Raw genomic sequence first — 51,784 nt, forward strand, 5'->3', positions numbered from 1 at the left:
AGTCAGTTCAGTCAGTCAGTTGTGTCCAACTCTTTGCAACCCCATAAACTGCAGCATGCCAGCCTTCCCTGTCCATCATCAACTCCCGGACCTTGCTCAAAGTTATTTCCATCAAGTCGGTGATGCCATTCAACCATCTCATCCTCTATTGTCCCCTTTTCCTCCTGCCCTCAATCTTTCCCAGCATTAGGGTCTTTTCTTTTCTTTTTTTTTTTATAATTTATTTATTTATTTTTTCAGTGGGTTTTGTCATACATTGACATGAATCAGCAATAGATTTACACGTATTCCCCATCCCGATCCCCCTTCCCCCCTCCCTCTCCACCCGATTCCTCTGGGTCTTCCCAGTGCACCAGGTTCGAGCACTTGTCTCATGCATCCCACCTGGGCTGGTGACCTGTTTCACCATAGATAATATACATGCTGTTCTTTTGAAACATCCCACCCTCACCTTCTCCGACAGAGTTCAAAAGTCTGTTCTGTACTTCTGTGTCTCTTTTTCTGTTTTGCATATAGGGTTGTCGTTACCATCTTTCTAAATTCCATATATATGTGTTAAGTTGCTGTAATGTCTTTATCTTTCTGGCTTACTTCACTCTGTATAAGTGGCTCCAGTTTCATCCATCTCATTAGGACTTGTTCAAATGAATTCTTTTTGACGGCTGAGTAAAATTCCATGGTGTATATGTACCACAGCTTCCTTATCCATTCATCTGCTGATGGGCATCTAGGTTGCTTCCATGTCTGGCTATTATAAACAGTGCTGTGATGAACATTGGGGTGCACGTGTCTCTTTCAGATCTGGTTTCCTCAGTGTGTATGCCCAGAAGTGGGATTGCTGGGTCATATGGCAGTTCTATTTCCAGCTTTTTAAGAAATCTCCACACTGTTCTCCATAGTGGCTGTACTAGTTTGCATTCCCACCAACAGTGTAAGAGGGTTCCCTTTTCTCCACACCCTCTCCAGCATTTATTGCTTGTAGACTTTTGGATAGCAGCCATCCTGACTGGCGTGTAATGGTACCTCATTGTGGTTTTGATTTGCATTTCTCTGATAATGAGTGATGTTGAGCATCTTTCATGTGTTTGTTAGCCATCTGTATGTCTTCTTTGGAGAAATGTCTGTTTAGTTCTTTGGCCCATTTTTTGATTGGGTCATTTATTTTTCTGGAATTGAGCTGCAGGAGTTGCTTGTATATTTTTGAGATTAATCCTTGGTCTGTTTCTTCATTTGCTATTATTTTCTCCCAATCTGAGGGCTGTCTTTTCACCTTACTTATAGTTTCCTTTGTAGTGCAAAAGCTTTTAAGTTTCATTAGGTCCCATTTGTTTAGTTTTGCTTTTATTTCCAATATTCTGGGAGGTGGGTCATAGAGGATCTTGCTGTGATTTATGTCAGAGAGTGTTTTCCCTATGTTCTCCTCTAGGAGTTTTATAGTTTCTGGTCTTACATTTAGATCTTTAATCCATTTTGAGTTTATTTTTGTGTATGGTGTTAGAAAGTGTTCTAGTTTCATTTTTTTACAAGTAGTTGACAAGTTTTCCCAGCACCACTTGTTAAAGAGATTGTCTTTTTCCCATTGTATATCCTTGCATCCTTTGTTGAAGATAAGGTGTCCATAGGTACATGGATTTATCTCTGGGCTTTCTATTTTGTTCCATTGGTCTATATTTCTGTCTTTGTGCCAGTACCATGCTGTCTTGATGACTGTGGCTTTGTAGTAGAGTCTGAAGTCAGGCAGGTTGATTCCTCCAGTTCCATTTTTCTTTCTCAAGATTGCTTTGGCTATTCGAGGTTTTTTGTATTTCCATACAAATTGTGAATTTATTTGTTCTAGTTCTGTGAAGAATACCGTTGGTAGCTTGACAGGGATTGCATTGAATCTATAGATTGCTTTGGGTAGTATAGTCATTTTCACAATATTGATTCTTCCAATCCATGAACACGGTATATTTCTCCATCTGTTTGTGTCCTCTTTGATTTCTTTCATCCGTGTTTTATAGTTTTCTATGTATAGGTCTTTTGTTTCTTTAGGTAGATATACTCCTAAGTATTTTATTCTTTTTGTTGCAATGGTGAATGGGATTGTTTCCTTAATTTCTCTTTCTGTTTTTTCATTGTTAGTATATAGGAATGCAAGGGATTTCTGTGCGTTAATTTTATATCCTGCAACTTTACTATATTCATTGATTAGCTCTAGTAATTTTCTGGTAGAGTCTTTAGGGTTTTCTATGTAGAGGATCTTGTCATCTGCAAACAGTGAGAGTTTCACTTCTTCTTTTCCTATCTGGATTCCTTTTTCTTTTTCTGCTCTGATCACTGTGGCCAAAACTTCCAAAACTAGGTTGAATAGTAGTGGTGAGAGTGGGCACCCTTGTCTTGTTCCTGCTTTTAGGGGAAATGCTTTCAGTTTTTCACCATTGACGGTAATGCTTGCTGTGGGTTTGTCGTATATTGCTTTTATTATGTTGAGGTATGTTCCTTCTATTCCTGCTTTCTGGAGAGTTTTAATCATAAATGAGTGTTGAATTTTGTCAGAGGCTTTTCTGCATCTATTGAGATAATCATATGGCTTTTATCTTTCAATTTGTTAATGTGGTGTATTACATTGATTCATTTTTGGATATTAAAGAATCCTTGCATTCCTGGGATAAAGCCCACTTGGTCATGATAAATGATTTTTTTAATATGTTGTTGGATTCTGTTTGCTAGAATTTTGTTAAGGATTTTTGCATCTATGTTCATCAGTGATATTGGCCTGTAGTTTTCTTTTTTTGTGGCATCTTTGTCTGGTTTTGGAATTAGGGTGATGGTGGCCTCAGAGAATGAGTTTGGAAGTTGACCTTCTGCCATTTTCTGGAAGAGTTTGAGTAAGATAGGTGTTAGCTCTTCTCTAAATTTTTGGTAGAATTCAGCTGTGAAGTCATCTGGTCCTGGGCTTTTGTTTGCTGGAAGATTTCTGATTACAGTTTCAATTTCCTTGCTTGTGATGGGTCTGTTAAGATCTTCTATTTCTTTCTGGTTCTGTTTTGGAAAGTTATACTTTTCTAAGAATTTGTCCATTTCTTCCAAGTTGTCCATTTTATTGGCATAGAGCTGCTGGTAGTAGTCTCTTATGATCCTTTGTATTTCAGTGTTGTCTGTTGTGATCTCTCCATTTTCATTTCTAATTTTGTTAATTTGGTTCTTCTCCCTTTGTTTCTTAATGAGTCTTGCTAATGGTTTGTCAATTTTGTTTATTTTTTCAAAAAACCAGCTTTTAGCTTTGTTGATTTTTGCTATGGTCTCCTTAGTTTCTTTTGCATTTATTTCTGCCCTAATTTTTAAGATTTCTTTCCTTCTACTAACCCTGGGGTTCTTCATTTCTTCCTTCTCTAGTTGCTTAGGTGTAGAGTTAGGTTATTTACTTGACTTTTTTCTTGTTTCTTGAGGTAAGCCTGTAAATGCTATGAACCTTCCCCTTAGCACTGCTTTTACAGTGTCCCATAGGTTTTGGGTTGTTGTGTTTTCATTTTCATTCGTTTCTATGCATATTTTGATTTCTTTTTTGATTTCTTCTCTGATTTGTTGGTTATTCAGAAGCATGTTATTTAGCCTCCATATGTTTGAATTTTTAATAATTTTTTCCCTATAATTGAGATCTAATCTTACTGCACTGTGGTCAGAAAAGATGACTGGAATGATTTCAATTTTTTTTTAATTTCCCAAGGCTAGATTTATGGCCCAGGATGTGATCTATTCTGGAGAAGGTTCTGTGTGTACTTGAGAAAAAGGTGAAATTGGTTGTTTTGGGGTGAAATGTCCTATAGATATCAATTAGGTCTAGCTGGTCCATTGTGTCATTTAAAGTTTGTGTTTCCTTGTTAATTTTCTGTTTAGTTGATCTATCCATAGTTGTGAGTGGGGTATTAAAGTCTCCCACTATCATTGTGTTACTGTTAATTTCCCCTTTCATACTCGTTAGCATTTGCCTTACATATTGCAGTGCTCCTATGTTGGGTGCATATATATTTACAATTGTTATATCTTCTTCTTGGATTGATCCTTTGATCATTATGTAGTGTCCTTCTTTGTCTCTTTTCACAGCCTTTATTTTGAAGTCTATTTTATCTGATATGAGTGTTGTGACTCCTGCTTTCTTTTGGTCTCCATTTGCATGAAATATTTTTTTCCAGCCCTTCACTTTCAGTCTGTATGTGTCCCTTGTTTTGAGGTGGGTCTCTTGTAGACAGCATATATAGGGGTCTTGTTTTTGTATCCATTCAGCCAGTCTTTGTCTTTTGGTTGGGGCATTCAACCCATTTACATTTAGGGTAATTATTGATAGGTATGGTCCCATTGCCATTTACTTTGTTGTTTTGGGTTCGCGTTTATACACCTTTCTGTGTTTCCTGTCTAGAGAAGATCCTTTAGCATTTGTTGAAGAGCTGGTTTGGTGGTGCTGAATTCTCTCAGCTTTTGCTTGTCTGTAAAGCTTTTGAATTCTCCTTCATATCTGAATGAGATCCTTGCTGGGTACAGTAATCTAGGCTGTAGGTTATTCTCTTTCATTACTTTCAGTATGTCCTCCATTCCTCTGGCCTGGAGGGTTTCTAATTGATGATCAGCTGTTATCCTTATGGAATCCCTTTGTTGTGTTATTTGTTGTTTCTCCCTGCTGCTTTTAAAAATATTTTGTTCTTTGGTGTTTGATCTTTGTTAATTTGATTAATATGTGTCTTGGGGTGTTTTGCCTTGGGTTTATCCTGTTTGGGACTCTCTGTGTTTCTTGGACCTGTGTAACTATTTCCTTCCCCATTTTAGGGAAGTTTTCAGCTATTATCTCCTCGAGTATTTTTCTCATGGCCTTTCTTTTTGTCTTCTTCTTCTGGGACTCCTATGATTCAAATGTTGGGGCGTTTCACATTGTCCCAGAGGTCCCTGAGGTTGTCCTCATTTCTTTTGATCCTTTTTTCTTTTTTCCTCTCTGCTTCATTTATTTCCACCATTTTATCTTCTACCTCACTTATCCTATCTTCTGTCTCTGTTATTCTACTGCTGGTTCCCTCCAGAGTGTTTTTGATCTCATTTATTGCATTATTCATTTTTAATTGACTCTTTTTTATGTCTTCTAGGTCCTTATTAAACATTTGTTGCATCTTCTCAATCTTTGTCTCCAGGCTGTTTATCTGTAACTCCATTTTGTTTTCAAGATTTTGGATCATTTTTATTATCATTATTTTAAATTCTTTTTCAGGTAGATTCCCTATCTCCTCCTCTTTTGTTTGACTTGGTGGGCATTTTTCATGTTCCTTTACCTGCTGTGTATTTCTCTGCCTTTTCATCTTGTTTAGATTGCTGTGTCTGGAGTGGGCCTTCTGTATTCTGGTGGTCTGTGGTTCCTTTTTATTGTGGAGGTTTCTCCCAGTGGGTGGGGTTGGATGATTGGCTTGTCAAGGTTTCCTGGTTAGGGAAGCTTGTGTCGGTGTTCTGGTGTGTGGAACTGGATTTCTTCTCTCTGGAGTGCAATGGAGTGTCCAGTAGTGAGTTTTGAGATGGGTCTATGTGTTAGGTGTGACTTTGGGCAGCCTGTATGTTGACACTTAGGGCTATGTTCGGGCATTTCTGGAGAATTTGCGTGGTATGTCTTGCTCTGGAACTTATTGGCTCTTGGGTGGTGGTTGGTTTCAGTGTAGGTATGGAGGCTTTTGGATGATCTCTTATTACTTAACGTTCCCTGTAGTCAGGAGTTTTCTGGTGTTCTCAGGTTTTGGACTTAAATCTCCTGCCTCTGGATTTCAGCCTTATTCTTCCAGTAGCCTCAAGACTTCTCCCTCCATACAGCACTGATAATAAAACTTCTAGGTTAATGGTGAAAAGATTCTCCATAGTGAGGGACACACAGAGAGGTTCACAGAGTTACATGAAGAAGAGGAGAGGGAGGAGGGAGATAGAGATGAGCAGGAGGAGAAAAGGGGGGACTCAAAAGGAGAGAGACAGATCTACGCAGTACTCTGTTCCCTAAGTGTTTTCTGTAGCCCAGACACCCACAGAGATTCACAGAATTGGATTGGGAAGAGAAGGGGGAGGGAGGAAATAGAGGTGATCTGAGGGAGAAAACAGAGAGTCAAAAGTGGGAGAGAGTAATCAACACACTCCTGAGTAAAAATGGGTACTGAATATTGGATTCTTAAATGTCCAAAATTGATATCAAATACTGAAAAACAAAGATTAAAAATCTTGAGTAGAGGTTAGACTCTTAAAAATACAATATTAAAAACAAAAACACAAAAAATTTAAGAAATATATATGAAGTTTGGTTTAAAAATAGGGCCTCTTTTTTTTTTTCAAGGTTATAGTGAAATGAAAATGAAAATTAAGGAGTACTAGAGGAGTAATAAAGGACTTTAAAAGAAAATAAGAGAAAAAAAGAAAAAAAATTTTTAATTAAAAAGTAAAGATATATGAAAATGAAAGTTAAGGAGTAATAGAGGAGTAATAGGGAATTTTAAAAGAAAATAAAAGAGAAAAAATTTTAAAAAAGGAAAAGAAAAAATAAAAGGTTTTTTTTTTTAATTAAAAAAACAAACAAACAACAAAAAAAAAAGTAAAAATATATCTAGGAATTTCTCTGGAGCTGTTGTGGGCAGTGTGGGTTTGGTTCAGTTTCAGATAGCTCCTTTTTCCAGCTTACACTTCTCGATATCTATAGGCCCCTTCTGGTGTAGTCGGTGTTACCTACAGGGATTTTAATCTGTTGCACCAGTCCCTTCTGAAGCGGTTCCCTTTGTTTATTTGGCTTCTGTTTGCCGGTCTCTTCAGAGCCTCATTCCCGCCCTGACACAGGCGGGTGGAGGTGGTCTCTTGTTCAGGTTCACTTGTTCAGCCGTGCTGCAGAGAGGGAGGGGTGCTGCAGACAAATGTCACTGGCCTGTGTGGGGAGCACTCACAGTGTTCCAGCCACATTGGGTTTGCCCCCGCTCACGGGTGTGTGCTTTCCCCGTCCACAATGCTCAGGCTCCAGGCTGCTCTGTAGGGAGCGGGCCCTGCGTTGCACACAGTTCCAGTTTTCGGGTCCTCCACAAAAGCGCGGACTTGATTGGGCCTGCGTTTTGTGACTTCCCCGGCCTGAGCAGCTCAGGCAGCCAGGAGCTTGACGGGCGCACTCTCCCTGGGTGCGGTGCGCCTTCTCCCCTCCGCAGTCCCAGCCTCAGTTTCCGTGCATGCCCGCCTGGTGTGCCTGTGTCTGTTCTCGGGAGCTGGTCTCTAGCTGCAACCGTCCCAGCGGATGTCAACCATCCAGAATCTCAGGAAGTCTTTGGTTAGAAACTGGGAGCCTGTTTTCCGTTTGGTAGGAGATGCCGTCTCTGGGGCCAAGTTTGCCCCTTTCCCCTCCCCCCCTGCCTCCTGCCTCTGGCGGGGGATGGGCCGGTCCGCCGCCAGCTAGCTCTTCTCTGGGATCGCTCAGTTCTTCCTTTGTTGTGTGAATGGGCCCGCAGTGTGTTCCGGCCGGTTAATTTTCTCTCTCTCTCTTGCTGTCCCACAGTTTAAGTTGCTGCCTCGCGTTAGCTCCCTCCGATTGCCCTCAGGGCATTCAGGCCCGGTCCTTACCGTAAGCAATGCCTCCCGCTCCTCTCCGTTCCACCCCCACTTGCTGGTGGCGGATGCGGGCGTCTGGGGTACTTTTCTGCTGGGAGTTGCTTTTAGGCATGTAATCTGTGGGTTTTATTTATTTTTCCTCCCAGTTAGGTTGCCCTTCGAGATTCGAAAACTTCCCCCAGACCCGCCAGTGAGAGGGTTTCCTGGTGTTTGCAAACTTCCTCTATTACGACTCCCTTCCCGGGACGGATCTCCGTCCGTAGCTCTTTTGTCTCTCTTTTTATCTTTTATATTTTGTCCTACCTCCTTTCAAAGACGATGGGCTGCTTTTCTGGGCGCCTGATGTCTTCTGCTAGCGATCAGAAGTTGTTTTGTGAAGTTTGCTCAGCGTTCATGTGTTCTTTCGATAAATTTGTAGGGGAGAAAGAGGTCTCCCCGTCCTGTTCCTCCGCCATCTTAGCTCCTCCCCGCCATGGCTCAGTTTAACACCTGGCTCACAAATTCCTGTAAATTTAGCAGCAGTCTCTCATGAGCCAGTAGGCACCAGCTTTAGCCTACCCTAAGCTCTCTGAGACCCTGGAGGTGAAAGCATTTTGTAAACAGGACAGTGCTATATGCAGGCTGATTGTTGTGGTAACGGCACTGATGTAACAGTAATGGTGCAGCCAGCATTTATGAAGGGCTGTAGTAAACATGCAGGCTCGTCTCTGAGTGCTCTGCTTGTGTTTATCTACTCCTTTAATCCACAAGGCAGACCCTATGAGAAAGGTTCCATGGTCATGGCCATTGTATAGAAAGGGGAGGTTCCTCAAGGGCTCTTAGGGCTTTTGTATGCCTCCTGAGAACCCAGTACCATGTTAATATTTCTGTTTTGTGGATGAGGGGCCAAGTGGTGAGTCAATTGCCAAGGTCACACAGCTAGCCTGGGGCAGAAGTGGAGTTCAAACCCAATTCTGTCTAAGAGAGGCCTTCTCTAGTGTTGGTTCCCCAAACACTGAGCACCCTGATTTTGACTTCCTTGCAGAACTTGTTTTAGAAAACCAATTCTGGAGCCTCACTCCCAGTGAGTTGATTTAATTGGTTTGGTCTTTCTTAACACAGTCTCCAGTAGATTCCAGTGGGTAACTAGCTCAGATGGGGCCCCCAAAGCACAGCTTGGGGCTCAGAATGTCTGAATTGAGACCCAGGTTCTTCCCTGGCTAGATGGAGGCACTGGGCATTCATAGCTGGGTGGCCTTGAGGATCTAATAAGGTGATGTGGGGGAAGAACTCATGGCAAATGCTCGTGTCGTCTGGCACAAGAACCAGAGGTCAAATTGCCAACACCCGCTGGATCATTGAAAAAGCAAAGGAATTCCAAAAAACATCTACTTGTGTTTCATTGACTGTGCTAAAGCCTTTGTGTGGATCACAACAAACTGTGGAAAATTCTTAAAGAGAAGGAAATGCCAGACCACCTTACCTGCCTCCTGAGAAACCTGTATTCAGGACAAGAAGCGATAGTTAGAACCAGACATGGAACCAAGGACTGGTTCCAAATTGGGAAAGGAGTACATCAAGTCTATATATTGTCACCCTGCTTATTTAACTTATATGCAGAATACATCATGTGAAATACTAGGCTGGATGAAGCACAAGCCAGAATCAAGATTGCTGGGAGAAATATTAATAACCTCAGATATGCAGATGATACCACCCTAATGGCAGAAAGTGAAGAGAAACGAAAGAGCCTCTTGATGAAGGTGAAAGAGGAGAGTGAAAAAACTGGCTTAAAACTCAACATTCAAAAAACTAAGATCATGGCATCTGGTCCCATCACTTCATGGCAAATAGATGGAGAAAAAGTGGAAACAGTGACAGATTTCATTTTCTTGGGCTCCAAAGTCACTGCGGACGATGACTGCAGCCATGAAATGAAAAGACACTTGCACCTTGGAAGAAAAGCTATGACAAACCTAGACAGCATATTGAAAAGCAGAGACATCACTTTGCTGACAAAGCTCTGTATAGTCAAAATTATGGTTTTTCCAATAGTCATGTACAGATGTGAGAGTTGGACCATAAATAAGGCTGAGGCCTGAAGAATTGATGCTTTCAAACTGTGGTGCTGGAGAAGACTCTTGAGAGTCCCTTGTACAGCAAGGAGATCAAGCCAGTCAGTCCTAAAGGGAATCAACCCTGAATGTTCACTGGAAGGACAAATGATGAAGCTGAGCTCCAATTCTTTGGCCACCTGACGTGAAGAGCTGACTTTGGAAAAGACCCTGATGCTGGGAAAGGCTGGGGGCAAGAGGAGAAGCGGGCAACAGAGGATGAGATGGTTGGATGGCATCACCAACTCAAAGGACATGAGTGAGCAAACTCCAGGAGACAGTGAAAGACAGGGAAGCCTGGTGTGCCGCAGTCTGTGGGGTCACAAAGAGTAAGACACGACTTAGTGACTGAACAACAACAGCAACAGGCCACTCTATGTGTCTTGTTTGATCCTGTTAGTAACCCTCTTGAGGTAGGTTTTCAGTTAATCCTAGTTCACAAGTGAGAAGTCTGAGGCTGATAGAGCTTCAGTAACTTGCCCAGTGTTAGACTGCTGGTAAATGGCAAAACTGGCATTCAAAGCCATGTTCTAAGTCTCTGTCTATGTTGATTCCCTAAAAACAGGTTGTGCAAGAGATGTGCATGTGACTGCACTGGTTCATTCATACCTGCATCCCATCGGCCATTCCTGAGCACCTACTACATGGCAGCCACTCTTGGGTAGAGCAATGGAAAAGAGAGACGAAGCCCCCGTCCTCCCTGTGGGGCCACGGATACTGGCGAGGGGAAATATAAGAGGCAATTGTAGTGCAGTTGGTTCTCTGCCAGACGCATGTCCACATACCGTGCAGGCCCTTGGGTCTAGTTGTTGGGTCTGCAACAACTAGCTGTGTGTGTTGATGGGGGTGGGAGGGTGGGGGTCGTCACAGGAGAGGTTCCAGCAGGGAAGTGGTGGAGCTGGGTGATGAGCAGAGGGGAAGAAGCTTGTCAGAAAGGCATTCTCGCAGAGTGAATTCAGGTTGGGGTAAGGGTGATGAAAATCAGCCGGGATGTAGCACAGTGTATGCAGGCCAGAGGTGGGAGGGCCTTGAATGCCAGATGAAGACAGACTCGGGCCTGGGGCGCACTGGAGCCTGGTGGGGAGGGGCTATCTGTGGTCTCATCTGCAGGGTGCCAGGAGTGGGGCAGGTGCCGGGCAGAGAATTTGCTGCAGTGCCATGGAAACCTGCTCACAGAGGCCTGGCAGTGAGCGGCCTTGCTTTCTCGCGTTGCCCAGCAGTTCCTGAGTAACCTAGGACTGTGCTTGGCATTTCCCATGAAGGTTCCTTGGCAGCTTCCTCGTGCCCCTAACAGACCTGGCTCTGCTGAGCTGAGCACCTCGCCTGATGATGGGCAGACCATGTGGGCACCTGAAGAGGGCAGCAGCCTGGGGGTCAGCTGACTTGGGCTCTGTTCTTTGCTGGGTGTCCTGGCAGTTTCTTGACCTCTCTGGGTAGCTCTGCATCAGGCAGGGACTAAATGGTGTCTGAGGTCCCTTAGGGCCCCAGCATCGTGAGTCTGGGGGTGAAATGGGATGTGGAGGGGGGAGCAGAAGATGAGTGGGAGAGGGGGCAGGTCAGGGAAGGGCATGTTTTGCAGATTCAGTAAAGTCCCCAGGGATGACTTGTCACTGCTGCAGCCCAGGAGGGAGAGAGCAAGCATAGTCACCCTGCTCTGAAATCTCACTGGGCACCGCTCCTTGCGTGGACCGTCTCTCTAAATCCTCGGAGCAACACTGTGCCACAGTAGGTGTTCCCATTTTACAGATGAGAGGCTCCAAGAGGTCCAGAGACTTTGCCCAGGTTTCACTGTGAATGGTAGAGGTGGAATTTGACCCTGGACCTGCCTGACTCTAAGCTCTGGTCTTCGGCATCTTACTGCATAGCCCCCTCTACCTCCCTGAGGCTGCCTTCATCCTTCAGGGACTCTTAGACGTGCTGTACCAGGCTGGTATGGATCCCCCTGGAGGATAAGCTTCCAGTTGGCACTAGACCAGGCGCCTCTGGCTAGATCCACTGGATTGCTAAAGGACACATTGGCCGGCAGCTGCTTATCTGGTGGGCTGAGCTGGTGGGTTTGTTTTAATGGAGGGGGAAGCTTTCACCTCCCGGTGGCTGCTCCATGGGCCCTGGGCTTGGCTTTGGCAGCACCTATGATAATATGATCCCTTCCTCCAGTCATGCTTTGGAAGTTATGTCAGGTGTGTGGGTGAGGTGTTTGGTTGAAATAAATAAAGCTGGAGGAGAATGACAGGAGTGAGGGAGTAGAGATAGCTTTGTACCGCCCCAGAGGGCAGTCTGGCTGGGCTGTCTGCTCTTCCTTCCTGACCTGGGGCCAGGAGACCTGAACCTTTGCAGGTCCTGCCTTGGGGCCCAGAGGAGTGGGAGTTGGCCCAGCCAGCTTGGGAGGTTGTGTCACCGTGCAGGCACAGAGCCTAGAGCTTGAAGGAGCTTCAGATATCATCCAGAGAGGAAAAGCCTGCTTAAGCTCACACAGCCTTTGGTGGTAGAGCTGAACTGGAATTTCCCAATACCTAAGCCTAGGCTCTCTCCCACTATCCTACACAGTTTGGGGAGGGTAGACTCGAAGAAGCTTAGACCATACTGCCTTTTTCCTGCCCTCTGACTGCCCAGGGACCCTTCTTGATCAGTCTCTTTTCCCTGCTGACTCAGCCCTGTAGCTGTCCTGAGGGGCGGTGTGCTCTCGGGCACCCCTAGTGGTGAAGAGCCTCCATGGCGAAGAAAGGGGAGGGCCACGGGCTCCCAGTTCCTTCACTTGGCATCTGCAGAATTTTATGAAACATCCGCGATGCAAGACATCAGAGGGGGTGCCAGGAACCTTAAAACTGATTCGAATTTTCCCAGAAGGGCTACCGCCCAGGAAAGGTGCATCACAATACAAAACAGTCTGCAAGTAGGGCTACTTGCACGTAAGCATGATCAGCTGAGGGCTTAGAGCACAAGGTCAGGGTGTGCTTCATTGCAAAGTAAGGAAATAAAAGGAGGCAGAGATGGGGGCCTGGCTCTGAAAGTGTGATGGAGGGTAGAAAAGGCATTCGAGGCAAAAGGAAGAGCCAGAGTAAAGGATGGGGTAGAGATGGCGTTCTGGACCTGGTAATGCGCACCCTGAGGGTACCAAACGACCCTGTCTTCTCTCGGAGAACATTTACTGAGCACCTGACTCTAGGCCAAGCCTTGGGTAGTTGGTAGGACTGAGACCCTCAGGAAGCACTTAGCCCAGTGGAGAAGACAGGTCAGTAAACTGACAAGCTTGAGGCAGTGGGAGAAGCACTAAAGTAGAGGAAGTGCAGGCTGTGATGGAAACTGGGGAGGTGGTGAGTGTGGGGAGGCTTTCTGGAGGAGGTACTGTTTTTACTGAAACGTGAATAGGAATTAGCCAGGTTCGGGGTAGGGACTATGCAGGAAGTGTCCCAAGCAGGGGAGCTGTGTGTGAGGTTCTTGAGATGGGACAGGGGACAGATGGGACTCAGGTGAGAAAACATGGCCTTGCCTGAAGGTTCTCACAAGCCAGCGGAGAGGCTGTTTTCCCCAGAATGTGGGCCACAGAGGGGAGAGGATGTGAGGCAAAGATTCTTTTCACCGCTCAGGGTGCTGCCTGGGAGAATTCCACCTCTGATTGTTCCTCCTTCCTTCCTGTGGGTCCCTGCGTCCATCCCTACTGCTCCCCAGTCTTGGGACCATCAGGGCTATGTGTCCACTGCAGCTCTCAGCTCCTTTCAGCGTGTTTTGTGGTGGTGCCATGATTTAAGCACTCCGTGGTGGTCAGGAGTACCTGGGCTGGGCCCCTCAGCACCAGGGAGAAGCCTCAGGGCCGTTCCCTGGAAGAGAGATGTTCCCCAAAGGTGGCTCAGGAATACTTTGGAATGGGGGGAGGAGAAGCCCGCCAGTTCAGGAGATGGTGGGCTGTGGGGAGGGCTTAACTCACTTCCTAAGTGCCAGGACACTTGGGGTCCTTGAGCAGCCACCAGAGGGCCAGATCAGCGCACTGGCGTGGGACTCCTAGGCTGTGTCCCGTGTCCTGACCACCTGCTGCCCTCACTCGCCTTTCTGCAGAGCCCAAGGAGCTGCCCTGCCTTGGAAAAGGACTTTGACACAGTTTCAAAATAAAGTGGAGAAAAATCTCTGGAGGGGAAAAGAATAAACACACTTTAAAGATGCAAAAGGAAGCATTTATTTTTTAAAAAAGGAAAAATATGGAAGGGTTCCTCATCCAACTCACTTGAGTGAAAGTTTCCAGCCACTGTGATGTGAGGTCAGGGACTTCAGGGAGCGGGAAGTTCCGGATGCAAACACTGGGAGTGTCCTCAGTGCAGATTCAGGATCAGTCTAGCCAACAGCAAGGGCCACCGTCCACCTGCCACCCTCTGTGTTCTGTGTGGTGGTGGAGATGCAAAGACCTGACTCCTCCCTCCAGCTGAAGGTCCAGTAGGGCAGCCAGGACAGTTGGACAAGAGAGAGTGTGACAACTGTCATGGCAGAAAGGTTCCAGTGAGCATGAAGGAGTCCAGGGGGCAGAGAGGGTTCACATCTGCGGGCTGGAGAGAAAGCTCGGTGCCGCTGAGGGAAGGTTTCAAGGAGGAGCTGGATTAACTTAGACTTTGAAGCCTGACTGGGATTTCAGCAGACAGAGACTGAGGAGAGGCTTTCCAGGTAGAGTAGAAGTGCAAGGTGGGAAATCCTCTAGTACTTTGAGAAACAGGGGCATTCAGTTTTCTCAAGCATTTCTTTATTTGCTTATCTATTTATTTAAAACTACTTTATTGAGAGTTATATGTCATGTATACTTCACCCATTTGAAGTGTACAATTTACAAAGTTGTATAACTCACACTGCAATCAATTTTGGATGATTTTCATCACCTCAGAAACCCTGTACCTACTAGTAGTCACTCCTCATTCCCCAGGCCCTAGGCAACTCCTTGTCTATCCTCTGTTCCTATGGATTTGCCTATTCTGGATATCTTATATAAATGGAGTCGTATTATCTGCGATTTTTGGTGACTGATTTTCACTTAGCAAGATGTTTTCAAGGTTCACCCATGGTAGATAGCATGTGTCAGTACGTCATTCCTTTTTATGTTTTTCTCTGCCTCCATTCCCTTTTATGGCTGAATAGCACTCTGCTGTATGAATAGACCACACTTCATTTATCTACTCATCAGTTCAGTTCAGTCGCTCAGTTGTGTCCGACTCTTTGCGACCCCATGAACCGCAGCACGCCAGGCCACCCTGTCCATTACCAACTCCTGGAGTTTACCCAAACTCATGTCCATCGAGTCGGTGATGCCATCCAGCCATCTCATCCTCTGTCGTCCCCTTCTCCTCCTGCCTCCAATCCCTCCCAGCATCAGGGTCTTTTCCAATGAGTCAACTCTTCGCATGAGGTGGCCAAAGTATTGGAGTTTCAGCTTCAGCATCAGTCCTTCCAATGAACACCCAGGACTGATCTCCTTTAGGATGGACTGGTTGGATCTCCTTGCAGTCCAAGGGACTCTCAAGAGTCTTCTCCAACACCACAGTTCAAAACTCATCAGTGATGGCCATCTGTGTTGCTTCTACTTTGAGACTATTATGAATATGCTCCTGAGAACATCTGTGTACCAGTTTTCGTGGGCATGTATGTTTTCAAGGCTTTTCTTTTCGAATGGGATCCAGGATAGTCCTGGTGAGGAGCAAGAGGAAAGAAGATGAATCAGAGGGACCTGCTCACCCACTGACTGCTCTGAGCAGTTGGGTGGGAGTGCAAAGGTTCAGCTCAGGATCCTGTTCTGGTCTCACTGGGAACTGGGGCTGTGTGAGGCCAGGGCAGGGCTGGCCCCCCACCAGCAGACAGCCCCAGTGTTGTGTTCAATCTGGCAACTGTTTGCTGGGCTGGAAATAGTCTAGGCAGCTGGTATTTTCCCTGGAAATCAGGTGCTTTTTCCTGTGTCTCACTGAGGGCCAAAATTAGTTAAACACATAGGGAAGTGTGAGCTACACCGTTAATCTAGGGGAGGGGAGTGTTGTCAACAGGAAGCTGACCGGCCAGGGGAAAGGGGCGGTCAGGAAGATGCAGGTCAATAAGCCAAGTGTAAATTGGGGTTAAGTTGCAGTGCCCCTCCCCCATCACACACACAGAGAGGCCGTGGTTTGTTTACAGGAAATGCTGCAAGTGTCTCCCTGGCCCCATTTGACAGATGGGGAGACAGAGGCACTACATTAAAGGGATCTCCCATTCAGAAACAGAAGAAGGATTAAAGCCGCAGTCTGGTTCTGCTGTCAGCGGCAGGTTTGGTAAAACCCAGGTCTTGCCCTCAGCCTTATGGTTGTTTTTGGGTTCACAAGAGCAGACTGAGGACACAGGAATAAGAAAGGGTTTGTGCTGTTTTGGTCTCCTAAAAAAGAAGACTAAACCCCACCTTAAACCCAGAGCAAAAACATAAAATAGGGCTTTAATTACCATCTTTTCTTTTATCCCCTTTTCTTCATGTTTTTTTTTTGTTCCCCAGCCAGAAAACATTATGTTGTTGGACAAGAATATTCCCATTCCACACATCAAGCTGATTGACTTTGGCCTGGCTCATGAAATAGAAGATGGAGTTGAATTTAAGAACATTTTTGGGACACCAGAATTTGTTGGTGAGTTTTAGGCCTGTTTTTCTCCCAGCTGAGAATCTGGGATCAACAGATAGAGAAATCCCAGGAGCGAACCCTGTGTCTGGGGCTGTAGCCTCTGGGCTGAGAGATGATGCCTTATGTGCGTGCGCGCGTGTGTGCCAAGCTGCTTCAGTCATGTCTGACTCTTTGCGACCCTGTGGACCGTAACCTGCCATGCTCCTTTGTCCACAGGAAATGTCTTGCTGGCCTCTGGGTGAAGGTTGAGCACCAGCGGGGCAGTGGGAGGCCAGGTGGGGCTAGGGCCCTTTGCAGAGTTAAATCTTCCCAGAGCTGGCCCCACTTCCTGCTCTTAGACGAGCTGATTGTGAAGATTTAAAATTACCTCACCCTGTTGCATTCCCATAAACTCAGTCTTTTCTGGAGTAACTTTTGATTTCCTAAAAAAGAAAAGGGAAATTATCTGCCAGATGCCAGATCCACACACTTGCCTGTCCCACACATCTGGCCTTCATTCATGCACAGAGTGCCCAGCTCCAACAGGGCTCTGGCGGCTCTGTCTTCCCTCTGTGTCTCTCAGCCTTGGCCCAGGCCGCAGAAACCCCCTTTTAGGACTTGTGCCACAGGTCAGGGGTTCATAAAGAAACAGCTTTGCAGAGGAGAAAGGAGTGAGAATTGAGAACCACCATCTCACTGCTCAGGGAGTTGAAATGCTCTTAGAGATGGAAGGAGGGCATGGTTTCCTCAAAATCTGGGGACTGAAACTTCTGACCACAGTCTAAACAAAAACAAAGATGAACCAAATCATCCACCATGATGGAGCTTCGGGCCGCATATACCAACTCTGCAGCCACTAGGGAATGAAACTGCAGAAGCCCCAGCAGGGGAATCTTGCCATGTGCCAGGCACTAGGCCTGGTGTTCTGTATACAGACATTGTCCAGTTAATACCCATACAATCCTAGGAAGCAGGTTCAAAATATTTTCTCCATCAAGTGCCTTATTCAAGGTAAAACAACCAGTACACGATAGAGCAGAGATTCAAATACAGATACATCCAACATCAAAGCCTATGCTCTTTTTTTTTTTTTACTGCACTGCGCAGCATGTGGAATCTTAGTTCCCTGACTAGGGATTGATTCTGTGCCCCCTGCAGTGGAAGCGCAGAGTCCTGTACACTGGACCACTAGGGAAGTCCCAAAACCTATACTCTTTCCATTATACCAGGATATCTCTCGAAGGAGCCTTCAAGGGGCTTACAATTTAGCTGTGGAAACAAGACATCAAACCATCAAACAAGAGTGCTAGAGGGACCTTTTCACATCATCTGGTCTAGTTTAACAGGCATGGAATTGGAGAGCTAGGGGATTTTAGTTAAGGTCAACCAGTGGTTGTTCTCTACCTACTGTATGATAGATGTCAGATGCTGGAGACACAGGGATGGTGAGGAGCCACAGTCAGAATGACACACCCAGGGTCACAGAGTGAGTTAGTGGCAGAACCAACTTGAACCTAGGGTACAGGTGTACAGTCTCAAACTTCGTCCAAGATAGCAGTTCAGTTCAGTTCAGTTCAGTTCAGTTCAGTCTCTCAGTTGTGTCCGACTCTTCGTGACCCCATGAATCACAGCACGCCAGGCCTCCCTGTCCATCACCAATTCCCGGAGTTTACTCAAACTCATGCCCATTGAGTCGGTGATGCCATCCAGCCATCTCATCCTCTGTCTTCCCTTCTCCTCCTGCCCCCAATCCCTCCCAGCATCAGGGTCTTTTCCAATGAGTCAACTCTTTGCATGAGGTGGCCAACGCATTGGAGTTTCAGCTTCAGCATCAGATAGCGGTTACTGCCCACCATTCACATATGTGGTAAAAACGCGTGTTTTATTTAAGTTCAAACCAAGGGTTGAATAATAATAAATGGTTCAACTAGAAATTTAGGGCAGTAATGGAAGAGTTGTCATGAGAGAGGATGTGGTTAATTGTGCAGTGAGTGATACAGACAGCTCTGAAAGACTGTTATGCGAGATAGCCACTCTCACGAGGTCAGTGGGCTCAGTCCTGGCCTTGAGTGACAGAGTGCTGGTGTTGTGGTTGGGGGGAATCTAAAGGGGGGTGGGGTGTGGAAGAAGCCAGGGCGGAGGAGGTGCATATCCGAGGTACCCCAGTTTATCAGGGACAGTTCACTGTCTTTTCTAGATGGATCAGAGGGTTCACATGGGCTGGCAATGTGAGTGGGACATTGATGGGCAGAGCCAGACAAACTGTGGAGGGTTTTTCCCAGTGATATACTGGTAAATGTCTAACAGTCAGGTCTCAGGGCAAAGCAAAATACAACCCTAATTTATAGCATTTACCAGTTTCTAGCTACCAACCTGTTTCACTGAATTCAGAGTTGGGAAGAGATGCACACGGTTGACTCTTGTGAGCCAGTATGACACAGCTCCAGCCTCGAACTGGTCTTATTTGCTCTTTACAGATATATAGGGTGGTTTCTCTAAGCCCCTGCCCAAATTATGATGACTTCCTTTTCCCAAGACCTCTGAACACAGGTTATAACCACTGTTCCCTGTTCCCACCATTCTTTGAAATTTTAACCTGAGACCAGGGTTAAAAACTGTCAGCTTCTGGGAATGTGGTGGCCAACTTCTTCCAAAAGGTCCTCTCACTGCAAAATTGGATTCTTGAGAAAAACATGGTTTTTAATGTGATTCTGGACTTAGGAAGTAAGATAAATCTTTAAATATAGTTACTCCTTCAGCATCTCCTGTCCTACCCTAAAAATTGAGTGAAATGAACTTAGAGCTGGAGCTGTGAGCTGCAAGAATATTCAGTAAGAGGATCTCTCCTAAAGGCAAGTGCACATGTCAGCATTTATCAGAGACTAGCAAGATTTAGATGTTCAAGGAAGTAGGATATTAAAATGATCAGATGTTAACTATAAAATAAATGGAATGTATATAGAAATAACAGGTAAACTCATAAGAATGAGCAAGCAACAAGAGATTCAAAAATGACCAGGTAAATTTTTAAACGAACCAGATAGAACTTGAAGAAATTCATACGCTCATTGAAATTTTAAACTCAGTGGATGGGCCAAACAGCAGATTATACACAGCTGAGGAGAGAATTAAAGAATTGGAAGTCTGAGTTGGAAAAAATTAGCTAGACTATCACACAGTGGCAAAGATATAGAAATATTAAAGAGAGGATAAGTGAAATAAGGTTAAAATAAAAGGTTTAACATAGGTCTATTTGGATTCCTGGAGGAGGGAATTAAGACAATAGAGGGGCAGTATCTGAATAAAACTTCTGAGAATTTTCAGAACTGATGTAAAAACATGCATCCCCAGATACAGAAAGGACAATGTATTTCAATCAGAAAGAAGTCCATATCTATAAGGTCCATACATTATACTTAAACTATAAGGCATCAGAGGCAAACAAAAGATCTTAAAAATCAACCAGAGAGAAAAGACAGATTGCCTACAAAAACCAAAAATAAACAAAAATCAATAATTTGACTGACAGCATACTTCTTAAAATGAAAATGTCCAATAGAATATGATATTCAAAGAACTGGGGAGAAATAAAAACTCCATAGTTGTGAAGAAATTGTATTTCAAGAATGAAGGTAAGAGATTTTAAGAAAAAAGCAAAAACAAAATAAAAAGAACAACAACAAAAAAGGTAAATAATAAAAACAACCTCCAACAGACCTTTGTTAGTAGAACTTCTAAAAGGTGTACTCGGAGTTCTAAATGCAAGAAGTAATAGGAGCAAAGAAATCAGTGAACATTGGGCAAATATAATTATTTCTTTCCTAAATAATGATGATGATGATGAAGTTTAAATATGGGGTTGAAAAAAGATAGAACTAGAAACTGAAGAAAATAATGTTAGATAGGACAGAGTACTTGAAATTAGTGTTCTAAAATTCTTGTATTGTTAGTGTGTGTGAGTGTGAGTCGCTCAGTCGTGTCTGACTTTTTGCGACTCCACAGACTGTAGCCCGCCAGGCTCCACTGTCCATGGGATTCTCCAGGCAAAAATACTGGAGTGGGTTGCCATTTCCTTCTCCACTGTATTGTTAGAGGAGGGCCCAAATATTGATTTATGTTAGAATTTATTTCATGTCCATAGTAAAATCTCAGGGGTAGTCATTACAAAAATAGAAGTTAGAGAAAAAACAGCCAATAAGAAAACTAACAAGAAGCAATTTTTTAAAAAGACGAGAAAGAAAAACACAGATGAAAGTGGAAAAACAAAAGCTCCTGGAGGACAGAAATGAATATGTATTTATATCAAGCAGATGAGCACTGAAAAGTGAGTTGTGCTTCTCAAACTCTCTATGAGGAACAACTTGGGGGAAAATAGTATATCCTGGACAGCTTCTTCAATAAGATACAATACAAATAAATTCCTAGAAAAGTGACCATGGTGTGAGTGTCATGGCAATGTCAAATTGCTGTGTGTGTGTGTGTGTGTGTGTGTGTGTGCGCTAAGTCGCTCAGTCGTGTCCGACTCTTTGCGACCCCACGGACTGTAGCCCTCCAAGCTCCTCTGGCCATGGGATTGTCCAGGCAAGAATACTGGAGTGGGTTGCTATGCCCTCCTCCAGGGTATCTTCCCAACCCAGGGATTGAACCTGGGTTTCCCACACTGCAGGTGGTTCTTTACCAGTTGAGCCTCTAAATACACACTCTCAACTTCTGTACATATCTTGTCAGCACCCGTGACAGTCTGCAGATTATTTGCCTGCAGACTGTACTTTGAATAACACTGTCCTAGTGAAAGCCTTTCTTGTGTGTCTCAGGAGACAGGTACAGAAGAGCTCAGAGCAATGTTTTTTCAATAAAAGATAATAATACAATAAAATAATAAGAATAAGTACAGACCATCCAAATGATCACCAAGGAAGTGACTGGAAGATAGTCTGTATTCACAAAGTGGACTATTATATAACAGTGAATATGAAAGACCATGGGTGAACATTCAGTGAATGCTAGAAGCATCAGTTGAGTGAGGGGAAAAGGTCTATTGACAGTAGATGAGATTCAGTATGGCATCATTTTTTGGAAGCTAACAAGAAAGCAAAGCCGGGAGAGTGGTTCCCTGCATCTGGGAGGGTGGGATGGTGGGCTTATCCTATAGATGCAGAGGTTTTGATAATGTTCTAGATAAACAAACTTAGCCTTCCCCTCTCTCCACCGTCTCCCATTCGTGATTAAACAGGCTCAATCCTCCCTTTTCTAGTTATCGCCCCCTGTTTCTTTTCTATTTCATCACCAAGCTTTTTTCAAGAGTCATCTGCACCCTTATCTCACAGCCCACACTCAGCACTCTCTGGTCACTGCAGTGGGTGTGAAATTCAACACTCGCTTTCCAGTCCATCCAGGACCATGGGCTTGATCTCCAGGCAGCATTTGGTTCTCTTCTCTCCTGGGTAGAGTCTTCTTTCCTAGACTCTGCACCTTCTCATGGTCCTGGCAGCATGCACATGGCTCCTGTTTCTACCTGTGTGATGACGCCTGTGTGATGACCTGGGTGATGGCTCTGGCCCACCTCACTCCCACCCCAGGTGCCCAGCCTGTTCCTGGCACCTTCTTTTGGATGCCCCTCAGACATCACAGGCTCCTCACCTCAGTGGCCACCAGAATGTCCTCCTGCCCCTGCTCAGGTGGGAGGTGCCCTCTTTAGACACCCTCAGAGGAGTGTGGATTCTCTCTCTGCCTCCTTTTCTCCCCCATCACCTTCCAGCCCTGGCCTGACTGGTTTCCAGCTGAGAGTTCTAAAGCAGTCTTTGTCGTGGGCCCCACTGTCCCCTCCTGCACCCTCCTCTCCCCACCCTCCTCTTCCTTTTCCAGGGTCCCCTTGTGCTTTCTGGCTTCCTCACTATCAGAATAACAGGCAACTTCCTCCCTCAGAATCCTTAGACCCAGGTTATCTCCATCTGCCTCTCTAATTTTCCTTAGAGAGGGTTTAGGATGGAGACATTTGGCATCTAATCCCCTAAAATTCCTTAAGATCATCTCTTCTCCTTTTCTTACTCCTGCTGACTCTTCAACATGGCTTCTTTCAGCTCCAGAAATTGTGAACTACGAGCCCCTGGGACTGGAGGCTGACATGTGGTAAGTGGGACAGGCCACCCAGGTGGCCCCAGATCCTGGCTCTGGCTGACATCCCCACTGGATGAAAACCTCTTTCTCCACACTCACCTTTAAGAGCCTCTGGCTGCTCCTGGGGTCCTGGCATGTGGCCAGTTAGCACATGGCCAAGGCAGAGAACAAGGGGCTGGAAGCTAGAGGTACAGGCTCACCCTGAGACTGCCATGGCCATGATAAAGATACTAGTGACAATAATTCGTTCTGTTGGTCAACCATGTGATCCCTGGGGGCCTCATGTATCCCAGCTACTGTGCTGGGCTGGGGCACACCACAGTGATTGACTCTGCACAGATGGGGCTCGTGTCATGTCAACTGTGCTATACAGTTGGCTGAGCACCTTGATCACTTGGTTTTCTAAAATCCTCCCAGTGGTCCTGTAAGATAGTTATCATTATCCTCATTTTATGAGGCGAAAGAGGCTCAGAGGTGGTCATCACAGATGTAAGTGGGTCCTTGGACTCAACGTCCAGAGCTGGTTGACTCTGAGCAAGTCCCAGGCTGCTGCTGAAGTGTGGGGTGGGGAGGAGTGTGGGGCTTGAGGCAGCGTGCGGGGACTGCCGTGACGGGGCCCTCAGAGCCATACGGGGAGCCGCTTGCTGGTCTGGGAGGACAGCCAGGCGGCCCTGACTTGACTGTTCTTTGTTTTGCAGGAGCATCGGTGTCATCACCTACATCCTGTGAGTATGACTGATCCCGGGGCCCTGACCCAGCTCAGATCCGGGGGGAGCAGGAGGAATCAGAGAGGGGCAAGCAGGCAGACAGACAGACTGACATTTCCTGAGCACCCACCATGACCAGATGAGTTAGATCCACACAGCCAACCTGAGGCTAAGTGCTCTCAGCTCGATTTTGTAATGTGAGCCTGGCCTTGGGGTTGGGCAGGAACCCGGAAGGGCAGCCTGCAGCCCTCCATTCTGCAATGCTTGTGCTTGCATCCCTCCTGTGGCCGGGATCCACCGTGTGGTCTCACCCGGACCCAGGTTTCCGGTGAGAATGTCAGTTTTCACTCAGAAACCTGGGACAGCCCTCAAGTCACCATGCCCTTCCTGATCCTGCCTTGTCTTTCTCTGCCTTTCCTCTCCCTTCCCCAGAACCCCTTTTCCTCTCACATGCTGTCTCTTCTCTTTTCCCCAGAGTCTCTCTTTCTTGACTCTGAAGTATTAAGTGCTTAAGCATAGATTTCCTACATTGTGTAGTGAAACTGTCACTTTCCATCTCTATGGCCTAGGGCAGAAAAACAACCTCTGGGCTTGTTTTTCTCATCAGAAAAATAGGAATCATAAACTTCCTGCCACGGGTGTGTTGAGGATTAAATAAGCCGACATGCAAACTTCCTAGCACTGCTCAGACACAGACGTGGCTGATTAGTTGGTGTTCTTTACATCAGTACTTCCCAACTGTTTCCGCTCACAGCACTCCTAGAAAACGCTATTTTTATGGCACTCTGGGTAAGAGGCAGCCCACAGCCAGAGGGGATGAAGGATGGGGAGGCCAACACTCAGCTCTCTCAACACCCCTGTAATCCCTCCCTCTGACTCCTCTTGGACTGGGAGCTCTGCTCAATGTGGTGGATGCCGCCTCCCTGCCGCTGCCCGCCCCCCCCTGCCCCACTTCTGCCCCCTGAGTTGCAACAGAGGGTGTCAACCCAGGCAGCATGTCAGACCTTTTTTTTTTCTTTTTCTTCACATCAGACCTTTTAATATCTGCTAAGGCCCAGGCCCCACTCCAAATCTATGAAATCAGAATCACTAGGAGTAAGATCTGGACATTCGTATTTTTTAAAAGCCATAGAGGATTTTGACGCAGAGAGAATTTGATGCATTGCTGCATAATTCCAGATTAGAGCCAGGATATTCAGACATGGGCTGTTAACACCTTGATATCTTCAGAACTGTGACTTCCCTATTGAAATAGTAAGGAATTCCAGCATCTCTAGGGCACACAATCTTCCTGTAGCTCACTGAATTCCATACAGTTTATTGACAGCCTGATCCTCGGTGAACACCGTGCCAGGCACTCAGGGTACTAAATGGAGAGTCTATCCTGCTTGCCTGAAACTTCTTTTGTGGGAGGGAGACACCAGACTGCTAACTCTCACCCAGTGGGACCAAGGTTGTGCTTTAGGTATGAACGTGGCTTTGTGAGACAAATGGGAGAGCCACTGGTTTGCTGGGACTGCAGAAAGTTTAACGGGAGAGAGGGAGCAAGAGAGGGAGACAGGAAAGAGAGATTGATTTGAACTGGGCTGGAAGGAATGAGATGAACATTCCTGGTGGAAAGGAAAGGAAGCGCCATCCTGACTGAGGAAGGGGACAGCAAGTGTGATAAGTGCAGTGAAAATACAGAATGTGTGGTGGGGACCAACTTTTGATGCCTTGCTGAGAAGTTCAGATGTGATTCTATAGAAAACAGGAGGGAGGGTAGGGCCCAAGGACTTCTGGGACAATGGCATATTTTGAATATTAGGCAGGAGACAGTAGATTCAGGAGTCACTGTTTGAATGGCACATTAAAAATATATATATATTTATTTATTTGGCTGCACCAGGTCTTAGTTGTGGCACAGAGGATTTTCCATCTGTTGCGGGATCTTTAGCTGCAGCATGGGAACTCTTAGTTGCAGCATGTGGTATCTAGTTCCCTGACCAGGGATCGAACCCAAGCCCCTTTCATTGGGAGCACAGAATCTTAGCCACTGGACCACCATGGAAGTTCCTGACACCTTCTTGACAAACCCTGCAGGGAACCTCATACACCCCTCTAGCCCCTAATGGCCCATCTATTGCCGCACTTGTCAGGCTTTGCTCAGGATGCTCGTTAGCCTAGAAGACCTTCCATCTCCTTCTCTGACTGCTGACAACCTCTTCATTCTTCAGGACAAAACTGATGCAAATGTCAGCTCTCCCATGAGGCCTGCACTGGGCCTCCCCTCTGTCCTGTGCTCCTCCAGCCCTTTGTAATTTATTTTATTCTGCGTTCTACTGGAGATTATGAAGAGCAAGTCTCTGTTTCTCTCCCCTCCTCTTTCAAGTCCCTTGAAGACACAGTTCTCTCTTGCAGGTCCTTAGTAGGTAGTCCATTAAATGTATTGAATTGGACTCATTTGAAAAGCTGTTGACTGGCCCCGCCCCCCTCCGCCAAACGATTGTGGGGAGCCTCCTATCCCCATGCAGCCGTACGAGTCCAGGTCCCTGAATCCATCACCCCCACTTCCGTCTCCTTTCCTACAATCACACATTCCCTCTCTGTGCCCAGCCTCAGTGGAGCATCCCCCTTTCTGGGAGACACGAAGCAGGAAACGCTGGCAAATATCACAGCAGTGAGTTACGACTTTGATGAGGAATTCTTCAGCCAGACCAGCGAGCTGGCCAAGGACTTCATTCGGAAGCTTCTGGTTAAAGAGACCCGGTAAGAGGACAGAGAAGAGAAGGGCACTGGCTTCTCAGGTCCTGACTCTCTCCTGCCACTTCTCCGACAGGCATGCCAGCCTGTCCCTGCTTTGCCACAGGCTGTCATCGACCATTGCAGTCTGATCTGGGCAGGTGCTGAGGAGTGTGAACTGGCCAAGACTTGGCTTGCATCTTGTTTACTCAAGTCTTTCTCATTTCTTTTCCTGCTGAAATGCAAATAACCGTGTGTGTGTGTGTGTGTGTGTGTGTGTGTGTGTGTGTGTGTGTGTGTAAGTCAGCCTGGATTTTTTTAGAGCTCTTTAGTTTTTGCAGTTTGTCTCAAAGGTACCTGGAACTAGAATTCATTAAAGGAAAGGGGCAGGGTTTTCAAGACGATTCAGGATGGGAGTGGGGAGGGTGTCCAGCCCAGAGGGGTCAGAACAGTGGGAAAATAGGAGACCTGCTAATGCCACCCCTTCCTTAGGGCTCAGGGTAAGCCCCATGGGTGTGTGATCAAAGGAGGTGGGCAGGGAGTTGGAGGGTGCTGGTGCCCAGAGGATGGATGAGCTGAGGTGGGGGCAAGGTCCTCACATTCTGGAAGGCCATGTCCTCTTGATCCCGTAGACTTCAGAGAGACATAGAGTGGGGTCCTCTAAAGTGCAGTGCCTGGTTTCGCTGTTGAAGGGCAATGGTAGGAAGGATTGCCCCACCTGGGTACAGGGCAGGGAAGGGCAGAGAAGAGATCTGGAAGGCAAACAGGAAAACAGAGACCAAAGTTTTCACAATGGAGAGCATTTAGGACTCTCCAATAGTGTGGGGTTGGGCCCTGCAACCCTGGGACCAAAGATGAGGGTTTATATAAGATCATTTTATTGAGAGGTCTGCCTGGACTGCTTTCTCTAGTGTGCAGGAGATGTAGCCAGTCCCCCATCCACCTCTGCATTCCTTATGATTCTAGTTTGATGGCAGTGGTTGAAGGATGCCAAAAAGCAGGTCTGAGAAGAGTGAGAATGGAGACTCCTGCTCTCAGCTTCTCATGGATCATCACTGTTTTCTGATCTTCATTTAGGAAGCGGCTCACGATCCAAGAGGCTCTCAGTCACCCCTGGATCACGGTAAGCACATGGTGATGAGTTTCAGCAAGCAGATTCCTGCTTTGTCGCCAGGGATGCCTGGGCCAAATGCAGGGGACCTGTGGCAAGGCCTTTGCTTGAAACACTGACTACTAAGCACAGATGAAAGCTAGTTGGGGGTCTCCAAGGGTCTGGGCTTGTTCAAATAGGTCTGCGAGTTTAAGTTTCTATGTCATATGTTCAGGCGACTTATGAAAAGAAACTTTCACAAACCTCAATTGAAATCTTTGCTCTTTGGGTGATCTTACAAACTGTTCTTTGTCAGAAGACTCGTGTGCATGCTAAGTCGCGTCAATTGTGTCCAACTTTTTGCAACCCTGTGGACTGTAGCCTGCCAGGCTTCTCTGCCCGTGGGATTATCCAGGCAAGAAAACTGGAGTGGGTTGCCATGCCCTCCTCCAGGGGATTTCCTGACCCAGAGATAGAACCTGCGTCTGTTACATCTCCTGCATTGGCAGACGGGTTCTGTACCACTGGCGCCACCTGGGAAGCCCCTGTCAGAAGACACGTCACAGTTATTCTCAAAAAAGAAATCAGGACTCCTCAGCTATAGAGAGGGATCAGCAACAGTTGAAAACCTCAGATTTGTAACCAGGGCTCCTTGTTTCTGACTTTTAAAGCTCTGAGTTAAGGATGACTCAAACCAGTCAGTGGCTTCCTTAGGCACCTGGTGACCTCAGAGAATGGGCTGCCCAGCTGGAGGCCTGCTGGGAGAGAGGCAGTCACCCCTTAGGGTAGTTCTGTTCTCTCTGGGGAGAGTGGGGCACAAAAGTGACTTCCTGCCTAACCCACTTTGTAACTGGGCTTCTGGCTGCTGGGTGTTCAGACTGGTCTCAGGAAAGTGCAGGTGATAAGTGCTTTGGCAGGATGGGAATCAGGGGAGCAGGATTCTGACCCTGGTTCTGCTGATGGATGAGATGTGCCCTTCCAGGAACGTCAACAGACCTCCCTTTCACTGAAATTGTTAAGTGGGAGAGGGGCGAGGGTGATCTGAGGGTGCAGATGAGAACGGGCAGGGGTCCACAGGAGATGGGAGAGCAGAGAGGGCCAGAGTGCCCTGGAGAAGGCCGGGTTCATTGACTCAGTGGAGGAAGAGGAAGGCTGAGGGCCTTCTAGGTTTGAGTGCAGAGCTGGGGAGTCTGGTATGCTGCCTCTTTGCTCAGCATGTTAAGTGTTGCTGAGGCCCAGGGAGCCCACAGGCCCTGATGGAGAGAAGCCCCAGCTTCCCCCATTGGCCATGGCCTTGCACGCTTCTGCTCTGGAATGGATGCTTGCAGAATCCTGGCTGTAACCTGCTTGACTGTGAGAGTACCCTTAAATGCTATGTGTGCAGAGACCCTCTCTAATGACCATGGACCACCCTGCCCTGGAATGTGTGTGCAGGCAGCACCCCGTCCTCCTCGACCTTTCTGATGGTCTGTGGGGGTACTCATCCCACCCTGGTCCTCCCGTGGCCTGGCGCATGTGGTGAATGCAGAGACAGCTCGAGTGCCTTCCTCCTGCACCTTGGAGCAGACATCAGATTAACTCTGGCCCTTCTATCTAAACACCCACCAGTCCAAAGGAGAGATCAGAGCCCCAGAACAGCACAAGGCAGAGCCCAACCAGCTGAAGACCAAGCGCCTGAGAGAGTACACCCTCAAATGCCACTCAAGCATGCCCCCCAACAACACCTATGTCAACTTCGAGCGCTTTGCCCGTGTAGTCGAGGACGTGGCTCAGGTGGAGCAGGGCTGCCGGGCCCTGACAGGGGCCCATGACACCATCCAGGACGACGTGGAGACCCTGATCTCCATCTACAATGAGAAGGAGGCTTGGTACCGGGAGGAGAGCGAGAGAGCCCGGCACGACCTGTCTCAGCTCAGGTACGAGTTCCGCAAGGTGAAGTCCTCGAAGAAGCTCCTACGAGAGGACATCCGGGCCACAGGGTCCCGCCTCGGGGCCGCAGCCAGGAAGCTGGACCACCTGCAGACGCAGTTTGAGACCCTGAGGCAGGAGCTCTCAACAGACCTCCAGTGGCTCCAGGAACTGGTGGGCGGCTTCCAGCTGGAGAGCGGGAGCGTGGACAGCCCAGGTTCCGTGTTCTGTCGGGACGCCAGTGAGTCCCTTGGGGAGCTGCTCAACAGATCATGCAGTGAGGAAGTCTTGGCCGGCTTGAAGCTCTGAGCACCAGCCTCGGGTCACTAATGCATCCTGGATGGTTTGCTGAAGCCTGCTCCCAACTGCCCCGCCAGGCATTGACTCAAATTCTGCAGGGGTGTGTGTCTGTAGCATAGCCTTCCACCTCCTCCCAGAATCCAGAACCATGGAGGGACTAGCTAGTTGTCCATTCTGTGCCTCCTCTCACCTGCCTGGTTTGTTGGGAGGGTGACTGGCCAGGCAGCCAGACTGTTAAAACAATTGCTGTTGAATACCCCTCAGCATTCCCTTCTCCAGAGGGAGACAGCTGGTCCTGGGGAGACACTTAGTAACTGATTTGTGATAATGGACTTGTTCACATCTCACTTCCCGCTTTATGGACTGCAGGTCTTGGGTACCATTTGAGTTAACTAGGGCTAATAGTCCGTCAGCTTGTTGCTTTCCTGCTGCTGATGGCAGAATTTTAAATTCACAGAGAAAAGATTACTTTTCATTTACATTGACAACTTACCAAGCATTTGTGTTTGTGATCCTTAAAAAAAAACTCTGTGAGACGGGAAGGCAGGTGGTATTATTGTTGTTGTTACTGTTATTTCCATGTAACTGATGAGGAAACTGACCTCCAGGGGAAATGGCTTACTCAGGATCATTCACAGCTAGCTGATACAGATGAAACACAAATCCAGAATGCCTGAGTCTAAGATGAGTTATATAGGAACAGATAGCTGTTGATGTAAAAATGCACTTTAATATTAAAGTGCAGATCCCAGAGGTAAAATAAGCAACTTCATATATTTTGCCAGGTAATGTGGAAGCCTCATAACCTCCAACTGACTGTCCTAAGAAGTGTGTCTCTAGAAGGCAGGCAGTTTATTGTTCCCATCCAGCCCTTCCCTGTCTGAAGATCAGCCTGTGGAATAGGAGGGAAGGAGCAGCTTCTTGCCCTTCTCCACCTTCCCTCCTGTGGCTCATGGCTCCAGCCTTCTGTTGGGAATGAAGACCCTTTTCTCATGTCCCTAAGGTCTGAAGAGGGTGGACATTAAGACTGGGAAGCATGAGGCCCAGTGGTTCCTTCCTGACCGCAGGCTGTGTGCGCCCCTCCCTAAAGACTGGATCATCTCATCTCCCTCTTCTCAGAGGAGGAGACAGCCAACCAGCTCACAGAGGCAGAGTGTGGAGAGTGGGCCCAGCGCCGTGCTAGAGACTTGGGGGTGACAGAACAGATAGTATCGTTCCAAGGTGCCTTCACAGACTCACAAACCCCCTTGTCAGAGAGGAAGGGTAGGTGTTATTCTGAATTTGGTGCTGAGGAAACAGAGAGGGTGTTGTTTTCCCAAGGTCACAGTAGTGGCAAAAGTAGAAGCCTTCCGATGGGGTCTTCTGCTTCCTTCCCCTAGCTGCCCCAGGCCCCAGGGGTTCGCTCTGCTGTGGGGCAGGTTCAACCCAGACACATCCATCTATCCACTTACAAAGAATTGTTCAACACCTGTCAACTGCTGGGCACTTGTCCTGTCCCCAGGAATACAATGTTGAGTGAAAACAGGTGTGTTTCCTGCCTTCATGGAGTTTGCAGTGAAGGACTCCACGTTGATCTAGAACATTCTGCAGAGGTAGAACTGCAGCTGGGACAGATGCTATGAGAAGATTGCAGCACTGCAGGAGCCTGCAATGGGGGGTGACCTAGTCAGAAAGGGTGTCCCTGAGGTGGTGACTCTAGAGCTGAGATCAGCGAAGCAAACCAGGGAGAAGGTAGTTTTCTCCACAAAACTGTCATGCCAGGGCTCTGTGCTGGGAGGGGGCCTGAGAGCTGAAATAGCTCAGGCAGAAAGAAAGCTGGAGGGGAGAGAAGAGGAGTATGATGTGGATGTGGCTGGAAAGAAAGCAGGACCAGCAGGGCTTTGCCGTACTGAAGAGCTCTGTCTCCATCCCAACGGTCATGGGACTGAAATGGGTGCCCAGCAGTCAGCAGCCCGATGTCCTGGCAGGGGTGGGGCTGCCCAGGGAACAGCACGGATGGGGTGTGGTTTAGAATGACCCCATGAAACCATGTCTTTAAAATCCTACCTCCTTTTCTATTACATGCTGGATCACTTCAAATATTATATATAATATTTGTAACAAACAGATTTCATCAAGTAGAAGAAACCATATTTTCATCAAATGTAAGATGCATCATTATTTTATGACCCCAAAATAAATTTGAAAAGAAGCCCAAGATGGGAAGTCCAAGAGAAAACCCCAAATACAAAGCTGGGACACCCTCATTGAGAGGGGAGGTGAGAAATAAAGCCACCAGGTAGGAGGGGAAGGCAAGGAAATGTGTGCATCAGGCTTGACACTGGGTCGCTCAGTCGCTCAGTCACATCCAACTCTTCGCAACCCCAGGGACTGTAGCTCGCCAGGCTCCTCTGTCCATGGAATTCACCAGGCAAGAATACTGGAGTGGGTAGCCATTCTCTTCTCCAAAGGATCTTCTCGACCCAGGGACTAAACCCAGATCTCCCGCATTGCAGGTGGATTTTTTACCCTCTGAGCCACCCAGGAGGCCCTGACGCTGGGTAGAGGGGTGGAAAAATCCTCCCCTGAGAACAGGAGCCCCAGGCTGGTGGTATTCAGACAGGACTCCTTTCTGCATTTACGCAATTAGTGGAATCCAAAAGAACCTCAAGCAAAAAATCTAATGTTAAACAGTCTGAGGCTGAGTGGTGCTGATGGCTGGCAGAAGCAGTGTGGTCATCTCCTGGAGTACCTGCATTCACTTCAGACCCACAGTAAAGATACGATGCCATTGTTTGAGAGATAAGTTCTGATTTCAGAGATCCAAAAATGTGTATCTTGGAATCAATGAAAGATGGCAAAGCCCTGTTTCCTATGCCCTGTCTGGGAGAATTGATACAAACAGCCCACCTACAATCTCTCCAAGAACTTTTCTGCCCTGTCACAGGACAGGATATAATCGTTTGGCATAAGACACTGCAAAAATTAATGGTCCCTTTGGCCAGGTCAACCAAGTCAAGGGCTTTCCTGGTGGCTCAGGTGTTAAAGAATCCAGCTACAATGCAGAAGACCTGGGTTCGATCCCTGGGTTGGGAAGATTCTCTGGAGAAAGGAATGGCTACCTACTCTAATATTCTTGCCTGGAGAATCCCATGGACAGAGGGGTCTGGTGGGCTACTGTCCATGGGAGCACAAAGGGTCAGACATGACTGAGTGACTAACTCTTTAACTTGGCCAAGTCAACAGGTTTCCTAAGGCAAGGAAGCCCCTGATTGAGCAACTCAGGGCAAACTCTCTTGTGAGGGTCGAAATAAAATGCAATAAAGGAATAAGCTGTGGATGATGATTTGAATTAGGGAGACTGGGAAAAGAAAGGGAGAAGTGGTTATTTTAGAATCCTAGCATCAGCTACACGCTGTCTGTCCTGGAGATTCTCAGGGGTGAGCCATCTGACAGCCTTCTTTTACAGCATTTTACAAGACAGGGTTTGACTATAGTCTGCTGGCCAGTCAGTCCCGGAGCTGACTGGAGAAGGAATCATAAGTGGATTTCTTCACTGTAGTACAGTCGTCCTCTCCATGTTCATGTCCAGTTGGGGGTAATAGCTTGTCATTTAGATGTTTTATGAACAGACTCTTTTATTTAAGGGTTTCCAAAGACAAAGTGAAGTGAACTGAAAACTGCCCTCCAAGTCTTTCAGGGAAGTCAGAGGGGACCATGACCTTCCCTTGCCCCCTGGCTAGTCCAACGCCCATCACCCTTTGGCAGCAGAACCTGATGCCAAGGGGAGTCCAAGGAGGCTGGCGGAATGCCCAGCCAGAGGACCTGCTTGACTCCCCTCCACATGCCCACAGATGGCATTTTAACAGTGACTTCAAGAACAGGGCAGAGCAGGGCCGATGGGGCAGGATGGGGTGTTTCATTGGCATCTAGACAGACAAAGGCCTGGTGGGGGTTGCCGCCCTGTGGGCCAGCCTGTGTGCCATCACAGAAGATCTTTTCATTCACCAGGCTGTGAATGAGAGGTCAGCTTCTGTGCTCTCTGCTGATGCCATCGCAGAGAGGGCAGGGTGAGCCTGTAACATCTTCCTGAACAGCGGTTCCCAAGAGGCTAGAGAGTTGGCACCTGGGGAAGGCAGCAGTCTGTCCTGCTCTGGGGCAGACGCATGAGGCACACAGTCACCCAGCTTTGTGTTGGGAAGGGTGGAGATGGTGTGATGGTGATCCATGCTTCTGCAGAATCAGGATGATGGTAGCGAAGGGAGGGAGCAGAGTCATAATGGTGGGAGAAGCCAGAGTCTCCTCCGTGAACTCCTCTCCCCACACCACCCACCCACCTCTCCAGGTGACTATGAAGGCGGTGGCTCTCCACATCACTCCTCCAGGCAGCGCGGTGGTCCCATGCCAGGGAGAGCTGGCTGTGTGCTCAGCTGTCACGCCTGCTGTCAGCCTCTGTACACGTCTGTGGAACTGAATGGCCTTTTCTCCTTTGTCTGTGAAAACTCTTGGCCTGTGGAGAAGATTCTTTGCCCTGGAGAGGAGATCCAGCAGTGGGCATATTTGAGGAGTGGAAGCAGTCAGTTCTATGAATAAACACTGATTATGTCCTGGCTCTGGAGGGAGGTGACAGATAAGGACAAGACAACCCTTGAATAAAAGACTCAGTGTCTGGGACAGGTAGGGCCCCAACCAACTGCAAGTGAGAAAGACCGTGGTGAGTAATAAAACAGGTACCTAATATTCCGGAAAACAGTAGGGAGATGAATTCTGAGGAAAGGTAAGGAGATGGCAGGGGTTTCCCAGGTGGCGCTCATGGTAAAGAACCCGCCTGCCAATGCAGGAGACATAAGAGATCAAGGTTCGATCCCTGGGTGGGGAAGATCCCCTGGAGGAGGGCATGGCAACCCATTCCAGTATTCTTGCCTGCAGAATCCCATGGACAGAGGAGGCCCATGGGTGGGCTACAATCCATAGGGTCACAAAAGAATTGGATATGAATAAAGCGCTTAACATTCTCGAAAGGAGGTGGCAGAGGGCAGAAACATTCTCGGCGGGTGGGAGGTGTCTTCCGCCAACACTCCCCTCCCTCTATAACCTTGTGGGGAAGGTACTAGGCAGAACTTGGAGGGATGGGATGAGCTCAGATTGTGGTCTGGAACCTAGAGCTGTTAAATGGAAATCAAAGGAGATTATAGAGATTCAAAAGAAAGAGAGTTTGTGTTTTTAGCTTTTCATCATGGGGGATTTTCAAACCTTGCATGGAAGTGTTAAGAATGGCTGAGTGAATTCCATATATCTATTACCCAGCTTCAAAGTATTTTAAAGCAAACTTCAGACTCACTTAACTCATAAATTCTCCAGCAGGAATCTCTTATAAGGCGTTTCTTTTTACCATGACCACTGCATCATGATTGCACCTGACAAAATCAAGAATAATTACTTATCGCCATCTGTATGCACAAGCCAAACTGACTTGCCCCCACTCTTCTCCTGCTGTACTCAATTCAAATCAGGATCCAAACGCAGTCCACACATGGCAGTTGGATATAATGTCTCTCAAGTCTCTTGTCTTCAGTATAAGAGGGAGAGTTTTTGAAGCTTTTCCTGGGAATGAGAAAGTTGCTCAGAAAACTGAATGTCCCGGAGAGAAGGTGAAAAGGAAGAGCGTATGCATGCCGAGACCTGACTCAGAAAAGTAAGGCCGGGTCAGGCAAAGAAAAGGGCATTCTTACCTCTTTCCATTGGCATGCTCAGTAGCGGGACAACCTGCGGGCACGCAGCCTCGCTGAAGCTCCCCCCACTCAGCCACAGGGAGGCAGACTCAGGCCTCCTTTCCTGGGTAAACAGAGAGGTAAGGCCAGCAGGGCTCCAGCCAGCAAAACAATCAGCAAAAGGGAGAGATGGAGATGCCACCTACAGAGCAAGGAGCCAGCTACAGAGGGAGAGGAAGGAGCAAGGCCCAGAGTGATCGTCCTGGGCGAACCAAGAAAGTGGGTGCTCAGGTGTCCGTGGCTTTCAGTGGAGGATGGGGCTGAAGGAGTGACTCAGATGGAGGTTTGAAAAGTTGCAATCTGTTGGCAGTTTCTAGAGGAGGCTGGAAAACCAGGATTCTGGTCTTTATGCCTGGAAGGGTGGCTGCTGCTTCATCTCCCTGCTCTGTGGATGTTGGTGCTGGCCTAGCTCGCCACAACAGACACTTTTTTAAACTGGAGGATAATTGCTTTATAATGTGTTGACTTCTGCTTACAACAATGTGAATCAGCCATAAGTGTACATATAGCCCCTCCCTCTTGAGCCTCCCTCCCACCCCACCCCTATTCCCACGCCTCTAGGTCATCATAGAGCACCAGGTTGAGCTCTCTGTGTATACAGCAGCTTCCCATTAGCTATCTATATTACACACAGTAATGATTATGGTTGGAGGAGGTTGGTTGTATGTGCTTAGTCGTGTCCGACTCTTTGTGACCCCATGGACACAAAGGGGTCCCGCCAGGCTCCTGTGTCTATAAGATTTCCCAGGCAAGAATACTAGAGTGGGTTGCCATTTCCTACTCCAGTTAATGTATATATTTAAAATTATATTCTCTCAGTTTATTTCACCCTGTTCTTGCCCCCACCATCCATGTACACAAGACCATTTTCTACATCTCTGTCTCTACTACTGCCCTGCAAATAGGTTCATCAGTACCCTTTTTCTAGATTCCATATATATGCATTAATATAAAATAATTGTTTTTCTCTTTCTGACTTACTTCCCTCTGTAAAACGGCTCCCTGAAGGACTTTTTCAGAGACATCTGTGTCCGCATAAACAAAACCTGACTTTAGCCACAGAGTTCTGTCTTCTTTTCTCCCTTCTCAACATTTTTCTGTGACACTAAACATACTCCTAGGAGCCTAGTCAAAACTGCCCACACTGGTGTCACTGAAGGACCACAAGGCTGAAAGACTTCGTCTGCAGAAAGGGGAGGGTCAGGAGAAGGTGGAACAGACTCCATCTCCCCTCACACCCTCATTTAATCCAACGCGTTGGTGTCACATTCCTTCTGGCACTTGTGTCACTGCAGAATTTACATCTCTCTGACTTCAAGACCTAGAGACAGTGTCCGTGTTTGGTGAGCCTCTTAGCAACCAACAAGACCCATTGATTGGGAAAGGCCAGCCTGACAGGTTTATATACTCTTCCTTGGAGTTCATGCTGTTTTGTGTAGAACACAGACAGGGTCCTTGAAGTGACTGCATCACCTCCCAGGAGCAGCCTGTGGGAATGGTCCCATGTGATGTTGCAGTTGGGCATCTCTGCTTAGTGACTGACACTGCTGGACCAGTTGGAAGGTGGGGTTCTCACTAACGGGATTCCCCTGGCCTGCATGTCGACCTTCCAACCATGGGGTTTAACTAACTCTCTCCTGGCAAGGGAACCAATCAATAAGTAGACAAGAAGGGGTCCCTTTGGTCCCAGGGTCCACTGATTCCAGCTCATCAAACTCTCCGAGTGGAAGAGTGTTCCCTGCCAGGATTAGACTGGAAGGTGAATAGCAGATACTTGTGAAGTTAGAGGTAGAAATGTTCTGTGGGGTGGCAGGATGCCAGTGACCTTGGGAAGGAGATACTAGTTGCTGGGAGATACAGAGCAGGGGGATTAACAACAACTGAATAAATATAGAATAAAAGGTCAGGTAGCGATAGGTCCTGTGAGGAACTAGGGCAGAGGCACAGAGAGTTGCATAGGGCAACCAATGTGCTATTTTATATAGGGTGACCCTGAGGAGGTGACACTGGGGCACACACCTGAATGAAATGACAAAGTATATACAGTAAGATCCTGAGACCTGGGGTTCCTGGACTAGCAAGCAGACCCGTGCAATGAAAGCCACAGGGATAGGAAGGAGATGGGGAGAAAATCAAATGAGAGAAAGACCCAGATGATACAGGCCTTGGGGTTCTTGGTGAGTTTGTTGGGTTCTTTTGAGAGTGCCTGGAAGCTGCTGGAAGGCTTTGATGCCAGGAAAAAGCAGGATCAGAACAGACCAGTTTGTCCTCTGCCCTCCTTCACCGCTCTCTTGCAGGGAGGACCTAACCCCAGGGCTGGGTTTGCGAGGGGGAAGAGACAGTGAAGGAGAGAGTTGAGAGAGCAGGATATGAGCTGATGGTGCCCTCAGCACCCCCATCCTTTTCCCTTCTCTCTCCTCTCTGACTCCCTCCTTTCCCTCCTCTCTTCCTTCCTGTATTCTTTGGACCAAACCACTGTGTCCCAGTTTGGGATGGTGAGTAAGCCTCTGGCTCTCTCGTCTCCCCTCTGTGTCAGGTGGCATGAACTCTCCTCCATGCTTGCTGACCTCCCCAGGACTCCATGTCTCACCTCACTGGCCCCCCAGGCAGAGCTGTGGGGAGTCAGGGTGTCATGACGCGCTTCCGCGGTCTCACAGCTGAGTGGACCCAGGTGCCTGGGCCTCTTGTTGGTGGGAGTCAGTAGGTCCCAGGTCCTGGGACTTGGTTCTGATTTGATTCTGCTGCAGCTCAGGGAAACAGTTGACCCATACAGTGCTTCCACACCCACCTTATTAAGCTCTGGATCAGGAGTGGGGGGTAAGGAAACACTGATAGACATGAAGAAAATCATTCCTGTTATTGGCCACCAGTGGGAGATGACTGTACTGCGGAGCTGACCGAGAGAGGTGCTGTGTATAATAAAGGAGCACACATGTGTTTGGGTCATGTTGGGAGAGACATTGTTTCTTGGAAGTTATCTTGGAAGAGGTCATAATTGAATGGGGCTTTGAAACACACAGAGGCCTTCCTGGAGGAGGGACGTTGGGTGAACATGGAAAGAGCCTCCTGCCAGAAAATGTCAGGACCAGAGCAGTGTGCACCAGCCATATGCACCGGCTTCCACGGACATCTGGTGCCATGATGACAAATAAACAGGCATGGAGGTGTGCTCACAGTGTGGTTAGGAGACAAGACCAGCATCAGGAATCCCTGAGCGGCCTCACTCACTGAGGTCACTGAGGTGCAAAAGGAGGCACTGCTTTGAGGAGGCTGTCAGAGCAGAGAGAAAAAATAGAACTGGATGGGACCTTATGGATGACCCTGGGTGGTTCATATTCTTGAGGTCACGGAGTCCTTTAAGAATCAATCAAAGCTATTGACTCTTCTCAGAGGAAAAATATGTCTGTACCTATACACTAAGTTTTTAAAAATTGAGATATAATTCACATACTATAAAATTCACTACTTGAAAGTATACAATTCAGTGCTTGTTAGTGTATTCACAAGGTTATACAACCATCATCTCTATCTAATTCCAGGACATTTTCATCACCCTAGAAAGAAACTTTATAACCTTTCATAGTCTTTCTCCATTCTCCCCTCTCTCCAGCCCTGGCAACTACTAATCTACTTCCTGTCTCTGTGGATTTGCCTATTCTGGATACTTGGGGCCTTTTATGTGATTCAGTTCAGTTCATTCACTCAGTCGTGTCCAACTGTTTGTGACTGCATGGACTGCAGCACAGCAGGCTTGTTTATGTGATTAGAATTATACAAATGTGGCCTCCTGTGTCTGGCATCTTTCACTTACTATATTGTTTTGAAGGTTTATTCATGTTGCAGTATGTATTAGTACTTTGTTCTTTTCATGAATGGATTTTCCATTTAGTTCTTCCATTGTATGGATAGAGTGGGCTTCCCTGGTGGCTCAATGGTAGAACCTGCCTGCCAGTGCAGGAGACACAGGTGTGATCCCTGGGTTGGGAGGATCCCCTGGAGAAGGGAATGGCTACCCACTCCAGTATTCTTGCCTGGAAAATCCCATAGACAGAGGAGCCTGATGGGCTACAGTCCATGGGATCACTAAAGAGTCAGACACAACTCAGCGACTAAAACAACAACCTGGGTAGACCACATTTTTTTTTTGTCCACGCATCAGCTGATGCACATTTAGGTTGTTTCCACTTTTTGTCTGTTATAAATGATGCTGCTATGAACATCCATGTACAAGTTTATGCACTAAAATCTGCAGATCATTTCAGGAGGTTCATAGAACCCCTGAAACTCATCTCTTGAATTCTTGAATTAGGAAAACCTTGTTTATGAAGAGGCAGGAATTCACGAGGGAATGAGCTCCTTAAACTGGAGTCCATTAAATATGCCCACTTTTTAATATCAATTGACTCTAGTACTCTTGCCTGGAAAATCCCATGAACGGAGGAACCTGGCAGTCTACAGTCCATGAGGTCACAAAGAGTTGGACATGACTGAGTGACTTCACTTTCTTTCTTATATCAAAATAAAGCTATTTTTGAAATAAAATAATTTTTATAACGATGGAATGGAGAAGACAGGAAGGCTATCAGTAATTTATTACTATTTACTGAGCAACTCTAAGCGAGGCACTTCACATCTCACAGTCATTTAATCCTAAATAACCCTGTGACACAATGTTATTCATCATCCCCATATTACAGATGGGAAAAATGAGACTCAGAGAAGCCATGCCAGCTTTCTTGGAAAAGTCAGAGCTTAAGCTGAGCCTTGACTGCCAGACAGTGAAAGAAACTACACATCCCATCTCCTCTCGACCCCCATCAAAGCCCCTATTTCCTCCCATTTATTTTTAAGTGGAGTACTAATGCCCCATCTGCTAGCAAGGCATCCATTTTGCTAAGCCCAGAACTGACCCAGTGCACGGTGGTGTCCTGGACTGCCGTACAATGAACCTTCCCCAGAGGGACCCCTGCCTCCTGCTCTTTCCCTTTGTGGGGGGCAAGCCTCCAGTCCAGCCAGTGTGCCCGTCTGGCTGTGGTAATAACAGCTCAGGGGCGCCCTGGGCATCTCCGGAACAGCTGAGATTCATCTGGAGCCCTTGCCCTTAGTGTGAAGTCCTTCTGTGTGTCGTGTCCAGCAGGCAGGTCCCAGGGCCAGGCTGAGGGTGGCAATTGGTCAGGGGTTTAGCTGCTGTCTGAAGCCCAGTGTCAGCCACCATGCTCTCTGCTTTGTCTCCCAGCCAGTGAACAGCCAGCAAGCCCTGATACGCAGGGAGTCTGCGGTCAATCTGGAGAACTTCAAGAAGCAGTATGTCCGCAGGCGGTGGAAGGTGGGTCAGGGTTGAGGGGTGGGCGCAGGGGGCTGAGATGGGTTCCTGGTTCCTTCCAGACCCCTCCAGGCTCTCTATGCACTTTCTCACCTGGCAATTCCCCTCTGCTCCCTCCCTCAGCTCTCCTTCAGCATTGTCTCCTTGTGTAACCACCTCACCCGATCCCTGATGAAGAAGGTGCACCTGAGGCCGAACGAGGACCTGGTGGGTAAACACAGTGCTCTCTGAGGGTGTAGCCTTGATCTGGGAAAGGGTGTGGGGAGCAGGTGGGGCTTAACTGCTTCCAGCAGGCTCTGCACCGTGTGATCAGCAGAGGCTGTGTTCATGGGCGACCACTGGGGTGGTGCAGGAAGAAGGGTGCTCCAAGCGGGGCGGTGCATGAGCCTCTGGAGGATCTTGAATCCTTTCCTAATGGGCTTTTGGAGGGACTTTGCTGCCACTCCAAAGCCCCGGCTTCCCCGGAGGACCTGTAGCCTGTTGGTGCTGCGGGAACTCTGCACAATGAGACTATCACGGGCGGGCAATCCAAAGTCAGTTCCTGATAATCCAGGGATCTGCTTTAGAATGAGAGCTTTACATTCATTTGCCAATTTTTCCACTTCTGCTTTGCCTTAGATTACCATTAATAATATTTAGATGATATATTTGATTAGCCTGTTGCAACGTTATGTGCATTTAAAATGGGAGACTTATAATGTCAAAAGCATGGCCTCTAGAGCCAGACTGCCAGGATTCAAATCTGCCACTTACTAGCTGTGTGACCTTCAGGAAATGACTTAACCTCTCTGTGCTAAATGAAATCATTTGTAAAAAGGGGTTAGCAATAGTTCTTACCTCATAGGGCAGTCATGAGGATTAAATGATGACATATTCTTAGAGCCTGGCATTTTAAGTGCTCGATACTTATTAGCAGCTAGTACTGTTTAAAATCCTCTTGTAGACTCTCAAGTGCAGTGCTGGTGCTACCGAGTGCAGTGTTAGTATTGTGGCTGATCAAGGGTCCCTGACAGACCCTCCTCACAGCTTACCAAGTGTGGAGACAGCCTCTCGAATGGCCCAGGTCAGGAGAGAAGGTGACTCCCTACTCAGGAAGAGGCCGTAAGGCAGCAGCCTGCCTGTCAGCCCTGGGCAGCCTCGGGGCACACAGCACTTAGGCTACATCCCAGGTCTTGGCACTGCCCCTGTGTGCCCCCCACCAGCCCGAGTTCTTCTTGAGCTTGGGGAACTGGAGGACTTATGGCTTAGAGACCCATAAACTGTGGGCTTTGGCCAAGCTGTGTTCCTTCTCTGGCCACCTTCCTCATCTGCTATAAAAGGGGACTGGAACAGCTTCAACTGCATGCAACAAATTGTGATAAATTCTCTTTTCATTTTTATTCTGTTATAAATATTTTCTAATTTTCCTTGTTTGATACAACCATCATTTAAAAGTGGACATTTAATTTCCAAATACATAGAGTTCTTAATGTTAAAAAAGAAGTGGGGAGGGGGACTGGACTTGCTCCTTCTGAGAATCCCTGTTAATCACAAGCAGATTGTCACCCAGCTTACTTTTTTATTGTTTGGCTCTGACTCATGCTAAGAAGTTGCAATTCAGCAGAGCTTGAGTTATTTTTATTGTTACAGCCAGGCTAGGTCCAGGATGTATTTGGCTAAAGTTGATCTTGACCTTGAATTTTGAGCTGGTTCAGGCCAAGGGAAAGAGAGGGGACCCTGAGTAGGCACACGGCTGACAGCGGGCACACCTCTCAGGCTGAGTTGGCCTGATACAATGCTGGCCACTGGGAAAGAGGAACAGAGAGTAATTGAAAAGAATGTAAAATTCTTTCCTAATTTTTGTTTATGTGTGAATGTTTAAACTAGTTCTCTTTTTACTCAAACACACAGCACCTGATATCAACCCAATGGCTCACCCTCTAAGTAGAAAAGAAATGGGTCCCAGACATCTATTATACAGCTTTCCAAAACACATTTTCCTTTAAAAAAAAAAAAAAAAAGGAAAGAAGAAGAAAAATAGACACATCCTTTTGTTTAGGAAGCATTAAAATTTAAAATCTGAGGACTTCTCTGTTAGTCCAGTGGTTAAGACTCCATGCTTCCACTGCAGGGGGCATGGATTCGACCCCCAGTCAGGGAATTAAGTTCACGCATGCCACAAGTTGTGGCCAAAAAATAGGGGGAAAAAAAATACAAAAAGAAAAGCTTTAAAAAAATAAAAATAAATAAAACTGTACATCTGACAACAGATTTTTCTATGATTTGCATAAGTCTTTCTCAATTAATACTTCTTTCAGTAGTTTTAATTATTTAAGTAGATGCATATGGAATGAATGAAAAAGGCACGGTGACTTCCAGGGTGGCTGCCTCTGCTCTGGCTTAGCTATGAAGGAGCTGATAGAATCTGCTTTACTCTTTTTCCCTTTCATAAAAAAGGAGCACAGAAGCCGTTGGCCCGGAAAGACTACATTGCAGGACTGGCTAAAGGTGCAGCCTAAGCCAGTCAAAGCAGAGGGGGTGAGATGGCCGTCAGAGCCTGGGGAGGTCCTGCTAGCCCTCTTTCATTCTCTCTAGGCGAGGTCAGGAGACCCATCCACTAACCAACTAGCCATGTGGTCTTAATTATGTGGCAGCCACAAAGGACACCAGATATAATTTTCATGATTATCATTTGGCCTCTTCTGGTGCCTGACTTCCCCTAGAGGCTCTGCCTGCTTTCCTTCCTCCTGGAAAGGCGGCCTCCAGGCAGTTGGCCTGGCCCTGCTTCAGGGACCTCCCCATCCCTATCTCTTCCACCCCTGGTCTCTGGACAGAGCAACAGGCTTGCCCTCCATGTCCACCTCCCTGGTTTACAGGCTCCTGACTCAGGTGCATCAGCCCAGGTTGCCCAGCATGACCCCAGTTTTGGCATCTTCTGACCTTCTTGCTCTGGGTCTCTCTCTTTTTTTCTTTTTTTCCCAGAGGAATTGTGAGAGTGACACGGAGGAGGACATCGCCAAAAGGAAAGCCCTCCGCCCCCGGAGGAGGAGCAGTATCTCCTAACTGACCAGGCTCTAGGTGGCCACCAGGGAAGCCCAGGCCCAGCAAGGCTCCTTTCTCTGCAGACTCTTGGACCCCGCTTGTCACCCGCACCTGAGCATTCTGCAACCCTGAGCACTTTGCAAGAAAGAATGGGCATGCAGGATTCAGAGGGATTTGTGGGGGATCCAGGAGATCCTGGGAGCTGTGGCTATCTCCTATGGAGGAGACTCCAACATTCCCAAAGCCCTTAATTCTCCATAAAATGGGCTTTCACCTGTCTGCCCACCTCAGAACCTGGGATGGGATGTGACCCTAAGAAAATGATGTAGATGACTATCATCACCATCATCATGGGTAAAGGTCAGATTTGGGCAGCTTTCCTTGCAGGATGAGGGAGTTCAGAACCAGCCTGGTCAAAAATGATACCAGGAAGACAGACACCTCACCCGTGGGCAGAAGATACAGAGTGAATGTTGGGGTGTGAGGGACCAATACTGTGACCTCCCAGAACCCACATGGAGTCAGCGTGGCATGCCGGCCAACTTATCAAACCTCCTAAAGCAGCCCATTGGCAGCGCACTGTGTTGTCATTTTTTTCACTTTTATTAAACTTCTTGTTTACCTGATGCTCAGATTCTTTGGGGGATATCTGCATCTGATTTTCTTTAGCTCGGGTGCCTATGACTCTGGGGAGCACCCAGGGTTGGGGTGCTGAGTGGATAGCACCTCAGAAGGTCATATTGAACCACCTGTTCTGGATTCATCTTTCCCTAAAGGTGTGCAGACCAAGAAAACCAGCCTGGATGCCAGCATAGAATACCTGTGTTCCCTCTGCCACAGGGACCATCACCTCTGCTGGTACCACAGAATATTTGGAGAGAGATCTTCAAAGAGGTAGTTAAGGAAAATGAGGTCATTGAGATGGCCCCACATCCAACATGACTGGCATCCTTATAAGAAGAGAGATCAGAGGAAGAATGTATGAAGAGACAGTAAGAAGGCGGCCATCTGCAAGCTGAGGGGTGAGGCCTCAGGAAACCAACCCTGCCAAGACCTCAATCTCAGACTTCTGGCCTCTGAAATGGTGAGGATGTCAATTTCTGTTTTTAAGCCACCTAGATTGTGCTGCTTTGTGAAGGCAGCTCTAGAGAACTAATACACCTGCCCAGTGATGGCCAAGATAGGGGCAGGGGGCTTTTTGAGGATATGGTTGAAGAAGGTCAAAGAAGGACCTACAGGGAGAAAAGAGAGGAGAAAGAGATGGATTACCTGGACCCTTGCGTGAATATGGCTGAGAACCTTAACCACTAGGAGTTTGGACCCCGCTTTCTAGGCCAGAAGAATGTTGGTGCTGACCAGAAACCCAAACCAGAAGTAAAAGGGGCCCAGGTGAGGCCCCAAGACTGAGAAAGTACATGGGAAGAGGTGGAAAGAAAAGGAGAGGGGTTCCGGAAGGTGAGTGAGGGGAAGTGTGCCAGGAAGCAGAGAGGGAAAGAAAATAGAGGCGGAAAGGGAAGGGCACGGGGAAAGGGGAGGCAATCCTTTCCCGTTGTCAGCAACAGGTTTCAAGACCATTGAATGAGAGCATGGATAGAGCAGCCTTCATCCAGTGGATGGATCCGGGGCAAAATGGCCCCACAGGATCAGAAAGTCAGTCCAGTTTCAGAAAAGCTTCCAGCCAGAAATGGAGTGACCTGCAAGCTTGTTGAAGAAAGCTCTGCTGTTGCCCTGTGGTTCCTAGACATCCCAGTTCTCAGGAGGATCCAGCTCTGTGCCTCCCTCTAGCCTCTGGAGGATAGCCAAGGCCAAGAACCACTGTGTTCAGGGCCCCTTGGTCCTGGCTGTGGCTGGACACGCAAGTCATCAGGGAATGCTCTAGAACAGGGGCTCCCAGGAGCTCCCAAGAAGTAATAATGTGGTAGCGGGGAGGGGACTGCCCAGCTGCTAGGAAGAAGAGGAGTGAGTGGCTTTTACAAACCCAGTCTGGAGTTTCCAATCACGACCAAAGGGCAAGCCTTTTGGAACTTGTCTGGCCCAACTACTGCATTGTACTGAAGAGGACACTGAAGCTGAGAGAGAGGAAGTGACTAGTTCTGCTTCACACAGCAAATTTGTGAAAGTGCCTGATGAAAGCCCAGACTTCCTGATTCCTAGTACAGTGCTCATTTCTACAACTTGATAAACTGCGGGAGACTTTTCAGGAAATGGATGGACCGTTTGCTTTGCGTCACCTTAAACATGCTCTCATCTGTTCTTTACTGTTGCCTGTCTTGTTCATTTCTTTGAAATAGACGAAATGGTCACACTTGCTTCTTTTCAAAGAAGCCCCTGAGCAGGGACAGCTTGGTAGCCAGCCTCCATGGGCTGCAAGTCAGTCAGGGAACTGTTGTTTTTGGACTCGCTCTGTATGCCTGGGACTGTTCTAGATGGGGGGTTAGAACAATTAATAACACGGAGGTGACACCTCCCCTACAGGGGTCGACATTCTGTAAGTCCTGGGAATCTAGGACTCCATCCTGCCCATAGGCTGCTCCTCCCACCTCCTTCCCATCCAGGTTATATAAAGCCCTGTTGCCTGAGTCCTCCCCCACCCCCTCCGCCCACGCCAGCTCTCTGGGGTTCAGTGGCACTCGCTGGGTTTCCTGAATCCCTCAGGAAGCACAGGGGCAAGCAGTGGGCAGAGGGGGACCTTTGAGAATATGCACATCCTTTGAGGATGACTTTGATACCCAGTAGTCCGAAGGCAAGCACCTGTGCCCCCCATCCAGGGGCCTGGTCCCTGTGGCCTCTGGGCCGGCAGATGGCTGGTGCCCTCCAGGTGTGAGGAGGGTGGGGCAGCTGGCCCAGGGGGATCGGGTGTGCTGGGTTCGTTCTGAAGAAGGCTTCGCTGACCAGTTGATACCTCAAGAGGCCACAGCGTGCCCTGAGGCAGATGGAACATTTTTAGTGATGAGAGCTGTGCTCAGTTGAAAGGCAGTCTTCAAAGAGTCTGAGGGTACCCTGTCCCTGTGTTTGCAAGATGCTGTATTAATATTTCACAAAAGCACTTATAAATATTTCAGTGCTCTGCATTTTAATGTCAATCTCACTGGTTTTCCTGACTCCAGATCTTAGATCTCATTTGCCTTTTCCACTAGCCTTTTCATTTGCCGATAACCTTATTTTGGAAGGAGATGAAGGCCATATCAGAAGAAATGAACCACAAAATCTCTTTGCAAGGAAAGTAGGTAGGTACGTACGAAAAGAGCTAAACCGAGGACTGGGACAGTGTAAGAAATTTCATCTGGCACAGGCTTTTAGAACTTTTCATCTGGTGCCCAAACTGATGTCATCCTGACATTGTTCGGTTCACTGTTGCTGCACCCCAAAGAATAATTGTCCCTTGGTGTTCTGCTAAGAGGGTCCCATTCTAAGGAGACTTTAATAGGCTTTGGTATTGGAACAGTTGAAGAACTATAAGCAATGGTTAATTCACATTTCAAAAATCAGAAACACAGTTTGTGACCTCTCATTAATAGTTTCTGTTTTCCACCTTTTTCCTACTAGTTCCCTTTTTCTCTTCCCCTCCATCCATTAGCAAGTCATAAATATATAGCTGAAGTATATGTTTTAGTAATGTCTTTACTTTTGAATAAACTTTGTGTTTCCGGTTCTTAATCTAAAAAAAAATATTTGGTTATATTATCTGGGGAAAATAATTTTTTAAGCATTTCCTCCCACACTGAAGTGATCCTCTACCACTGAGCTAAAAACAAAAAAAAATTTAAAGCTCACAATAAATTTTTAAAAACCTGTTCTGCAGTAGGAGCACTTATATACAACATTTTAACATTTTATTTAATCTTTGTAACCTTGTAAAATAAAGGAGAGCTCCATTTCTAAAGATGAGGAAGCTGAGACTCAATGGAGTTAAGAAATTTGCATGCGATGAAACAGCTGCAGCGCTCGGAATCTGGATTCCAGCCCAGTTTCGCCTACCTCCAATTCTACATCCTTCTCTACTTTTCCTAGGGAGGCAGTGTTGAGTGAACAAAACATCCCTGAGAACCAGAGACAGCATGATACTGTTTTTATAAAGCTCAAAATCTGTACTATACTTTGTTTGGGGGTATATGCCAATGTATAAAACAGTATTTTAAAGACAAGGCAATAATTACACACAAAATTCAAGATGAGGCTTACCTCCTGATGGCCGAGATGGGGAAGAGGTCAGCAGTGGGTGCTAAGCTATTGGCAGAGTTCTGGAGAAATTCATGATGGGCTCACAGGAATTCATTTTATTACTTCGCTTTCAAGATCATCCCCATGGAGAAGAAATACAAAAAGGCAAAATGGTTGTCTGAGGAGTCCTTCCAAATAGCTGTGAAAAGAAGAGAAGCAAAAAGCAAAGGAGAAAAGGAAAGATACTCCTGTTTGAATGCAGAGTTCCAAAGAATAGCCAGGAGAGATAAGTCTTCCTCAATGATCAATGCAAAGAAATAGAGGAAAACAACAGAATGGGAAGACTAGAGATCTCTTCAAGAAAATTAAAGATACCAAGGAAACATTTCATGCAAAGATAGGCACAATAAAAGACAGAAATAGTATGGATCTAACAGAAGCAGAAGATATTAAGAAGAGGTGGCAAGAATACACAGAAGAGCTGTACAAAAAAGATCTTCATGACCCAGATAATCACGATGGTGTGATCACTCACCTAGACCCAGACATCCTGAAATGTGAAGTCAAATGGGCCTTAGAAAGCATCACTACGAATAAAGCTAGTGGAGGTGATGGAATTCCAGTTGAGCTATTTCAAATCCTGAAAGATGATGCTGTGAAAGTGCTGCACTCAATATGCCAGCAAATTTGGAAAAGTCAGCAGTGGCCACAGGACTGGAAAAGGTCAGTTTTCATTCCAATCCCTAAGAAAGGCAATCCCAAAGAATGCTCAAACTACTGCACAATTACACTCATCTCACACGCTAGTAAAGTAATGCTCAAAATTCTCCAAGCCAGGCTTCAGCAATACGTGAACCGTGAACTTCCAGATGTTCAAGCTGGATTTAGAAAAGGCAGAGGAACCAGAGATCAAACTGCCACTATCCACTGGATCATCGAAAAAGCAAGAGAGTTCCAGAAAAACATCTATTTCTGCTTTATTGACTACGCCAAAGCCTTCGACTGTGTGGATCACAATAAACTGTGGAAAATTCTGAAGGAGATGGGAATACCAGACCACCTTACTTGCCTCTTGAGAAACCTGTATGCAGGTCAGGAAGCAACAGTTAGAACTGGACATGAACAACAGACTGGTTCCAAATAGGAAAAGGAGTATGTCAAGGCTGTATATTGTCACCCTGCTTATTTAACTTATATGCAGGGTACATCATGAGAAACCTGGGCTAGAAGAAGCACAAGCTGGAATTAAGATTGCCGGGAGAAGTATCAATAACCTCAGATATGCAGATGACACCACCCTTATGGCAGAAAGTGAAGAGGAACTAAAAAGCCTCTTGATGAAAGTGAAGGAGGAGAGTGGAAAAAGTTGGATTTAAGCTTAACATTCAGAAAACTAAGATCATGGCATCTGGTCCCATCACCTCATGGGAAATAGATGGGGAGACAGTGGAAACGGTGTCAGACTTTATTTTTGGGGGCTCCAAAATCACTGCAGATGGTGACTGCAGCCATGAAATTAAAAGATGCTTACTCGATTCATATCAATGTATGACAAAACCCACTGAAATGTTGTGAAGTAATTAGCCTCCAACTAATAAAAAAAAAATAATAAATAAAAGATGCTTACTCCTTGGAAGGAAAGTTATGACCAACCTAGATAGCATATTAAAAAGCAGAGACATTACTTTGCCAACAAAGGTCCATCTGGTCAAGGCTATGGTTTTTCCAGTGGTCATGTATGGATGTGAGAGTTGGACTGTGAAGAAAGCTGAGTGCTGAAAAATTGATGCTTTTGAACTGTGGTGTTGGAGAAGACTCTTGTGAGTCCCTTGGACTGCAAGGAGATCCAACCAGTCCATCCTAAAGGAGATCAGTCCTGGGTGTTCATTGGAAGGACTGATGCTGAAGATGAAACTCCAATACTTTGGCCACCTCATGCGAAGAGTTGACTCATTGGAAAAGACCCTGATGCTTGGAGGGATTGGGGGCAGGAGAAGGGGACAACAGAGGATGAGATGGCTGGATGGCATCACCAACTCGATGGGAATGAGTTTGAGTAAACTCCGGGAGTTGGTGATGGACAGGGACGCCTGGTATGCTGCGATTCACGGGGTCGCAAAGAGCCAGACATGACTGAGCGACTGAACTGAACTTTCTCAATTACACAGGAATTATCTACATTTTTTCATTATATATTATATTAAAATAATAAAGGGAGAGGAATTTCCCTGGTCGTCCAGTGGTAAAGACCCTGTCCTTCCAATGCAGGGGATGTGGATTTGATCCCTGGTTGGGGAACCAAGATCCCACATGCCTCACAGTATGGCCAAAAAATTCTTAAAAATTAAATAAAATGGTCGGTACTTTAATGATAATAATAAAGGGAGAAAGTGAGGTGAAAAAAATGAGCCCAAATGGTCATGAACCTGAACCTCCAATATTTTGGCCACCTGATGCTAACAGCCAACTTATTGGAAAAGACTGATGCTGGGAAAGACTGACAGCAAAAGGCAAAGAAGGCTGCAGAGGATGAGTTGGTTGGATGGCATCACCAATTCAATGGACATGAACTTGGGTAAACTCTGGGAGATAGTGAGGGATGGGGAAGCATGACATGCTGCAGTCCATGGGTTCACAAAGAGTTGGACTTAACAAGTGAACAACAGTCATGAGATGCCATAGTGGGCAGGACATGGAGGCTGTGTAGCAATGATCCCTGTATGTGCCTTTGCCCTCAAGACTTGATGCTGGGCGTTGCCATGTGTCCTTCTACCTTGATCCAAGGTCATTGTGCCACCCTGTGTGAATGCTTTGACTGAATTATTATAGTCCCATTTTAAAGAGAAGAAGTAGAATATCCCTCCTGTGTCCCAGGTCACCTCCCCAGCCAATCCCTCCCCTTGGAGTATGCCTAAAGATTGTGGTCTGAGGACATCTTCTGAGCCCAGCTACATTGTTGGCCAACTCACGCTCTGGTGCCTTCCCGTCTCTCTGAGCTTAATCCCAGAGGCTGGACAGGGTTTGAAAAGCCATCTGGGTCATTCCCCTGCTCATTTTGAAATGAGAAGAGGCAATCCAGTTCTGAGTCTTCCCTCAATTTCCTTTCTTAATTCTCAACCAAAAGTGTTAGTCGCTCAGTCATGTCCAACTCTTTGTGACCCCGTGGACTGTAGCTCGCCAGGCTTCTCTGTCCATGGAATTCCCCAGGCAAGAAAACTGGAGTGAGTAGCCATTGCCTTCCACAAGGGATCTTCCTGACCCAGGGATTGAAACCAGGTCCCCTGCATTACAGGCAGATTCTTTAGCCTCTGAGCCTCCAGGGAAGACCCCCTTAACCAAAAGGCCTGGGTTAATTCCCTGACACTTTTCAGCTTTTGGATCTTGGCCTTGTCTTTCACCATTTCTGGGCCTCAGTTTTCTCATCTGTGCACTGGTGATAATTATATCAATGTTATTTGTCATGAGTGCCTCATTGAGACCCATTTTCGAAGGGAGGTTTTGAAGAACTTGGTAAACATAGGGACTTGTTATTTACATAACTTTGATGCACTCTGAGACCGTAGGCATAAGGAGCAGCTCTGAGAAAAGTAAAAGCAGAACACCCATGGTAACAATGGCACTCAACACTGGTGCCCTGGACTCTGGGTGGTGGGTCCTGGGGTCCTAGCTCACCTCCCACTCACCTCTTCTGCCCCGACGCCCCTGTGTGATGCCTGATCCTGCACAGACACTCGGCCGTGGTTTATTAAACAGAGGAGGAAGCAGGAAGGGCTCCCGCGTGTGGGCCCAAGGCTCTCAGCTGGCCACCTTCTGCCCACCCCGCCAGAGGGTGCCTGCTAGGGGGGCCGGAGGTAGGAACAGAGCCCTGCTGGAGGCAGGGTGCTGAAAGCGAGGCTTACTGCTGCTTTGCCTTTTCATTCAAAGCTTGTGTAGCTCACCTCAGAGGGCGTGACAACTCTTTGAAGAAGTAAATACGGGACTCAGACTATTTGGCCCCCTCTTTGTTTCCTTGTTTTGTTCTTTTTGATGCTGTTTTAATTTGCTAGGGCGGCCATTGCAAGATAGTAGCCTGGGTGGCTTAAACAAGAGAAGTCTATTTTCTCACAGCTTGAGAGGCTACAAGTCCAACATCAAGGTGCCAGTAGGATTGGCTTCCTCTGGGGTCTCTGTCCTCAGCTCGTAGACAGCTGCCCTTACTGTCTCTTAACACAGTTGTTCCTCTGGGCACAAGCGTCCCTGGCCTCCGTGTGTCGGTATTTCCCCTTCTCATAAGGTCACCAGTTGTGCTGGGCTAGGGCCCACCCTCCTGGATCAGTTTAACTTGATCACCTCTTTGAAGGCATGTGTGTGTGCTCGGTTGCTTCAGTTGTGTCTGACTCTTTGCAACCCCATGGACTGAGGTCTACCAGGCTCCTCTGTCCATGG

At 47.1% G+C, this 51,784-nt stretch overlaps 1 protein-coding gene across 2 annotated transcripts; it reads left to right on the forward strand.

The window, feature by feature from the left end:
• The first annotated feature begins 16,152 nt into the window (after positions 1–16,152).
• DAPK2 (death associated protein kinase 2) lies at positions 16,153–43,832 on the forward strand. 2 transcript variants are annotated; one of them, XM_043471712.1, is made up of 8 exons: positions 16,153–16,288; positions 22,342–22,390; positions 23,077–23,103; positions 25,681–25,833; positions 26,884–26,929; positions 40,091–40,180; positions 40,301–40,384; positions 43,139–43,832. In XM_043471712.1, exons 1-8 carry the CDS (start codon positions 16,171–16,173, stop codon positions 43,217–43,219), a joined length of 648 nt encoding a protein of 215 aa, XP_043327647.1. In that variant the 5' UTR covers positions 16,153–16,170; the 3' UTR covers positions 43,220–43,832. The 2 variants fall into 2 exon arrangements, with proteins under 2 accessions (XP_043327647.1, XP_043327646.1); XM_043471711.1 differs by lacking the exons at positions 40,091–40,180; positions 40,301–40,384; positions 43,139–43,832 and adding an exon at positions 28,505–38,501.
• The last annotated feature ends 7,952 nt before the right edge of the window (positions 43,833–51,784 follow it).

The sequence above is a fragment of the Cervus canadensis genome, chromosome 6, assembly GCF_019320065.1.
Source record: "Cervus canadensis isolate Bull #8, Minnesota chromosome 6, ASM1932006v1, whole genome shotgun sequence".
Lineage (NCBI taxonomy): Eukaryota > Metazoa > Chordata > Mammalia > Artiodactyla > Cervidae > Cervus > Cervus canadensis.

Coding starts and splice junctions, on each gene's coding strand:
- DAPK2 (XM_043471711.1), top strand. CDS start 16,171: ATGTTGTTGGACAAGAATATTCCCATTCCACACATCAAGCTGATTGAC. Junction 23,104..25,680: donor GGTGTCATCACCTACATCCT/GTGAGTATGACT, acceptor CTCTGTGCCCAG/CCTCAGTGGAGCATCCCCCT. Junction 26,930..28,504: donor TCAGTCACCCCTGGATCACG/GTAAGCACATGG, acceptor AACACCCACCAG/TCCAAAGGAGAGATCAGAGC.